This window comes from Nicotiana tomentosiformis, chromosome 2 (genome assembly GCF_000390325.3).
Source record: "Nicotiana tomentosiformis chromosome 2, ASM39032v3, whole genome shotgun sequence".
Classification (NCBI taxonomy): Eukaryota; Viridiplantae; Streptophyta; class Magnoliopsida; order Solanales; family Solanaceae; genus Nicotiana; species Nicotiana tomentosiformis.
In genome coordinates, this window is record NC_090813.1 from 161,066,959 (window position 1) to 161,139,047 (window position 72,089).

At 39.8% G+C, this 72,089-nt stretch overlaps 3 protein-coding genes and 1 long non-coding RNA gene across 4 annotated transcripts; 3 read left to right on the top strand and 1 right to left on the bottom strand.

The window, feature by feature from the left end:
• The first annotated feature begins 2,420 nt into the window (after positions 1–2,420).
• On the top strand, positions 2,421–3,016 carry LOC138905957 (uncharacterized). The gene is made up of 2 exons (XM_070194471.1): positions 2,421–2,465; positions 2,561–3,016. The coding sequence occupies exons 1-2, from the start codon at positions 2,421–2,423 to the stop codon at positions 3,014–3,016; spliced, it is 501 nt and encodes a 166-aa protein (XP_070050572.1).
• Positions 3,017–11,989: 8,973 nt separating this feature from the next.
• LOC104096763 (serine/threonine-protein phosphatase 7 long form homolog) lies at positions 11,990–12,478 on the top strand. Its single transcript, XM_009603176.1, has one exon. The coding sequence runs from the start codon at positions 11,990–11,992 to the stop codon at positions 12,476–12,478; it is 489 nt and encodes a 162-aa protein (XP_009601471.1).
• Positions 12,479–39,720: 27,242 nt separating this feature from the next.
• On the top strand, positions 39,721–40,446 carry LOC138905623 (uncharacterized). The gene is made up of 2 exons (XR_011413571.1): positions 39,721–39,973; positions 40,190–40,446. It is a non-coding gene; the product is annotated as an uncharacterized lncRNA (long non-coding RNA).
• A 4,441-nt stretch (positions 40,447–44,887) lies between these two features.
• LOC104096762 (ABC transporter B family member 26, chloroplastic) lies at positions 44,888–66,689 on the bottom strand. The gene is made up of 19 exons (XM_018771002.3): positions 66,453–66,689; positions 65,999–66,352; positions 65,776–65,903; positions 65,612–65,654; positions 65,326–65,370; positions 65,101–65,223; positions 64,923–65,026; positions 64,195–64,249; positions 64,036–64,106; positions 63,791–63,893; positions 62,415–62,625; positions 60,986–61,059; positions 60,593–60,649; positions 46,947–47,021; positions 46,676–46,750; positions 46,313–46,594; positions 46,172–46,236; positions 46,041–46,101; positions 44,888–45,635 (listed from the first exon to the last, which is right to left on the bottom strand). Exons 1-19 carry the CDS (start codon positions 66,549–66,551, stop codon positions 45,555–45,557), a joined length of 2,106 nt encoding a protein of 701 aa, XP_018626518.1. The 5' UTR covers positions 66,552–66,689; the 3' UTR covers positions 44,888–45,554.
• Positions 66,690–72,089: the final 5,400 nt, after the last annotated feature.

The window sequence follows — 72,089 nt, forward strand, 5'->3', positions numbered from 1 at the left end:
TGCTCTGGAAGTATTATGGTGATCCATCGCATGTGTTAGACTTCAGCACTGTACAACTATATGGAGACTTGACTTATGATGTGGAGCCGATGACCATTTTGGATTGGCATGTTCGAAAGTTGAGATCAAATGATATAGCTTCAGTGAAAGTTCAGTAGAGAGGCCAGCTAGTCGAGGAGGCTACTTGGGAGACCAAGCAGGAGATATGGAGAAGATATCCACATCTATTTTTGAGGCTCCAGGTATTATTCTAGACCCATTCTAGTATGAACGTTTGTTTAAAAGAGGGAGAATGTGACGACCTGGCTGGTCGTCTTGTGTATTGTAGCCTTGTTCCCTTATTTATTACTTATTCTATATTCACTTGTGGTTACGTGACTTGCCGGGGTGGTTGATTTAGTTCCGGGAATATTTCGGAGTGAATTGGGATACTTACGCCTCATTTTTTCTTGAGATTAAGACGTCTGAATCTAAATACATGTCTGAATATCAAGATGTTTATTAAGATTAAGACATCTGAATCTGAATGCACATCTGAATATTAATATGTATTTTTAGATTTGAATACTAAATGATTAAGGCTGTTTGTTTTTTAAACATCTAAATATATAGAATTTATCTTTATTTAAAAATTAATAGACATAAAATAAAATAAAATACTGATTAATCTAATATTTTGGGTAGCAGCTAGTGCTGATTGGTAGCAATAACAATTATGATTGAGGATAGTGGTGGTGGATAGTGATAGTTAATAATGGTGGGTGGTAGTAGTTTATAATGGTAGGCGGTGCCGGTTATGATTATGATGGTGATGGGGGTGGTTGGTGGTGGTAGTTGAGGTGGGTGAGTGTGTTATTATGGTTGAGGATGATGGTGGTGGGGGTGATGGGTGGTGGTAGTGGTAGCGGTTGTGGTTAAGGATGGTGGTGGTGGTGGTAGTTGATAATAGTAGGTAGTGACGGCAGTTAGTAATGAATGTGGATGATAGTATCTTAATGAAATTAAGTCTTTGTTATAGATCTTAATTATATGGTATTCAGACCTATTAAATGGTTGTGAAGTAAAAAAAACAATCACACTTAATGATTAAGATTCAAACTTTAAAAACAAACGCACTTAATGTCTGAGATCTGAATGATTAAGATTCAGACCTCCATTAAGTGAAAACAAATGAGGCCCTAGAAGGGTGCCCCATTCAGGTGGTATGAGGGAGTGTGAGGAGAGATTTCAGAAGCTCAAGACTACATTGACTACAACTTCAGTTCTGGTTTTACCTTCAGGATCGGGATCTTATACCGTTTATTATGATTACTTTAGGGATTGGAATTGGATGTGTGTTGATGCAGGAGGGTATATTTATTGCTTATGCTTCACTTCAGTTGAATCCCCATGAGAAGAACTACCATGTTCATGATTTGGAGCTGGCAGCCATTGTTCACGCGTTGAATATTTGGAGGTATTATCTTTACGGTGTGTCATGTGAGGTATTCACGGATCATAAGAGTCTCCAGCACTTATTCAAGCAAAAGGATCTAAACTTGAGGCAGCGGAGGTGGTTAGAGCTACTTAAGGACTATGATATCACCATTCTTTATCACCCGGGAAAGGCCAATGTGGTGGTCGATGCCTTGAGTAGGAAGGCCAAGAGTTTGGGGAGAGGACGTTAGCAATGGATGTTGAGGCTTTGGAAAATCAGTTCTGAGGTTGGATGTATCAGAGCCCAGCAGAGTTCTTGCTTGCGTGGTTTCACGGTCTTCTTTGTTTGAGCGCATCGGCGCGTCAGTATGACGATCCCTATTTGCTTGTCCTGAAAGACACGATGTAGCACGGTGATGCTAGGGATGTTACTATCAGAGATGATAGGGTATTGAGAATGCAGGGTCAGATCTGTGTTCCAAATATGGATAGGTTGCGTGAGTTGATTCTTTAGGAGGCTCATATTTCGCGGTATTCCATCCATCTGGGTGCCGCAAAGATGTATCAGAATTTGAGGCAGCACTATTGGTGGCGGAGATTGAAGAAAGATATTGTGGACTATGTGGCTCGGTATTTGAATTGTCAGCAAGTGAAGTACGAGCATCAAAGATCTGGTGGGTTGCTATAGAGGCTTGTCATTCCGGAGTGGAAGTGGGAGCATCACGATGGATTTTGTAGTTGGGTTTCCATGGACGTTGAAGAAATTTGATGCAGTATGGGTTATTATGGATAGATTGACCAAGTCTGCACATTTTATTTCAGTTGTGATTACCGACTCTTCAGAGCAGCTAGCTCGGATTTACATTCGTGAGATTGTTCGCCTTCATAGCGTGCCTATGTCTATTAACATAGATCGATGCACTCAGTTCACGTTGCATTTTTGGAGAGAGGTGCAATGAGATTTGGGCACACGGGTAGAGCTGAGTACAATATTTCATCCCTAGATGGACGGACAGTCCAAGCGCACTATTCAGATATTGGGGGACATGGTACGTGCTTGTGTCATTGATTTTGGGGGTCATGGGATCAGTTTCTTTCATTAGCATAGTTCCCCTACAATAACAACTTTCAGTCGAGTATCTAGATAGGTCCTTATGAGGCCTTCTATGAGAGGAGATGGTTCTCTCTGGTTGGTTGGTTTGAGCCTGGGGATGCTAGGTTGTTAGGCACTGATTTAGTCCGTGATGTCTTAGAGAAGGTAAAGTTGATTCAGGAGCGGCTTCGTACAACACAGTCCAGACATAAGAACTATGTTGATAGGAAGGTGTGTGATGTTGCATATATGGCAGATGAGAAGGTTTTTCTAAGAGTTTCACCCATGAAGGGTGTGATGGGGATTGAAAAGAAGGGCAAGTTTAACCCTCGGTATATTGGTCATTTTGAGGTGCTTGAGAGGGTTGGAGAGGTGGCCTACAAAGTTCTACTCCCACCTATTATATCAGGTGTTCACCCAGTGTTTCATGTTTCTATGCTCCAGAAGTATCAGGGTGATCCGTCACATGTTTTTGACTTTAGCATGGTGCAACTGGAAGGGATCTGACTTGTTATATGGAGTCGGTGGCCATTTTGGGTCGGCAGGTTCGGAAGTTGAGGTCGAAGAATATAGATTAGGTGAAGGTTCATTGGAGAGGTCAACCAGTAAATGAGGCTACTTGGGAGACCGAGCGCGAGATGCGGAGCAGATATCCAAACCTATTTGAGACTCCAAGTATGACTCTAGACCCGTTCGAGGACGACCGTTTATTTAAGAGTGAGAGAATGTAATGACCCGGTAGGTCATTTTGGGGTATTGTAGCCCTGTTTTCCTATTTATTGCGTCTTCTATTTTCATTTGTGATTATGTGACTTGCAGGGATTGTTGGATTGGTTTCGAGGAAGTTTCAGTGTGAATTGGAATACTTAGACTAAGGTTGGAAGCTTAGGTTGATAGAGTTGGCGAGAGTTTGACTTTTGTGTAAATGACTCCAGAATGGTGTTTTGATAATTTTAATAGTTTCGTATGGTGATTTTACACTTAGGAGTAGGTCCGTATGTTGATTTGGAGGTCCGTAGGTTAATTTGATGCTTTTTGGCGAAAGTTGGAAAATTGAAGGTTTGGAAGGTTGAGAGGTTTTACTGAGAGTTAATTTTATTGATATCGAGTTCGATTTTGGTTCTGGAAGTTAGAGTAGGTTCTTCGTGCCATTTGGGACTAATGTGTAAAGTTTGAGATCATTCGGAGTTGATTTGATATGGTTCGGCATGAGTTTTGATAGTTGAAAGTTCATTAGTCTCATTAGGCTTGAATTGGGTGCGATTCATGGTTTTGGAATTTTTTATGTGATTTGAGGCTTCGAGTAAGTTTGTATTGTGTTTTAGGACTTGTTGGTACGTTCGGATAGGGTCCGGGGGGCCTCGGGTGTGTTTCGGATGGTTGAAGGATCATGTTTGAACTTAGAGGGATTGCTGATGTTCTGGTTCCTAATGCATTTGCACCTGCGATGGTTTGGCCGCAGGTGCGAGGCTAGGCATGGTTGGATTCACAGATGCGGAGCCTCAAGTGCGGCCTTTGGCTCGCAGGAGCGAAGATGAGACTGGAAGAGGATGCCCGTAGATGGGGACAGATGTACGCAGAAGCGCTTGCGCATGTGCGGAGGCTTTCCATAGTAGCGGATGCATAGATGTGTAGGGTTATCCGCAAATATGGGAGGCTGGAGGCTGAAGGGAAATTGCAAATGAGATGTTTGGACCGCACCTGTGGAATTTCCACAGAAGCGAATGTGCAGATGCGTAGGGTTGTCTGCAAATGCGGAAAGCTAGAGGCTGAAGGGAAATCATAGATGTGATATTTGTACCGCAGATGCGGAATCACTGGCTTGTTCTTATATTCGAAGGGTTTGAGTGTTTTCTCATTTTGGGAGTTTTGGAACTCGGCTAAGGGTAATTGTTAGGAGACATTTACTACAATTGAAGAGGTAAGTGAAGTTTAATCACTTTTGATGATAAATATTAATTACCCATTGATTATTATACGTAGTTTGTGTGAATTTAAAGTGAATTTTGGGGATTTTAGGCTATGTTGTTGGAGAGTGAGATTTGGTGATTTTGGGGTCGATTTGTGGTTGGAATTGGATGAAATGGGTATGGTTGGAGTCGTATTTGAATAGGTGTTTGAAATTTGTGAATTTTGTCGGGTTCCGAGGTGCGGGCCTGGGGTTGACCTTTTGAGTCGTGACATCATGATCCTCCTGGCTACGAGAATACACCAATATGTCGTCAATAAACACGATGACGAAAGAATCAAGATAGGGCTGGAACACATTGTTCATCAAGTGCATAACGGTTACTGGGGCATTGGTCAGCCCAAAGGATGTCACCAAAAACTCATAGTGACCATAGCGAGTCCTAAAAGCAGTTTTCGAAATGACTGAATCCCATATCTTTAGCTGATGATACCCTGACCTCAAGTCAATCATCGAGAATACCCGAGCACCCTAAAGTTGGTCGAACAAATCATCAATACGCGATAGTGGGTACTTGTTCTTGATTGTAACTTTGTTCAACTGCCTTTAATCAATACACATCCTCACAGAGCTGTCTTTCTTCTTCAATAATAGAACTGGGGCACCCCAAGGCAAGACACTCGGTCGGATGAAACCCTTATCAAGAAACTCCTGAAGATGTTCCTGTAATTCCTTCAATTCCACTGGTTCTATACGATATGGTGGAATAGAAATGAGTTGTGTGCCCGACACTAAGTCAATACCAAAATTGATATCCCTATCGGGCGACATGCCTGGTGGGTCTACTGGAAACACATCTGGGAAATTTCTCACTACCGGAACTGACTCAACGGTAGGAGTATTAGCATTGATATCCCTCACAAAGGCTAGTTATGCTTAGCACTCCTTATCAATCATCTGTTTTGCCTTCCAAAAGGACACCACCCTGCTAGGAACATAATCCAATTTACCTCTCCACTCCAACCGTGGCAACCCTGCCATAGCCAATGTCTTGGTCTTAGCATGACAATCTAGAATAATGTGATTGGGCGACAACTAATTTATCCCCATTATCACGTCAAAGTCCACCATACTAAGTAGCAGAAGGTCAACTCTCATCTCATAACCCCTAATGGTGACCAAACACGACCGGTAAATACGATCTACCACAATAGAATCTCCTACAGGCGTAGACACATATACAGGGGCACTCAAAGAATCACGAGATATATCCAAATATGGAGCAAAGTAAGATGACACATACGAATAAGTGGAAAATATGACACATACGAATAAGTGGAAACCGGATCAAACAAATTGATTCATCCCTACGACACCCCAGAACAATACCTGAGATGACAGCATCTGATGCAACAGCCTCGGTCCTACCCGGAAAAGCATAGCAACGGGCATGGCCTCCCCCTCTAGGTGACCTCTAACCGCCTAACCTCCAGCCCTAGCTAGCGGTGCAGGTGGAGCGGCAATTGGAGCAGCAACTATAGCCTGTGAACCCTATGGACTCCGTAGAGCCTATTGAGGTGCACCCCTCCTAAGTCTGGGACAGTCTCTCACTATATGCCTAGTATCACCACACTCAAAACAACCTCTCTGCTGGAATGGCTACTGAAACTGAGTCTAACCCGATCAATTAGACTGACCACTGAAGACACTCCGCGTAGGAGGTGCAGTGGAAAGTGGTTGTTCCCAATAGGCAACATGAGACCTCAGAATAGCTGGAGCACCGCGAGTAGCTGGAAGTGCCTAATGAACTTGTCAACTCGCATAACCTAAACCATGACGAGCTGAAATTGCAGCGCGGGAACCACTAAATCCTTCAGAATCTCGAGGCCTCTTGGCCTTCCTATCCTCCCTCTCTTGGCCATGTATACGCTCCATCCAACGAGTGATCTCCACAACTTGCTAAAATGGAGTATCCGTCTCCAACTCCCGAGCCATACAGAATATAAGACCATAACTGAGCCCTTCGATAAATCTACGGACTCGCTCTCTAGCTATATAAACCAGAGTAGGTGCATGACGATATAATCAATGAACCTCAAGACATACTCTGACACGGTCAAAGCCCCCAACGCAGCTGCTCGAACTCTGTGCGCCATTCGCCTCGGAGGGTCTGGGGAACAAATTCCCTCAAAAATAGATTCAAACACTGAGCCCAAGTGAGTGGCGTTGCATCAACTGGCCTACCCTCATCGTAAGCCTGCTACCACCTATATGTCGCCCCTATCAGCTAAAATATAGTAAAAGCGACTCTGCTCACCTCCACAATTCCCATGATGCGAAGAATACAGTAGCATTGGTCTACAAAACCCTATGCATCCTCAATAACTGTGTCACTTAAAGTAGGAGGATCATACTTCTTGAACCTCTCAAGCCTCTTTAGCTCCTCCTCTGATGCCTCTGGCCTAACCGCGATAACGGGTTATGCTGGCATAACTCCCGGAACCTGATCAACATGAACCTGCTGCTCTGGGGTACGGGTCGCGGGAGTCTGAGCTCCTCCCCCAGCCTGAGATGTAGCTGGTGCAACTGGGATCAATCTCGCCTGAGCCAAAGTGCTGAACATACTTAGAAAATGTGCCAAGGTCTCTTGGAGTCTAAGGAAAGCAATAAGCGCCTCGGGTGCCTGCCACCTAACCGGAGCTACTGGTGGCTCCTCAATCGATGCTCTGGCAGGTGCTCTAGCTGCACCACATGCCCCTCCTCTACTTCTACTCGGCCCTGACCTCTCGTGGCTCTAGTAGGGGGCGCCGGTGTCTGCTCAGCTGATCCGGTAGTGCGTGTCCTCACCATCTATGAGAGAACAAAAAGACAAAGGCTCGGATTTTAAAATCAACAAACCTGCATGATAAGGAATGAAAGAAGTGGAATTTCCTAATAGTTCTGTAGTCTCTCGAAGATAAGTACAGACGTCTCCGTACTAATCTGCAAGAGTCTACTAAACTTACTTATAACTTGTAGCACCTATAAAACTAGAGCTCTGATACCAACAAAATCCCACCTTAGGAATCGTGATGGCACCTAGTCTCTAAGACTAGGTAAGCCTAACACATGTTGAGAAATTAGTAGAAATAACGACTAAGCTATTGATTTAAACGGATAAATAACATAATAAAAACTCAAAACCGAACAACAGTCATACAATCCCAAGACCGGTGGTAGAGATTCATAAGCGCTACAGAAATACACTAGGAATCTCTATTACAATATTGTTCGGAAACAAAAGAAACAGTAGCATATAATCACTAGAAGGTGACTCCGAGGCTTGCGAGCATCAAACAGGTATACCTTTAAGTCTCAGCGACGTGTGAATCAACTCACTAGCATCCAGCACGGGCAGAAATACATGGATCTGCACAAAACAATATGCAGAAGCGTAGTATGAGTACACCACAACGGTACCCAGTAAGTATCAAGACTAACCTCGATGGAGTAGTGACAAGGTCAGGTCAAGACACTTACTAGACATAGAAACCTATGCAGAATATTGATATAATCTAACAAGAAGTAATAGCAATAAATGACAACAAAGCAGAATGTTAATATAAGGCTAACAACGGAAGTAAAAGCAATAAATGACAATAAAGAGTGACCATATGATAGAAACAACAAATGATCAAATACAATCAAAACACAAGTGAAATGAATTAAGGAAAACAATAACCGTTCAAATCAACAAGTCGTTCCAACGTAGAATGAATAACAAGAATCACTCCGAGGTACCACACCTCATATTTACAAGTCACAATCTTATCTCCGCATGAACCTTGCATTTATTTTAAAAAATATTTTTTCTGAAATAACTTCACGCGCTTTATCCCCCTTATCTTGCCGCATGTGTTTCGAATGAAGTAATTCCCCTTACTAGTAACACGCGCATAAATCCTCCTTATTTCGCTACATGCGCATCAATATCGCCACCCTTATACTGCCGCATGTGCATCTCATCACAGCACAATAATCAACTTGCACCACATGTGCCCATATACCTCAATATTTCCAAAATAACAATACCAATATCATAACAATGCATATCCCATGGCTCGCAACAATGTATACAAGAGTCTCAACAACAACACAATGAAATGGGAGATTAAACTCAACAACTAAAGATATTTCCATGAAATGGCAACTTCAATACAAATGCATAACATAAACTCAACAATAAAAGAGATAGCATGTAATAACAACTACAGCTAAATGCATGAGAATAACTCAGCAATGGAAAAGATAGCATGTAATAACAATTATGACTAAATGCATGAGAATAACTCAACAACGGAAGAGATAGCATGTAATAAAAACTACGACTAAATGCATGTAAGTAACCTAAGATTCTAAACCGATCAATTTTCACATATAAGCCCATGTACACACTCATCACCTCATGTACACGTCTTCCACATAATTTAAATAGTCCAATTAAGCTCAACCCTATGGGGTAGTTTTTCCACACAAAGGTAGACAAGATACTTACCTCAACTAGGCCAAATCAACGCTAAAAATGGCTTTTCCCTTAAACTTCGCCTCCGCACGGCTCAAATCTAACGAAAAATGACTTAATATCATCAAAGAATGCAAGAGAAACTAATTTCCATTAATAAAGCTAAGATCTTTACATAATTTTCAAAAAGTCAAGAAAAGTCAACCCCGGGCTCGGCCGGTCAAAACCCGAGTCCAAGGGCAGATCTCGACTACCCATAACCCTACGAGATCATATATGTATGTTTTTTTCAAATCCGAGTCTAATTCGACTATCAAATCTCAAATGTTTATTTTTCAAACATAGCCAAAGTTTCCCAAAATATTTCTTCAAATTCCATGGATTATAAGTTAAATCTCACAAATAATCATGTAATATATTTGAAATTTTATCAAAATCACTTACCCAATAGTTGTATGTGAAAATCCCTCCTCGAATCGCCTCCTGCAGAGTCTAGGGTTCTAAAATGTGATAAATAAAGCTAAATCCTATTTTCTAGCCCGTTTGTTCAGGTGCAAAATTCGCAAATGCGACCTGGGTTTCGCAATTGCGAACACTCGATAGTGCGGACATTCCATCGCAAATGCAGCACATGACAAGCCCAAGGAAAGTCACAAATGCGACAAGGATTTCGCATTTGCAAAGTCAGTCCCTTTCGTAAATGCGAGCTACCCAGCCAAAGGTCACCCTTCGCAATTGCGATCAAGGTGTCACAATTGCGATACCTGAGATCCCCTACCAACTTCGCAATTGCGATGTTGGTGCTCGCCATTGCGATAACTGAAGCACCAGCACACCAACAACCTAGAATGAGTTCAAACCAATCCGAAACACGTCTGACACTCAACCGAGCCCTCGAGGCTCCACACCAACATCCACACAAGTCTAAAAATATCAAACGAAATCGCTCATGCGACCAAACACCAAAATAACATCCAGAACAATGAATCGGATATCAAAACACATGAAATTCAAAAGGAAACTCCAGAATCGCTTGAAACACAACCAAGCATCTAATTCCTATCAAACCAACTCGGAATTACACCAAATTTGCAAACAAGTTTCAAATAATAAAACAGACCTATTCCAAGTCCTGAAATCAAAATCTGAACCCGATATCCATAAAGTTAACCTACGGTCAAACCTAAGAAATTTCTAAACCTTCAAATTGTCAACTTTCGGCAAAACAAGTCAAATCAACCTAGGGACCTTCGAATTCAATTCCGGACATATGCCCAAGTCTAAAATCACAATACGAACCTATCGAAGCCATCAAAACAGCGTTCCGAGTTCATTTTCGCAAATAGGAAAATCTCGGTCAACATTTCCAACTTACGCTTCTAAACCAAGAACTAAAGGATCCAATTCATTCCAAAACCTCCCCGAAACAAAATCAATCATCCCCACAGGTCATAAAACCACAAATAAACATACGGAAAGCTTCAAAAGTGGAAACGGGACTCAAATATACAAAATGACCGGTCAGGTCATTACAAGAACCCGGAATCAAAAGGTTGCCAAATATGACTCGAGAGACGAAAATAGGTAAAAAAAAAAAAAAAAAGGTGTTGCGAACAATATTATGTATAACACATCTAAAAATGTGCTATACCTTAACGGCTAGTTACCCCGTTAAGGTATAGCGTATTTTGTAGATGTGTTATACTCATATTTTTTAAACTGTAGTATAGCGCATATATTACATGCTCTATACCTGAAACTCAAAAGTCGGTCAGGAATAGTGCATGTAATACATGCACTATACGTATATAAAATAACTAGCCTTCTTCTTCCCCGACAGAATCTCGCCCCCCCCCCCCCTCCCCTCCTCCCCCGATTTCTATTTTACAAACTTCCATTGGAGCCCACCTTTAAGTTCGGAAATCACGTATAGCTTAACATTACGGAAAAATGACAAGATTCAAGGTTAGCTCGGGGTGTAGACGCTATTTGTGCTCTGATTTGGTTGAAAAAACGACGTATATTCACCGGTCAAAAACTTCATTAAAAAAAAAAGGTATTTCGATAAACTCTTTTTGTAGTTGTTTATATATTTGTGTACTTTATTTTTAGTAATTTATGCCATGATTTGGTGCGTGTTTAGTTAATTTATGATTATATTTTTTTACTCGAATTTATGCCATCTTTATGCTATTGTATTAAATCTGAATTTATGCTATTCCGTGTAACTTGTGGTAATATGCGATGTTTTGTGATAATTCGTTGTATTTCTTCTTATTTTTTTCTAGTTATAAAATTGTGCTAAAATTTATTTTATTCATTTAATTTGTTGAATATTGCCGAATTGTTGAATATTGTCTAATTGTTAATATTTAATTTATTGAATATTGTATAATTGTAGAACAATAAATATGTACATTTAGTGTTCTTTAGTGTCCTTTAGCGTAGTCATTTAGTGTAGAACAATAGATATGTGCTTCCATTAACGTAATTCTTTAGTGTAATCAATTACGAATCATATACCGATCAATTAATAATCTTATAGTAAAAGTATTATCACATACTAATCAATTAGAACACGAAAAGTTAAATAAATGAAATATTTAGTGTTATTTGGTTGACGAATAAAAATATAATTAGTTGTCAGTATAAATGCGACCCTGTCGGTTTATTATTTCAAAATATAACAAATTAACATATAAACCGTTACGAAAGAAATAAAGTATTAATTATACTTTATATCAAAATAATTGATATAAATATTTAAAAATTTCTCGATAAATTAAGCAAACTAAATATTTAGTGTTCTTTTAATTACGAATAAAAATATAAAACGTTGTTAGTAAAAATGAGAATCTGCCAAATTTTGGTCGTAAAATCCTAAAAACTAACATATAAACCGTTATGAAATAAATAAAGGATAAATATATACTTTATATCAAAATAATTAATAATATAAAAATTTATGAAATAAATAATAATATAAAAAATATTTCAAGATGTCTCGACACGTTAAACGGGTAAAGAGAACGTAACTTTAATTAATATTAATCAATGTACATACATCATTATGGATCGCCCGGCTTTTCATCCTGGACCTGTTTCTCGTGAGCTACTTACGCTCCAGGCGGGCCATAGGCCTTCACATATCTGGGATGGAGAGTTGCTTAGCCAGAACTTCCACCCGAGACACATTGATGACTTCTGGGAGTTTATTAGGGATAACCCACTTCATCATCGCACAGTTGTTTGCCTCACTCAAGCTGGTTTTTACCAAGTTGTTGAGGTCGGTCGGTTGCAGTTCAATTGGCCTTTGATCATGGCTCTTATTGAGCGTTGGAGGCCTGAGACGCACACATTTTATTTGCCTACCGGGGACGCCACCATCACGCTACAGGACGTGGAGGTTTTATTTGGGTTGCCCGCGGACAGTCTTGTTGTCCACTACCCGCTCGCGGTTAGGGAGTATAGGAAGCATGACTATCTAGAGATGCTAGAGAGGCTCACTGGATTCTTGCCGGCTGAGGAGACTGCGATTAGTGGATTTAGTCAATTATAGCTATTGCATGTTAGGCAGCACCTGAAGGCGCTTCACCGGTAGATCACAGAGGAGACACTAGTGGAGGCTATTGATCGGCAGCCAAGGCTGTTGCTTTTGACGATATTTGGTGGAATTATTTTCCCTAACACCTCAGAGAACCTTGTGAGCCTACTACGTTTTTTGCCTCATCTGGATCACTTAGATGATTTACCCGTGTATAGTTGGGGTGGTGCTTATATGGGCAGCTGTGCAGGGCGTCGATGGGTAGCGCGAGGGACATCTCTAGATTTATTCCGCTACTACAGGTGATAACATTATTAATTCTTTTCATGATTATCATAGATATAGTAAAACAAATACTAAATTTTACATCCACAATCAATAATAGGTTTGGGCTTGGGAGATATTCTTGCAGATGCAGCCCCCTCCTCGACCACCAGCTCCAAATAGACCACCTCCACCGCTTCTACCATGAGCTAGGAGGTGGGTAGATAGGAGAGGCCGTGCCCGCGACGTCGAGGATCGACATCATCTCCCTCTTTACAGGGATATGTTGGATCTACTGGATGGTGGTCTGGAAAATATTCGACTTAGTACGTTTGTTAATACTTGATTTGTCTTGCGTTTACTTATTGTTCTTGCGCTTAATAAATAGTTCATATGGAGTCCATATAGTGACGAGCTCGTCGCTAGTTTGCCAGACTATTGCTCACGAGGTCGAGCGGTGTGGCTATCCGAGGTCACATTGATATGTGTAGATATAGTTGAGCATCATCCGACCGAGAGAGTCCTGCGACAGTTTGGCCGGCCACAGCATGTACCTGCTCATCCCAGTTGGCATGCCATGCATTACGAGCGGGATGATTGCAGTAGAGTAGACCATGCATACTTGGTCTGGCTAGAGGCCCAGATAGAAGACTAGGATCAGAGATATTTTAGGTTTCCTCCAGACCCTCCACATAACAGTGCTGACGGTGAGAGTGAGTACATGGCTTGGTATCGTCGTGTTACTCGCACTCTAATAGGTAATCCCGAACATCGAGAGGGTTTTACTTCCATTATAGGTAACGTATTTAGGTTCAAAGCCCTGCGCGCTCTATGTCTGGAAGATCTGCGAATCCCTCCTGCTTATGTTAAAACTTTCCAAGGTCCGCAGCTCAAATAAAAGCCATGAAATAAGTAGCTGGTAAAGTTTTCCCTCTTGGTACTGTCCCTGCTGAGAAAGATCTAGATTTCCCAGAGAGTGTTTTTTCGGTGCTGTGTAACCAACAACTCAAGGCTATTAAGGGAAGGAATTGTAGGACCGGAATTCTATCTCGGATCCACAGAATGACCAGTTTTTGTCTCAAAAATCGCTCTTAGGGTACATTCCATATACCGGGAGGCACGAGGCACTGGTATGTTATTTGATATACTTACGTAAAATGTTAGATTTACTTATCTTCTTTAATTAATATGTTACATTCTATGCAGGCTATTGTCTTACACCGTATTCACCAGATGGGTCGGGAGATGAAATAGCATTTAGACGACGGAACGCTACTATTGCACCATTGGAGCCCTCAGGTTTCTGCGCTTGCTACTGCCACATTGGTAACTGCACGAGTGGATATGCAATTAGGTTTTGATGTACCATTATGGGCTAGGAATTCACGTGGTAGATGTGCCAGGCGTGTCCAGAGAGGAAGGGGTAGCCCGCGTGGTCAGGGTGGTCTGCGCAGAGGGTGGCTAGCAAGGGGGCACTGAGGCACCCGTGGAGGATACTGGCGAAGGTTTGCCGGGTGACGTTGGTGAGGCACTCGATGCTGGTGATGATATGCCTACATTCAGACTGTTATCACCGAGGACTTCACAGTTTACTCCGCCGGCTCCATTATCAATCGCGGGCACCGCCATTATGTCATTTGATTTGGATGAGTACTATAATGATCATCCTGGCACATCGAGGGATGTAGAAGAACGTCCGGTGAGATATGTGCACAGTGGCAGAGTCCACTTCTCAATCTCATGATCCATCAACCAACGATAAGCTCCTTCGTCATCCTACCTAATATATTCCATTTGCATCAAGAATTTACTCTCTTGATGATCTGTTACAGGCATCAACATTAGATCATGTAACCTCTTGTTTGGATAAGCCCGCTTGAAGTTGGACTTCAAGTGCCTAACACAATAACGGTGGTAATCGTACGACTCCTTCCATGCATCCAAAGCACGCACAGAAATTAAAATCCCACCGTGTCGATCATATATTAGACAAAAACCTAAACGTTATCTCACAACGTGCTCCTTCAAGTGGTTTAAAAATCATGTCCAAGTCTCTTGACTTTCATTGGCATAAATAGCAAAGGAAAGGGGGAATATTTGGCCATTAGCATCAATTACAACGGCAATCAACATCTTTATATCATACTTTCCATACACATGTGTGCCGTCCATGGACATTAATGGCTGACAATGAACAAAACCATCAATAGATGGTTTAAATGCCCAGAACACATATCTAAATATGTTTTGTGGAAAGTCAGGACTCCGATCGTGCTTCCATTCAACAACAGCTCCGAAAACACCACCAGATGGTTGAGTGTTAGTTATATTTCGCTGAACATCAATATTGTTGACGTCTTCAGACTTGGCGTACATTTCCAGCATTGTTAACACGAGAATATCCTGGTGTTCATCCGGAGTCCTCAAAACATCTTGCATAGTTTCATCATCTTCAATGTTAAACTCGCCATAACAAGCAACCCCTTGCGGAGTAAGCGAATATGGATATATTCCGGTTACCTTAAGATTAACCGAATGTTTACTCACATTCATTCTATTATAAATCAGAGATGATAATTTGTCGTACTCCAATGTGAGTGGTACCTTAACAATACTCTGTGGAGAATAACTATAGTGTATCGAGTTATTCTCCACCACAACCTCACCACCCCAATATAATGCAACTCTAAGTTTTCGCTTATCGGACATTGTAGTAAGATTCAAAGAGAAAATGTATATATTGATGAAGATATAGTGATATGAAGGATGCTTCCGAATGATTTTTTGAAGAACGAATGTTCGGCCTTAATCAAGCAACTATCCAATGCGAAGGGATGGCAATTGCTAAGTATAACGCATGTAATATATGTGTTTTACACATAGCACATATAATACATGCACTATAGAAAAAATTATTATGGCTCTGCAAATACTGAGTATAGCGCATGTATTACATGCGCTATACCTTAACAGGATAACTGGCCTAGTGCATGTTTTAGATGCGTTATACATAATATGGTCCTCATTAGGTTTTTTCACCTATTTTCGTCTCTTGAGTCATATTTTGCAACTTTTTGGTTTCGGATTGGGTTGAAAATTTACCAAATGGGTAATGAAGGCCATGTCACATCCAATGACTTGTCACATCACAATATATTGTCATATCAAGAGGTCTTGTCACATCGGATGTTGACGGGACATTAGATTTGACTGGACTTGATCCGTATTTTGAGATAAATTTTACCAGCTTCCATGTAATTAACAGACTATGCTATAAATTAAAAGATAATTATATAATTAGGAAATATAGTTTTTAGTACTTATTTGAAAATGGTAATGACTACAATAATATTGTAGTAATTATTATATATATTTTAAAGGACAATAATTTAATAGAATATCCTGGTATTTAAAAAATAGGACAATTATCAATAAATTATTTTGAAATGTAGAAAAATACACAAAATAGTAGTATCTAACTAATTGCAATAAAATGATAAAAATTCTTATATTTTGTAAAAATAGGAATAATTATCAATAAATTGCATTAAAGCTAAATAATGTGCAGAAAACTACATTTCATCATTTTTTGACTAGGAAGCCTGCAAAAGTTAATTTTTAAATACGGAGGGTCAAATTTGAGTGTCAACATATGTCACCCCAACATATAGCAAGTTTCATAGCCAATGCGGAAAATACACTCTATCCAAGACTAGGTAAGATACTTACCTTATCCGAGCTAGTCTTCAATCTCAAATCGCTTCAAAACCTCACTCTAGCCCTCCAATCGCACAAATCCAAGCCAAACATCATCCAAAGAAGTCAACAATGCCATAGGAATCAATGTCAATTTATAAAGCTTCAATCTTTGAAGAAATTCTCAAAAATCAACAAAGGTCAACTCGGTCCCCTAGGCCCGATATTCAAAACTAATACCAAAATTCGATGAACTATAACCTGACGAGTCCAAATATATAATTAGTTTCCAAAACCAAGTCCAAATTGGTACTTAAATTCTCAAAATACACTCTCTTAAATTGTCGACAAAAAATTCAAATCTTCTTCCTTAGATTCATCAATCAAATGCCAAAATCGAAGATAGAACCATGAATAACAATCAAATACGAGTCAGAAATACTAATCCAATCCACGTGGGTGAAAATATTCTCAAATATCCCCTTAATCCAAGCTCCTAATCTCCAAATATGAAATAATGAACTAATCCTACTGAATCCGCATTTGTGGACAAAATAGTCGTATCTGTGACACTGCTTCTGTGGTAAAAGCCTCGCATCTACGAGCATCCCCAAACTGGCCACACATTGCATCTGCAACAACACAGTCGCATCTACAGCTTCACATGTTTGCTACTCCTCGCAGGTGCGCTCTCGCATCCGCGCAACAAGCTCTGCACATGCGGATTTCCACGTCCAGTCAGCTCCTCGCTTCTGCGTCCATACACTCCACAGGTGCAAACTCGCAGTTGCCCTCCCATTTATGCAGAAGTGACAATATCCAAAACACCCAACCATCGCAGAAGCAACGCCAACCTCTCATAAGCAGGTGCATGTGCGAAACACCAGAACCAGAACTACTCAAATACATCAAAATGCTTCGGAATACTTCCGAAACACACCCGAGACTCCCGCGACCTCGCCCAATCATACCATTAAGTACGAATACCTAATCCAAACTTATCCAGAGGTTCAAAACACCACAAATAATATCAAAACCAAGAAACGAAAATCAAAAATCAATCCCTTAACTTTCAAACCTTCAAACTTTGCAGAACGCGTCCGAATCACACTTAGACAATCCGGATTACAACCAAACTTTGCACTCAAATTCAACTCACCTAAATGAACCTAACCAAAGTCTCAAAACCACAATAGCAGTCTGATAACACCGAAGTCAACTTTCGGTCAAACCTATGAACTCTCCAATTCTTCAAATTGTTAACTTTCGACAAATAAGGCCAAAACCTTCTAGAATATCCAAATTCAAATCCAAACATACGCCCAATTCCAAAATCACTATACAAACCTTTTGAACCATCAAATTACGATTCTGAGGTCATTTACTCAAAAGTCGAATATTGGTCAACTCTTCCAACTTTAAGATTCCGAATTGAGAATTACTCTTCCAAATCAACTCCGAACCTCTCGAAAATTAAACCGATCATACACGCAACTCATAATGCATCTTATGAAGCTACTCAAATTCTCAAACCGCTGAACAAAATGTTAAAGCTCAAAATGACTAGTCAGGTCGTTATATTCTCTCCTACTTAAACATATGTTTGTCCTCCAACGTGCTAAGATTCATTCCAAAGTTTCCAAAATCAATGTGTAACTCATCATAGTCCCATTAACACAATCCTGGCCGAAAATTCTTCCTTCAACCTTAGCTTACAATCAGTAGAACCAAATTCCAACTTCTAGGGCTCCCTCAAAGTTCTGATACTTATAAATATACATTGTATCAGTCTCAACAAGCTGTATCAAACCATAAGTGTACTCCAAAGATGTAACCACACGATGTACCACATCGCTCATATACCTATAGCAATATCTTTCGACCATAATAGCTACTCATTACCAAACCCAGTACCGGTAATATATTTCATAACAAGTAAAACCTCGTTCCAAACCTTTGAAATGCCGCAATGAAGAAAGAAATGTATAGGAACTCATAATCACCCATCGAAATAACAAGTTATGGAGTTCTCTCGCTCGACAAGAACTATTGCCAAATTCTGAGCTGATTAGTGACATTCTTCTTCCAAACATATATTTACAGAACTGATTGTACTAATCCCAGGTCCAATAATCTCGTTTCACCCAGCTCAAGCTGCTCGACTAACATACCACATCAAATACCATCAAGAACCTTATATGACAGAATCTGCGCGCCAAATAAGAAACTGCTCAAATATGATCAATAATGGAAAGAGAACCAAAAGAAAACTATCTGAAAAGTTAAATAGAACAATAATAAGAGAATTATACTATGAATCTATCCCACAAGGGAGAAACAAGATACACAAAATGAGTACAAGGAATCGTATCCAACACAACCTTGTTGTAGCGTCTAACCCGATCCACACATAATACAGTTACAACATAGAACCCGATCCACATATATCAATCCACATGGAATACCCATCGATCCATAATGCTCATACTCACTAAACATATGTGTAACAACAGCAAGCACGTGAAGCGCATAAAAATAACCATGGGGAGACGAATAGCATAATATGCTATGGAAAAGGCCAAGCACGACTAAGATGCAATAAGTAAATCAACACTGAAGATCCATCTCGCTCAAATATCGCCACAAGGCCTAAACAGAACTGCAACATGCGTGTAAATAATCGAGTAGTCTCACAACCCATCATAGCATAAGAGAGTAGCACATGAAACATATCAAGGCATGAATAACATCCATTCTGCCTGTGACACACCCATAGAAAATGATGTGCTAAATAAGAGAATCCAATCCATTATAGAATACATATTCCTATTAGGCCTACCAATGGGCCTCAGAACTGATTCAAATCATTCCAAAATAGGTCAATGGCCTTCCAAAGTTCATAGTGACCCTATCCATGACACATACAATCAGCTGTCAAATCCTGAACATGACTCCACAGTCCGCAACCATAGGGATAGTTCGCCTCTCAAAAATATAATCTCCCAAACTGCGAGAGTACCAAAATCTCCATATCTGATCTCTAACTCTCCCATTTAAATGACTGACATATCACGCATACACAATTACCCCATGTGAGATGCTCCCATAACCTTATGCACCAAGTAGAAAAACCCGAACATCAATGGCTACCAACCATGTGATCTCTATATTACTAGTCAATCATCCACAATCAATACACAATGCATCTTCCACAAAGCACACCCTTCTCAGGAAATACAAAATAGTGACAATGCTGGAATACTCTTTAACACCTGAATTCTCTCACGCTGCCTAGAATTGATGTCATTCTTTTCAAAACTGAATCGAAACCTTGTCCATTCAATCTCAATTCCACGCAGCTCACCGCATCTATCATGATAATATGCGAAAATACAAGAATCCCTTTATCAACTCTAAATGATGAAAATGATACACACTTCACCGACCAGGAACCTTCCACTTAGCTCAATTCAAGAGAAAATTACAACATGCAACAAAACTTCTATGCTTGTAGAAGACACTAACCTGTGGTCATAATCATCGCAAATTCTTCGACACCCATATGCACATAACCTGGCATCAGAACTAAATCCCTCTAATCAACCATGGCACGTAGACTCCCAAACCCAAGCATGTTACCACAAAACACCTGTAAAGATTTAAATACCAAAGGAACTGATCGTCCCTATACCATGCTGACCCTCAATGCTGCTAAGCGAACCCAACTTTTTCAGGTAACTCATGTACCATTTTAATGGTAACACTACTCCTTCCCAGTACACTATTCTCACGACCCAAATCTCACATGTCGTGATGGCACCTATTACAATATAAGGCTAGACGACAATCACAATAAACCATCGCTTCTTTAAATTTGAAAACATACTAAAATAAGCTTAAGAGTAAAATCTCATAAATAACTGATAAGAAAAATACCGCGACTCATTACAAAATCTCCCAAAATCTGGGCGTCACTAAGTACATGAGCATCTAAATGACAACATAGTCTGACTGCTAAGAATACTGTCTAGAAAGATAGTCTCTAGAAGATAGTCTCCAACAGATAAAGCTCCAAAATCTAGCAGCTGTCGTACCCGGAAAAACATGGATCTGCACACGAATTGCAGAGTGTAGTATGAGTACAACCGATCCAATATACTCAATAAGTAACAAGTCTAACCTTGGGCTAAAAGTAGTGACGAGCTTAATAGGTACAGTCCAAATACAGAATTTAACAGTACAGAAATGTAGACATGCTTTCAAGTTCAACAGTTTAAGCTCAATACGGAAAACATATGCCAAGTGTGACTGAAACGAGGAATGATACATCACTATATCTACATGTCAATTATACATTCCAATTGTAATGCAATGCAGTGATAAAATCATATGCATACTCTCAGAGTATCAATTCACGCAGTCCTCCCAATCACTCAATCCTCACAGTCATTTAGTCCTCATAGTCATTTAGTCCTCCCAATCGTTCGACATTCGTACTCGGCACTCGCACTCAGTAGATAACTGCACGCACTGCTTGTAAGTTAGACTTCGGAGGGGAGAATCCTGCCCAAGCGCTAAAATAAGCCAATCATGGCATGGATCAATAAAGCCTGTTGCGGCGTGCAACCCGATCCCATAAACATCCTCACAATCAGGCCCTTGGCCTCACTCAGTCATCAATCTCTCCAGTCTCTCGGGCTCATGAATATCATGAAAATCAGCCCAAACAATGATGATATGATATATCAATATATGAAAACAGAGACTGAGATATGATATGCAAATGATAGATGTGACTGAGTACATAATTGTAAATTAAGCAAGTAATTCAACATCAACACGACCTCTATGGGTCCCAACAGTACCAGCATATGGTCTAAGCATGATTTCTAACATGAATCACAGCTCAATTTCTTTAACACATGGAGAATATATGGATAATAACAAGATTATTTCACTACACAGCTCCACGAAATTGACCGAGTCACAATTTCTGCGGTGCACACCCACACACCCGTCTCCTAGCATGTGCGTCACCTCAACACCAACCACATAACACGTAATTCAGGGATTCATACCTTCAGAACCAAGTTTAGAAGTGTTACTTACCTCAAAACCGTGCAAATCTCTACTCCAATAAGCCCTTACCTCGTGAATCGACCTCCGAACGCCTCGAATCTAGACACAAACAACTCCATACAATCAACACAAGCTATAGGAATCAATTCTATATGACAAAGCTAAGTTCTTTAACAAAAGTTAAAAAGTCAACTCAAAAGGTCAACCCCGGTCCTACGTCTCGAAATCCGACAAAATTAACAAAATCCGAACACCCATTCAACTACAAATACAACCATACCAAAATTACTCTATTCCAATCACAACTCGACCTTCAAATGCTCAAATTAAAGCATATGAAGTTTCTACAATTTTTCACAATTTTTCCAACCCAAAACACTAATTAAATGGTAAAAACAATGATAGGTTCATGTAATTTAACCAAATCCGAGTTAGAATTACTTACCTCAATCACTTCCTTGAAAATCCCTCCAAGAATCGCCTCAATCCGACCTCTCAAAATTAAATTATGAAATATAACTCTAACCCTCGTTTTTTAATCTTATATTTTACCCAGGTGCTCTTCTTCGCGATCGCGAAGCACAAATCCACAAGCTGCCAAAATTACTCTCCGCGAATGCAGAACTCCACGCGCGAACATGACTCACAGATTCATCAACCTACGCGATCGCGGCCCCCTTCACGCGATCGCGAAGAACAAATCGCGTGGACTCTCAGCCTCCTCCTTTCTTCTTCCCGGATGCGACCCAACATACGCGTTCGCGTAGCATTGCCTTCCCAAGCTACGCGATCGCAAACACCTTCGCGCGAACGCATAGCAAAATTTCCCAGCTGCCCACAATACTCTTCGCGATCACTATTGCGATCCTCCACTCGCGATTACGTATGATGAAACCAGCAACAGCAAAATCAGCAGTCCCTCCAATTTTAAAATGCGCCGAATATGATCCGATTCACAACCAAGGCCCCCGGGACCTCAAACAAATATACCAACAAGTCCTAAAACACGATACGAACTTAGTCGAGGCCTCAATTCATATCAAACAACATCAATAATACGAATCACACCCCAATTCAAGCCTAATGAAACTATTGAATTTCCAACTTCTACAATCGATGCCAAAACCTATCAAATCAACTCCGATTGACCTCAAATTTTGCACACAAGTCATAAATGACCTAATGGACCTATTCCAACTTTCGGAACCAAAATCCGAGCCCGGTAACCACAAATTTAACTCTCTGTCAAACTTCTCAACTCTCCAAATTTCTATTTTTCTAACTTTCGCCACTTCAAGCCAAAAATCATCTACAGACGTCCAAATCAATATCCGGACGCACTCCTAAGTCCAAAGTCACCCTACGGAGCTATCGGAATCATCAAAACTCCATTATGTCATTTACACATAAGTCAATATCCGGTCAACTCTTTAACTTAGGCTTCTAACCTTGGGACTAAGTGTCCAATTCATTTTGAAACATCCCCGAAACCAAACCAACTACCCCGAAAAGTAACATAACAACCAATGAGCATGGAATAATAAATAAATAAATAGGGGAACGGGGCTATAATACTCAAAATAACCGGCCGGGTCGTTACAACTATGGACCTCAACCAAAACTCATCCCAAAGTGATCCCAACATGAAATCTCGTCGTCCTAAGACTCGTAAGACATTTATTCCCTCTTATACATCCAATAATACCTCAAACCAAAATACCTATTCTGAAGAGGCCTTCAATGAATCTGAAGTTGTTCCTTCCATCTCTCAAATACTGCTTTGCAAAATTGATAAGGATACAGAAATGCTCCAAGTCTCTTCCACAATCCAACGCAAACCTCTAACCCATAGTAACACACAAATTCGAATATCCTTAGGTATGACACCTTGAATCTAGAACCCACCAGAACCATTTTCACCCACTCAGTCTCAGTCCTAAATACATAGCCAATCATGCCGAACGATTAGTGCTCTGTTAGCACATGAATATTCCAAAAAACAAAACTGAGCGAATCCCTTCTCTTGCACACTACCTCCATAGAAGAATATCAAACATGAGTCCTCCCACAACATCCATATATAACTAAGGTGAAATATAACACATACCCATCAATTTCTTGCTCGAGTTATCCTCGATGTCATCCTCCTCAAGTCATATCTAATCTACAAGTGTCCCTTAGTCCAGAATCTATAACACATGACTAAATGACCTAATCGCCAATGGTAGACTCTCCCACTTGGTTTTAAGCAACAATCGCATAACCCAATAACCCATAACGACTGTTCTTCCTTAACTTCCATGATCCTGCACCGTTTCGAAAGTTCATTTCTCATAAGCTCATTATGCACCAAACATAATGCATCCCAAATTATCAACCCCATGCACACTCAACCTTGTGATGGTCGTGTCATCTTCCTTGAGCAATCTGAACCTTTATCATAGCATATGCATCCCACCGGGTAGAAGGTAAAACTTTTCAAAGGAACCTCATAAGTAATCATACAACCTCCAACTTTCTCACAAGAGTTAGCCCACCTGTGCGACCTCATGTCAACATCTTTCTCTGACCTGCCATGGGTACAACTACTATGTAATCAATGACTCCTACTGAGTCTACCCTCGTCCAAAAGCTGCGAGGATCTATTTTATCGCACCAATGAACAACTAAAAGACCCATCAACACATCCCAACTCAAGACAACATTGTACACCAAGATGATAATCAAGAAATCACAATCCCTTAGTAGCTCAAGCAACCCTTCTCGTCAAATTCGAACTTTCAAAATGTAAGACGTCACCACCAATATGAAATGCCCCAAATAGCATCAAACTTCCTTGAAATTTGTAGAATCCCCACCACAAAACCCATGATGATATGCTCTCACTTGCACATCGGTATAGCCATCTTCTGAAGTAAACCACTCAGTCTCTGATGTTGACTCTCGACCTGCCGACAATCAAACACTGTGAGACATACCCAATAATGTCCTTTCTCATCCTCCGCCCTAATTATGCTACTTTGAATCACTATACATCTTTGTATCACCTGGACAAATAGAATACCAAAACTATAAGCCTCCTCCGGGATTACCTCCCTTGAACCATCAACACAAGAAACGCAAATTTGGTCCTGAAGTCAAAACACACCATCCACTCTAAAGACCACCTCCTTAGAATTACTTAGTAGTCTCCCTAAGGACAAGCAAATGAAAATCATCATACTGACGATAATGCGCTCAAACAAGAATGACTACATAATAACACAAGCAAGAACTCTACCAAGCTCAGAAATTCCCAATCTCGCAAAATCTATCAACCAAAGCTTGAACACAAAAAGCCCAATGCCTCTCATCCACTTGAACAAATGCCAAACTCCAAATCGTGAACCGGATAATCCTTCTCATGAGCCTGCTACTGCTGCAAGCTTATGCAATTACCCTACCATTCTACACCAGCGCCGCGTCAAGACCAATGTGTGAATCATCACAATACACTATATAAGGCCCTGAACCCGTGCAATAGATGACAACCATCTACAAAGAGACAATAGTAGTCTACCCTCATAACACGGGAAAAACTATCCCGCAACATATTTGTATCATCATCATAACTCGTTGATACCCATCTGATATAGATTACTCTACATCGCATACGAATGAATAGGAAACAACTGAAGATACAGGCTTCAAGGCGAGACAAAATCGCATGGTAAGGAATCAAGAAAGAGAAGTTCCTAAAGCTTTATAGCCTCTCAAAGATAAGTACTATGTACCGATTCACAAGACTCTACTAGGCCTGCTCATGACATGTGAGACCTATGTAAACCTAATGCTCTGATACCAATATGCCACGATCTAAAATCCCACTAGAGGTGTGATGGCACCTAATATCGATTGCTGGCAAGCCAACAAAAAATATGCGGAAATAAACTTCAACAATGATAAGAAATAGTCTCAAATAGCGGAATAACATAAATACTGAGGTCATAATAAATACAACTGAAAATCACCCCAAAACCTGGTATCACCAATTGCATGAGCTCAATGAAGTACTAAATACAAAGTCTGAACAAAATATAGTACTACTTGAATGACTAACCTGTAATAACAATAGACATAGGAGGGGACTTCAAGGCCTGCAAACGAAGATGTTGTGCTATCTCGAAATCACCAAGAAATTTTGAATAAATAGCTCACTAGCAACTAGCGCTATCAGCAAAACCTGGATCTGCACACGAAGTGCAGAGTGTATTACGAGTACAAATGACCTCATGTACTCAATAAGTATCACGCCTAACCTCGGAGAAGGCAGTGGCAAGGTTGGCAAAGTCCGATGCTCCCTTTTAACAGCCAATAACAATAATAATAGCAAAATGATGGCATATAGGGAAAGACAACTTAATAATAGCATGCTCAACTCTAACACGATAAGAATAAGTATGCTTTTCAGGAATATCAGTCAAGGCATCAACGTTTCTACAAAAATCACTTAGGCAGAGATTTATCAAAGTAATTGTGATTTTCAAGCCCTAAACATCAAGTAGAGACATCAAAAATCAATTAGCATGAGGAAAATACAACTCTATGTATGTATGTCAAATCTATGTGCCAAATCACAATTTCACAATTAAATTCTCAAGTATATACAATCTCAGCACATCCATAGTGTCTGGCGCAAGTACCCCTCAATCATACTCTTAGAACTCTCACGGTTCCTGGAAAAATGCCCATGAATCATACTCTCACACTCTCACAGTGCCTAGCACGATGCCCTTGAATCATCACCCACACCCACACACATACTCAGTACTGTACGGGTGCCTAACATAAGTCCCTCACCAAGCACATCTCGTGTGCCTGCACTCACAAGTTATTACTTGACTCTGAAGGGGGGGGATCCTAGCTCAAGCACTCAACCTAATACGGGTCCTGATGCAGGCCTCACCTCACAATTAATATCAACACCCAACAATCAATGTCACTCAACCTAATATGGGGCCTTGAAGCAAATATCGCCTTACAATCTTATGGCCCAAAATCAATCATCAATCTCCTCAACTTTCAATATGCCAATATCTAAAGGTATCATAATCAATATACGACATGGAATATGCCAAGGTGCCACAACTCATCTTAAGCACGATATCACACACACAAGGAAACTGACAACATGAGAGATAACATATAAAAAGACAGAGATATAATACGCGAATATAATATCATGACTGAAAAATATGACTACGACTAAGAAAAATAGTTTAATATAGCAAAAATATCCCTATCATGTCTCAACATATAAGCAAATAGCGTAGACATGATTTCTAGTATGAATAATAGCTCATGTAGTCATACAAGTGAAGAAAATACCATATCAAAGAGGCATAATAGCAAAACAAGGCATATAATAACCTAAGGTATACCCAGGACATGAATAATCACAGTGTACGCATATACGCTCGTCACCTCGCATATACATTACCCCAACATATAACAGGTATCATAGCCAACGGGAAAAATATCCTCAATCCAAGCGTATGCAATATACTTACTATATTCGGGCTAGTCTTCAACCTCAAATTACGTCAAAACCACGCTCTAACCCTCCAATCACGCAAATCCAAGCCAAACATCATCTAAAGAAGTCACCAATTCCACAAGAAGCAATCACAATCCATAAAGCTTCAATCTTTGAATTTGTTTCCAAAAGTCGACAAAGTTCAACCCGGGCTCAGGTATCCGAAACCAATACCGCCGAGTTCAAATATATAATTAGTTTTCAAAAATGAGTCCAAACCAGTACTCAAATACCCAAAATATGCTCTCTTAAAGTGTAGATAAAAATCCTAAATTTTCTTCCTTAGATTCATCAATCAAATACAAAAATCAAAGATAAAATCATGGTTAATAATCAAATCTGAGTCAGGAACACTTACCCAATTCACATGGGTAAAAATCGACTCAATCCAAACTCCCAATCTCCAAATATGAAATAACAAAATAGCCCTTCAAAAATATAACATCTGCTAGTGAATCCGCATTTGTGGACAAAATAGTTGCATCTACAATACCGCTGATGTGGTAAAAGCCTCGCATATGCAAGCATCCCCCAATTGGACACACATCGAATCTGTGACAACACAGCTGCATCTGCGACTTCGTAGGTGTGCTACTCCTCGCATTTGCGCAACAAGCTCCGCACATGCGGACTTCCAACTCCAGCCGGCTCCTCGCATCTGCGTCTATAAACTCCGCAAGTGCGAACTCACATTTGCAGTCCCACTTACGCAGAAGAGACAATCCCCAGAACACCCAAAAATCGCAAAAGCAACACCAACCTCTCATAAGTGGATGCGCACCTGTGATGATCAAACCTTGCGCAAGTGTGAAACGTCAAAACCAGAACTGCTCAAATACATCAAAATGCTCTGGAATCCTTCTGAAACACACCCGAGCCTCCAGAGACCTCGTCCAATCATACTATCAAGTCCGAATACCTAATCCAAACTTATAAAAAGGTTCAAACACCACAAATAACATCAAAATCTTGAATTGAAGATTAAAAAAATAATTCCCTTAACTTTCAAATCTTCAAACTTCGTCGAACGCATCCAAATCATACTTAGACATTCCGGATCGCAACCAAACTTTTCACACATGTTTCAATAAATTAAAGAAACCTAACCAAGGGCTCAAACCACAATAGGAGCCCGATAACATCGATGTCAACTTCCGGTCAAACTTATTAACTTTTCAATTCTTCAAATTGCCAACTTTCGACAAATAGGGCCAAAACCTTCTAGGAATATCAAAATTCAAATCCGAACATACGCCCAAGTATAAAATCACTATACTAACCTATTAAAACCATAAAATCTTGATTCCGAGTTCATTTACTCAAAAGTTAGATCGTGGTCAACTCTTCCAACTTTAAGCTTTCAAATTGAGAATTACTCTTCCAAATCAACTCTGAACCTCTCGAAAATCAAACCAACCATACACGCAAGTCATAATGCATCTTATGAAGCTACTCAAAGTCTCAAACTAGCAAACAAAATGCTAAATCTCAAAATGACCGATTGGGTCGTTGCAAAAGTTCCTAATTTGGTAGAGAAATCAACAAGAAAAGAAAATCTGGAAGTTCATGATTTGGCAGAGAAATCAACAAAGAAATCGACTTTATACATAGATTGTTCGAGAAAAAAATACAAAAATTTCAATTTCAATTTTTAACTGCACATGTAAAGTACATGTATAATGATGAATAGCTTTATATAACTTGTAAATGAAATGTATAACAAAGTATATCGGTATATTTCACTAGCACAGAAAAGTGAAATCAGTGTTAATAAAATACATAGAGCATACAAAGTAAAAGCAAAAAAGAAGATCCAAATAAAATATATGCAATACAAAAGCAAAAGGGAAACACAACAAAACAAAATCATGCAACAAACTAAAATGACTACAATAATAAGAACTAACTTCAAAAGAAAAACCACTACACTAAGTGGAATTAAAATTGGAAACAAAAAGATTATTGTTGCATAATAGTATTTTCACACCAAATATACAACATTGATATACTTATTATAATTTTGTATAATATTGTATAATGATGTATAATATTGTATACGAAAATTGAGTTTCATCTTCAACTTCTTTTTTAACTGATATAATTCTCAAAACCAATGTTAATCAAATCAAATCAACCCAACACTTTAGATTCAAGTTACTATAAGCTTTTACGATAAATTTTAACTTAACTCTATCGCTTTAGAATAAGATTTTCCAGATTCGAGTTGAACTTAGAGCTTCAAAGCTCCTTCAATGGAGTTTCAAGACTGACTGCATCAAAATTTCAACTTCAAATTTGGACACCCATCAATCGAGATTAAAATATTTAAGATCTATAAATATTTGGGAAGATTAAGCAACTTAGTAAAGAAAATTCTATAAATCAACTTTGAGATCTATAAATATTCAGATGTATGTGAGTTAGAGAGAAAGAAGAGATAGGAGGCTGGAGAGAAAATTGAGTGTCCTGGGAATGAATAAAGAAGAGAAAAAATTATGTCTTTAATAGTTGGATAAAGGATGATACAACCTGGGGCAAACCGGGTTAGAAGCAAAAATATGGGACAAAATTAATTGGATTGTTAGCCCAACGAACAAAAAGTGTAATTTTTTTCTTATTTTATGTGTAGAAATTTGTAAAACATTATCGAGATCTTTCAGAGATTCAGAATATTTGAATTAAATATTTTTCTTCATATTGGTATTAGAGCTTCTACGATCTTGATAGAGAATTAAGTAGCTAGCTAGCTAATGTGTGTCGCCCATATGGCCAATGTATGTTGGAAATTGCCGGCCCAATAATATATGCATGTAAAAAAGTTCATGATAAGAAGGATGAAAACATATTACAAGTTAAAAGAGGTGCAAGAAAATATGCAATTAAAGGACTCTGAAAGTTAAAGAAAAATTAAAAAAGAACCAAAAAAGAAACCAAAAACATGGAAGATTGAAGAGAAGTGCTTCAATATCTGAAGGTTGAAAAAAAGTGCTTCAACAATTGAATATTGGTAGAATGCACCAACAATTGAAATTTGGAGAGAAATGCTCCAATAATTGAAGGTTGAAGAGAAGTGCTTCATCAAATGAATATTGATGAGAAGTGCATCGACAATTGGGAGTTGGAGAGAAATACTTCAACAATTGAAAGTTGAAAAGAAGTGCTTCAATAATTGAATGTTGATGAGAAGTGCATCAATAATTGGAGTTGGAGAGAAGTACTCCAGCAATTGAAGGTTAAACACAAGTGTTTCAACAAAAATAATTGAAGGTTGATGAACAAGTGGAAGTTGAAGAGAAGTGCTCCAACACAACAGTTGAAGAGAAGTGATCCAACACAACAACAAAAAAGTCAAACGTATACAACTTTGAATTACGGGAGAATATTAAAAAACTAATTTAAAGTTGTAGTAGAAAACTTAAATTATTTAAGATTTGACATTTTCTAGTTTATCTAATTTATGTCTAAATAGAATTTGTGGTCAGAATTATTTAGTAATAGATTTTTTTGTTCTAGTTAAAATAGGTTTCGTATTGTTATAAATAGGGATGTTGCTAGCTTATATGTGTGGAGATTTTTGGAGAATTATATAGATCTTTCATAGATCCAAAATATTTGAATAAAATATTTTCCTTCAATAAATAACCAATATGTAAATTATTACCAGATAATTTCAACAATTCTGATTTTTATTAGTTTCAGAAACTTTTTTCCAAAATCTAAAGCAATATTAGGTTTGTCACGACCCCAAATCCCCTCCGTAGGATGTCGTGACGGCACCTAGTCTCTAAGATTAGGTAAGCCTATCAATATGCGGAAACAACAAATAAAAACTTAAACTTTCAAAACTTTAACAATTACATCAATAGACTATAAGCTCAATATGTACAATTTCACAAAATCCGGTGAGATATAAGTCACAAGCTCTAAATATAATGCCGAACAATCATATACATCACTGTCTATGAAAAACATACAGAATTAAGGAAAACAGGGTAGAAGGGGACTCCGAGTCCTGCGAGCGTGGGCAGGCGTACCTTGAAGTCTCCAAAGCAGCAACACAACACATTAATATCGAGGTTGATGGATGTACCTAGATCTGCATAAAAACATGTGCAGAAGCGTAGTATGAGTACACCACAACGGTACCCAGTAAGTGTCAAGCCTAACCTCGGTAGAGTAGTGACGAGGTCGGGCCAAGGCCCTATTGGAGATAATAAGAGACAAGACAGAATATAATGATATAATGAAAATGACAGGAAAATGAACAATAAAGAATTTTACGGGAAATAACAACACGAAATCAAGGAAAAGATAATACAACACGAAAGGAAAACAAGAATTTTGCATGTTAAGGAAAACAAGAACCAGACAATACAGCAAATAAAGAATATCAACAGGGCACTCCCAAGGTACCGCCTCGTAGTCCCAAATCATAAAAACAAATTACAGTCCTTCCATATATCACCGTGAGAGCTTTTATATTTGGTTTTTGAAAATCATTTTTTCGAAATAGCATCCAGCATTTTAGCCCACCAGATCTCACCGCATGGCTTCTAGTAGTTCCCCTACTAGCCACGCGTATCAAGCCTACCTTATCTCACGCAGGTGTTTTAACACCCAGATCTTCTACCAACGCATGCGTATCAATAATAACAACGGCACGGCAGAAATCTCGTGCAACAATAAAAACCGCACGGAATAAATACGGAAATCAAGAAAAGCAAGTAATTGACTAAACGTCTGATACAAGTTGCAAATAGGAGATAAGACAAATAGACATGTGAGATTAGGCTAAACATAATGACTATTACGTGCTAAAGTGACTCAATTAGGCATGAAAAGGAAATTACGTAACAAAAACCGAAATTTCAACATTTAGCCCGTGTACGCACTCGTCACCTTGCGTGCACAACCTTCACATATCACAAATTATCACCAAAATACCAAATCCTAAGGGGAATGTTCCTCACATAAGGTTAGACAAGTCACTTACCTCAAACCTCGCTCAATCAATCAATTAGAAGCCTTTCCCTCGATTTTCCAACTCAAAACGGCTCGAATCTAACCAAAATAATTTCATACTATAAATATAACTATAGAAAACTAATTTAAATAATGAAATAATGATCTTAGTTAAGAATTGAAAAATCACCCCAAAAAGTCGATTCGGACCCACGTCTCGGAACTCGACCAAAGTTATAAAATCCAAACACCCATTCGATATCGAGTCCAACCATACAAGAATTACACAAATCCGATATCAAAATCTCGATCAAATCCCAAAATTTGACATAAGAACTTTCCTCCAATTTCCCCCAAATATTCAACCCAATTCACTAATTAAATGATGAAATCAAAGATATAAACATGGAATTTAACCAAATCTAAGTAAGAATCACTTACCCCAATCACTCCCTTGAAAATCTCTCCATGAATCGCCTCCCACCGAGCTCCCAAAATCAAATTGTGAAAACGAACTCAAACCCTAGTTTTGAAATATTTAAGTTTCTTCCCAGACGTTATGCATCGCGATCGCAGAACCTACGTCGCGATCGCGAAGAACAAATAATCACAGCCTCCAAAATAGCCTATGCAAACGCGAAGACACTACTGCGAACATGATGCCTACCCAACCTGACTCTTCGCGAACGCGTGCACAACTACGCGATGGCGTAGGCTTAAAGCCTGATGCCCCACCTGACATCTCCTCTACGTGAACGTGTGAACTTTCTCGCGTCCGCGATGACCTGAGACTCTCAAAGCTACGCGAACGCGAGCCTAATATCGCGAACGCGAATAATAAATCACCACCTTCCAGCAACAACTCTTCGCGGTCCCGTCCCTTTCTTTGCGATCACGAAAGAGGAAACCAGATACACAGACACCAGAAAACTTCAGCCAACCTCTAAGTCCAAAATTGATCTGTTAACCATCCGAAACTCACCCGAGGCCTCCGGGACCTCAACCAAACATACCAACAAGTCCCAAATTATCATACGAACTTAGTCGAGCCTTCAAATCACATCAAACAACGCTAAATCCACGAATCACGCATCGATTCAAGCCTAATGTACTTTTGAACTTCTAACTTTTACATTCGATGCCGAGACCTATCAAATCACGTACGATTGACCTCAAATTGTGTACACAAATCACAAATGACATCATGAACCTACTCCAACTCCCGGAACCCCAATTCAAGCCCGGTAATCACAAAGTCCACTCTCGATCAACTTCTAAATTTCCAACTTTCGCCATTTCAAGCCTAATTCAACTATAGACCTCCAAATCACTATTCGGACATGCTCTTAAGTCCAAAATTACCCAACGGAGCTAACGGAACCATCAGAACTCCGTTCCGGAGCTATTTACACACAAGTCAACATCCGGTCAACCCTTTTCAACTTAAGCTTACAATCTTGAGACTAAGTGTCTCAACGCATTCCGAAACCTTTTCGGACACCAACCAACTACCTCGGCAAGTCACATAGCAGTTATAAAGCATAAAATTAGCAGTAAATGGGGGAACAGTGCTACAACTCTCAAAATGACCGACCGGGTCGTTACATCCTCCCCCTCTTAAACAAACGTTCACCCTCGAACGAGTATAGAGACATACCTGAAGTGGTGAAAAGATGAGGATAATGGCTACACATATCATGCTCGGTCTCCCAAGTCGCCTCATCGACTGGCTGACCCCTCCAGTGGACCTTAACTGAAGCAATATTCTTCGACCTCAAATTTCGGACCTGCCTGTCCAAAATGGCCACCGGCTCCTCAACATAAGATAGATCCTTGTCCAAATGGACTGAGATGAATTCTAATACATAAAACGGATTGTCGTGATACTTCCGGAGCATGAAAACATGGAACACTGGATGAGCTGCAGCTAGACTAGGTGGTAGTGCAATCCCGTATGCCACCTCTCCAACCCTCTCAAGAATCTCAAAAGGCCTGATATACCTAGGGCTCAGCTTACCCTTCTTCCCGAACCTCATAACACCCTTCATGGGTAAACCCCAGAGCAAGACCCATTCCTCAAACGTGAACACAATGTCGCGAACCTTCCGATCCGCATAACTCTTCTGTCTGGATTAGGCTGTACGAAGTCAATCCTGAATCAATTTAACCTTTTCCAAAGCATCCTGAACCAAGTCTGCACCCAATAGCCTAGCCTCACCCAGCTCAAACCAACCCACCAGAGACCGACACCGTCTACCATACAAAGACTCATACAGGGCCATCTGAATATTCAATTGGTAGCTGTTGTTGTAGGCAAACTCCACAAGCGGCAAGAACTGATCCCAAGAACCCCCCAAACTCCATCACACATGCACAAAGCATATCCTCCAATATCTGAATAGTGCGCTCGGACTGTCCGTCCGTCTGAGGGTGAAATGATGTACTCAACTCCACCCGAGTACCTAACTCATATTGTACAGCTCTCCGGAACTGTGATGTAAAGTGCGTACCCCTGTCATAGATGATAGATACCGGCACGCTATGAAGCCTAACAATCTTGCGAATGTACATCTGAGCCAGCTGCTCCCAAGAGTAAGTAGTCACCACTGGGATGAAATGAGTTGACTTGGTCAATCTTTCCACAATCACCCAAACTGCATCAAACTTTCTTTAAGTCCGTGGGAGCCCAATAACAAAATCCATAGTAATTCGCTCCCATTTGCACTCCGAAATCTCTAGCTTCTGAATCAATCCACCTGGTCATTGATGCTCATACTTCACATACTGGCAATTTAGGCACCGAGATACATACTCCACTGTGTACTTCTTCATTATCCTCCACCAATAATGCTGCCTCGGGTCCTGATACATCTTCGCGGCACCTAGATGAATGGAGTATCGTGAACTGTGAGCCTCCTAGAGAATCAACTCACCCAAACCATCTACATTGGGCACACATAGCCTACCCTGCATCTGTAATACACCGTCATCTCCAATAGAGACCTCCTTGGCATCGCCGTGCTGAACCGAGTCCTTGAGGACAAGCAGATGGGGGTCGTCATACTGACGCTCTATGATATGATCATAAAGAGAAGACCAAAAAAACCACACAAGACAATACTCGGCTCGGCTCAGAAACATCCAATCTAACAAATTGGTTGGCCAAGGCCTGAACATCCAAGACTAATGGCCTCTCTGCTACCGGTAGATATGCTAAGCTGCCTAAACTCTCTGCCTTGCGACCCAAGGCATCGGCCACCACATTGGCCTTCTCGGGATGATGTAGAATGGTGATATCATAGTCCTTAAGCAACTCTAACCACCTCCGCTGCCGCAAGTTAAGATTCTTCTGTTTGAACAGATGTTGTAGACTCCGGTGATCGATGTAGACCTCACAAGGGACACCGTACAAATAGTGCCGCCAGATCTTCAAGGCATGAACAATAGTTGCTAGCTCGAGGTCATGGATAGGATAGTTCTTCTCATGCACCTTCAACTGTCTAGACGCGTAGGCAATTACCCTATCGTCCTGCATCAACACCAGCCGAGACCAGTGCGCGACATATCACAATACACAGTATAAGACCCCGAACCTATAGGCAATACCAACACTGGGCTATAGTCAAAGCAGTCTTGAGCTTTGGAAAGCTCTCCTCACACTCCTCGGTCCACCTGAACGGAGCACCCTTCTGGGTCAATTTGGTCATAGGTATTGTAATAGATGAGAAACCCTCTACGAACCGATGGTAATACCCCGCCAAACAAAGAAAACTTCGGATCTCCGTAGCTGAGGACAGTCTAGGACAACTCTACACTGCTTCAATCTTCTTCGGATCTACCTTGATCCCCTCACTCGACACTACATGACCCAAAATGCCACCGAATCTAGCCAAAATTCACACTTCAAAAATTTTGCATATAACTTCTTTTCTCTTAAGGTGTGAAGCACAGTCCTCAGGTGCTACTCATGATCCTCCCGACTCCGGGAGTACACCAGAATGTCGTCAATAAATACAATGAAGAACGAGTCAAGATAGGGCTAAAATACAATGTTCATCAAGTGCATGAATGTTGCTGGGGCATTGGTTAGCCCAAAAGACATCACAAGGAACTCGTAATGTCCATACTGAGTCCTGAAGGCAGTCTTCGGGATATCTAGCTCCCAAATCTTTAACTGATGATAGCATGAATGCAAGTCGATCTTAGAGAACACTCTGGCACCATGAAGCTGATTAAATAGGTCATCAATATGTGGCAATAGATACTTATTTTTCACTGTAACCTTGTTCAACTGCCAATAATCAATACGCATTCACATAGAACCATCCTTCTTCTTTACAAATAAGACGGGGGCACCCCAAGGCAACACACTGGGCCGAATGAAGCCCTTATCAAGCAACTCCTACAATTGTTCCTTTAACTCTTTCAACTCTGTTGGGGCCATATGATAGGGTGGAATAGAAATGGGCTAAATGCCCGGTAACAAATCAATATCAAAGTCGATATCTCTGTCGGGTGGCATGCCCGAAAGATCCGTCGGGAATATATCCGGATAATCCCTCACTACCGAAACTGACTCGACGATAGGAGTATCAACACTGACATCTCTCACATTTGCTAGATACCCATCACACCCCTTCTCAACCATCCATTGAGCCTTTAGAAATGAAATAACCCAGCTAGGAACATAATCTAAAGTACCTCTCCACTCTAACCGCAGTATACCTGGCATAGCCAATGTCACCGTCTTGGTGTGACAATCAAGAATAGCATGATAGGGTGACAACCAGTCCATGCCCAATATAACATCAAATCTACCATACTGAGTAACAATAAATCAGCTCTGGTCTCAAAATCACTAAGAACAACCAAACACGACCGATACAGACGGTCAACAATAATAAAATCTCCCACAAGTGTAGACACATAGACATGAGAACTCAAAGAATCACGGGATACACCTAAATACGGAGCAAAATAAGATGACACATATGAATAAGGGGAGCCTGGATCAAATAAGACTGATGCATCTCTATGACAGACTTGAACAATACCTTTGAAGACAGAATCGGATGGAACTACCTCCGTCCTAGTAGGAAGAGCATAATATTTGGCCTGGCCTCCCCCTCTAAGGCGACCTCTACCTGCCCGACCTCCACATCTAGCTGGTTGTGCAGGTGGGGTGGCAGCTGGTGCGACAACCACAGATTGAGAAGCTTTAAGGCCCGATGGAATACGCAGAACCTAAGTAGTCTGTGGAGGTGCACCATTCCTGAGTCTGGGAAATCCCTCACCATATGACAAGTGTCACCACACTCAAAACAAGCTCTCGGAGGACGTAGCTGCTGAGGCTGGCTCGAGCCTGATCGGCTATACTGACCGCTAAAAGCACCACGTGCAGGAGGTGCACTAGATAATGGCGGTGCATAATAGGGAGCTTGAAGCCTAGGAGTGGCTGGAATATCGCTGGAAGCTGGAAGTGCGGAATGAACAGGGCGACCCACATAGCCCTTACCATGACGAGCTGCAGCTGGAGAACGGGTACCACTGTATGTGCTTGAATCTTGAGACCTCTTGGCCTCCCTCTCCTCTCTCTCCCGAGGCAACATACCCTCCAATATCCTAGCAATCCCCACTACCTGCTGGTATGCGATGTCCATCTCCAACTCTCGAGCCATACTAAATCTGATACTGGGGTTGAGCCCCTCGATAAATCAACGGACTCGCTCTCTAATGCTAGCAATCAAGGTTGGTGCATGCCTAGACAAATCACTGAATCGGACCGCATACTCCCACACGGTCATAGAACCCTGGCGCAATAGCTCAAACTCTACGTGCCATGAATCTCTGAGACTCTGGGGAACATACTCCCTCAAGAATATATCCAAGAACTGAGTCTAAGTGAGTGAAGCTGCCTCAGCCAGACTACCCAAATCATATGCTCGCCACCACTAATAAGTCGTTCCCCTAAGTTGGAACTGTTACACCCCGTACTTCATGCGTCACTGCCATTATAAGATTATCTAATGTAAGCTCAAAAAAGATAAAATTCTTCTACAAGGATAAGGAAGGATTATCGAAGTCTTAAGTAAGTTAAGATGAATGAGACTTGAAAAAAAATAAATAAGATAATTATTGCATTATGTGCATCTCAATGAAACGTATAACGAATATGAGACTTTTTAATCATGATTTAAATGAGTGTAAAGTCATATTATGACTATATATGATGTTTGGATATAAAATATAAAATTTGGGAGAAATCAGATTTAACATACAGAAAACTCGAGTTAAGATTTGCCTTATAACGAGTTGTTTTGAGAAATTAAATTCGTAAGCTTTATGATGTCATTTTGGGACATATCTCATACCAAAATGAAGGTCTTGGAACTTAGTTTCCAACGGTCCAAACCATTTATTCATACGACATCAGGGGTAAAGAAATATGAATTTGTAAAGTAGGGTCGCCAAGCCACATTGCCGCTCTTCGGAGAAACTGGCAGGTTTATAGGCCAAGTTGTGAGGCCATTTTCTCCAAATATATTAAGATCTACAGGGAGATATTTATATGAGATTAAAGCCACATGTGTCTAGTTTCCAACGCTGCAGACCGTTTGTCAATACGATTTCGGAGTAAAGAGATACAAGCGTCCGAAGTTGCACCGCTCAAGCTGCCAAGCAGGCAGCTTACCCACCTGCTTGGAGAATTGAGGCGGTGGGCTTATAAGTGATCGTTTCCCGTATATATCTCGTCAATATTCAGAGAACACTAACCCCAAAAAACTCTCAAGCTCTCCAAGTCTGTTCTAAGAAATTCCAAGCAAGATTAACATCCCGGGTATAAAATCAAGAAGCGATAACATTAGAACGATCCCTACGACGTAACTATCATTAACTGCCTGTCTTTTTCTTTGTAGTTTGAGTTTTGGAAGGTACTTCATAGTTAAAAAAATGCCTACTTTTTTTGTTTAAGATTTTAAATATCAAGGAAGGTTGATAAATTCGTTTCCTAATAATTAGAACTTACGGGACGGTGATCGGAAGCTGTGAGTTCGATTTATTCCACTTTCAGTGAACTGTTTTGTAGTCCACTCGTGTTGGCCTCTTGTGATGTTGATTTATGGAGTTTGGAAGGATAAAGGGCGTGGAGAAATGCCACATGTGGTAGGGTAGTGGTCTGGTCGCTCGTCGTTGAAATTTCAGGCTAATTGATAACTTGTTGATTGGGTGTGTTATGGTATATTTGGGGGTTTTGTTGTATTGAAGGTCCCGAATTATAATTGGGTTATTTCTGAGTTGTTGATTGTTTGGTGTTTGTATCTCAGCTATAGTAGGCTTGAGGGAGCAGTAAAATCAGGGGAAATGCTGCCCGTTTTATTTAGAATCGAGTTATCGTTTGAGATACGTGATATGCTAACGCCATCTAAGTTGTACATGTATTTCTTTGTTATAGGGATGGCGCGCTAGTTGTCATAAGCTTGTTGTTGAGTTGCATTGACGACTTGAGGTATGTTAAAGGTATCTCTTCTTCCCTTTTGGCATGATCCATATGATACAAACGAGACGAGTAAACGCACAACTTTCATAAATGGCTCTATTCATCGAAGTACTAGGAGTGCCTATATTCTTGATTCCCCATGTGTTCTATTTTTATATTAATTGTTCATGGGTCTTAAAAAAATATGTAAGTTGATAAAGTTTATCCGAGAGATCTTATTGACTTACTTCATTATGCATTACATTCATTTATACATGTACATTGACCCATGACCAGATGGCGTTATATACGCGTATATTATATGTACATGGGATATAGGAAAAGGTTATGGCGTTATATACGCATCACCACCTGATCAGCTGGTATACGTTGATGATTTCTCCCACAGAGGCTGAGATGATATGATGGGATGCCCTCAAAGGCTTGATGATGTTAGGTACGCATATACCTATGCATGATGTGACATTTATACGCATATGCATGCCATTATAAATGTTTCATGATTCATAGAGCTATTCAGACTTACAGGTTGAGTTCTTTACTCAATGTTTCTTTCATGTCTTTTATATACTGTTTTCATGCCTTTCATACTCGGTACTTTATTTATACTGACGTCCCTTTTGCCTGGGGATGCTGCGTTTCATGCCCGCAGGTCCCAATAGACAGGTTGAGAGTCCTCCTAGTAAGCTATTAGCTCAGCGGAAGGTGTTGGTGCACTCCACTTACTCCGGAGTTGCCTATTTGGTCAATATGATTTGGACATGTATTGATTGGTATGGCGGGGCCCTGTCCCGACCTTTATGACGTTTATGTACTATTAGAGGCTTGTAGACAGATGTCATGTATATGGATACTTGTATGGCCTTGTCGGCCTATGTTTTGAGTGTACAAATGATCATGTCGGTCTTATAGGCCCGTATGTCACATGTATAAGTTTGTATTCCATGTTGGGTCATCCTATGTCGAGTATCCCCTTATGTTTTATTCTGGTTATATCATGACGGCCCTTCTGGCCCATTTACTCATGATGGTATGATAAGAAAGATACGTTACGTTGGTGCTCGGTTGGGTAAGGCACCGGGTGCCCGTCGCGGCCCATCGGTTCGGGTCGTGATAGGAACGTAGTGAAAGCAACCCCACTAGACTCCGGAATACCCATAGTACAAAGAATACGGTGGCACTCCTCAAGAAAATCCTGGGCATCCTCTGACGCCAAGCCACTAAAAGTAAGAGGGTGGTACTTCTTGTACCTCTCGAGCCTGAGTTGCTCCTCCTCAGAAGCTGATGCCCTAAAATCGGGCTGAACTGGGACTACCGGCTGTACTGGTATGACCTTTGAGACCTGGTCAACCTAGACCCGCTGCTCTGGGGTACGGGCGGCGGGAGTTTGTGCTCCTCCCCTGGCCTGAGATGTAGTAGGAGAAAGTGGGATCAACTCTGCCTGAGCTAAAGTGCCGAACATGCTCAGAAACTGGGCGAAAGTCTCCTAGAGAGCTGGTACAGTAACAGGCATCTCGGGTGCCTGCCCTCCAACTAGAGCTACTGGTAGCTCCTCTGTAGCAGCTCGTGCGGGTGCTCTTGCTGCACCACATGGACGTCCTCGGCCTCTACCCCGTCTCTGGCCTCTCGCGGCTCTAGCAGGGAGCGCGGGTGTCTGGTCATCTGATCCAGCTATACATGTCCTCACCATGTGTGAGAGAATAGAAAGACAAAAATTTAGAATCTGAAGTTAAGGATTTCGCACGATAAGAAATCAAAGAAGTGAAGCTTTTCCTAACAGTTCCTAAGAGCCTTTATATTTGGTTTTTGAAAATCATTTTCCCGAAATAGCATTCTACGTTTTAGCTCACCTTATCACACCGCATGGCTTCTAGTAGTTCCCCTACTAGCCACGCGTATCAAGCCCACCTTATCTCACCGCATGCATTTCAACACCCAGACCTTATACCACCGCAGCGTATCAATAATCACAATGGCACAGCAGAAACCTCGTGCAACAGTAACAACCGCACGGCAAAAACCTCGTTCAACAATAATAATAGCACTTCAACAATAATACGAAAGCCAAAAACACAATAACTAAATAAATGATATTTCAAGGATAGCAATTCTAAGTAAAGAATTTCCACAGTTACGTAATGAATACGGAAATCAAGAAAAGCGAGTAATTCACTAAACATGTTATACAAGTTGCAAATGGGAGATAAGACAAGTAGACATGTGAGATTAGGCTAAACATGATGACTAGAACGTGCTAAAGTGACTCAATTAGGCATGAAAAGGAAACTATGTAGCAAAAATCGGAATTTCAACATTTAGCCCGTGTACGCACCGTCACCTTGCGTACACGGCCTTCACATATCACAAATTATCACCAAAATACCTAATCCTAAGGGGAATTTTTCCTACACAAGGTTAGACAAGTCTTACCTCAAACCCTGCTCAATCAATAATTAGAAGGCCTTTCTCTCGATTTTCCAACTCCAAACGGCTCGAATCTAGCCAAAACAATTTCATACTATAAATATAACTATAGGAAACTAATTTAAATTATGAAATAATGATCTTAGCTAAGAATTGAAAAATCGCTCCAAAAAGTCGACCCGGTCCACGTCTCAGAACCCGACCAAATTTATAAAATTCCAACACCCATTTGATATCAATTCCAACCATACAAGAATTACACAAATCCGATATCAAAATCTTGATCAAATCCCCAAAATTCGGCCTAAGGACTTTCCTCCATTTCCCCCTAAATTTTCAACCCAATTCACTAATTAAATGATGAAATCAAAGATATAAACATGAAATTTAACCAAAAACTAAGTAAGAATCACTTAGCCAATCACTTCCTTGAAAATCTCTCCAAGAATCGCCTCCCACCGAGCTCCCAAAATCAAATTGTGAAAATGAACCCAAACCCTCGTTTTGAAAAATTTATGTTTCTGTCCAAGCATTATGCATCGCGATCGCGGAACCTACGTCGCGATCGCGAAGAACAAATAATCACAACCTCCAAAATAGTCTACGCGAATACGAAGATACTACTGCGAACGCGATGCTTACCCGACCTGACCACTCCTCTACACGAACGCGTGAACCTTTTCGCGTCCGCGATGACTTGAGACTCTCAAAGCTACGCGAACGCGGGCCTAATATCGCGAACGCGGAGAATAAATCACCACCAGCCAGCAACAGCTCTTAGCGATCGCGTCCCTTTCTTTGCGATCGCGAAAGAGGAAACCAGATACATAGACACCAGAAAACTTCAGCCAACCTCTAAGTCCAAAATTGATTTGTTAACCATCCGAAACTCACCCGAGGCCTCCGGGACCTCAACCAAACATACCAACAAGTCCCAAAACATCATACGAACTTAGTCGAGCCTTCAAATCCCATCAAACAACGCTAAAACCACGAATCGCGCATCGATTCAAGCCTAATGAACTTTTGAACTTCTAACTTCTACATTCGATGCCGAACCCTATCAAATCACATCCGATTGACCTCAAATTTTGCACACATGTCATAAATGACACCACGAATCTACTCCAACTCCCGGAACCCCAATCTGAGCCCGGTAACCACAAAGTTCACTCTCGGTCAACTTCTAAATTTTTAACTTTCGCCATTTCAAGCCTCATTCAACTATGGGCCTCCAAATCACTATCTGGACACGCTCCTAAGTCCAAAATTACCCAACGGAGCTAACAGAACCATCAGAACTCCGTTCCGGAGCCATTTACACACAAGTCAACACTCGGTCAACCTTTTTAACTTAAGCTTTCAACCTTGAGACTAAGTGTCTCAACTCATTCTGAAACCTTTCCGGACCCGAACCAACTACCCCAACAAGTCAAATAGCAACTATAAAACATAAAATGAGTAGTAAATGGGGGAGCGGGGCTACAACTCTCAAAATGACCGTCCGGGTTGTACAAGGTTTTTTTTTAATTCGATCGTAATTGTTCGGAATAAATTATGGAAGTAAGAAAATAACCAATAGAATGTTTTTGGTTTTCATTGTTGATTTCTTAAAAATGAAAAATAACCAATAGAATGTTTTTGGTTTTCATTGTTGATTTCTTAAAAATGAAATTAGCTCATCTTTTCCCTCGTTTGGGCATTAAGCGTCCAACATTTAATTCCACTTTTGAAATCAGCACCCTCCCCCGCTCTTCTAAAACAGTGCTAGAAAGATCTGCACTAATCCTATTCACTTTCGTAATTGAAATAGTTTATTTATTCTATATATTAATATTATTAATAACAAGTGCAATACAGTTTGAACAGAACTACTTGCACTTCGAACGACACTGGTATAAAATATTTGCTCTAAAACACTAACCCCCACCCCCACCCCCCGCCAAAAAAAAAAAAAGTTAACGAATTTTCTATTCAAACTATTTGGGACTATAGAGTCAAATAGTAAATTAAAACACTAAATTTAAGACAAATAACATCTATTGTGAAATTATATAACTCGACTCTATTGTAAATGTTTCACGATAATCTTCATCATTTATTTAAGAATCGGAAAACGCTGGTTGGGATTTTCTTCACTTATAGTGTTGCATTATTTTGAAAAATAATGTAATAAGATGCAAAGTGTTTTGATTAGGAAGGAGGAAATTCGGTGTCAACATAAATAAGAAACACAACCGTGTTTTTAATCCAAGAAAAATTAGAGAAGAAAATGTTTTAACAGATCTGGTGAAATTATTATGTAAGAGAGAAAGAGAGCTTTTAAGCTATTTTTAGTTTATTTGGGTGTTTGACAGAGGAAAAAAGAAAGTGCTTAATTTAAGTCAAAAGGTTCAAAATGGCTTTTTAGCTTAAAAGTCATTTTGCGTAGACCTTTGATTTTACCATTTTATCCCATAAATTTCCTAATCCTACAATACCCCTTACTAACAAAATCCCTAGACCCAGTCCCTTTTCTTGTTTTCCTCCTCCATCTCTGCTATATTTCTTCTACTCTCTTCCTTTCCTCCATCTCTACATCCCTTCTCTGTCTTTCTACTTGCGATTTCAACACGGTGAAGTCCTCAGAGTTGCTGAATAATACAAAAAATCGAAATGGGTATTTCAGGAAGAAGCTTTTATGCATAATTAAGCTCCACAGGTGAATAGATAACCCACCTTTAATAAAAATGCTCTCTTGTAATGAACGTAGATTTTCTCATATGTTTTTCATCTATAGAAGGTTTCCATAATGTTGGCATGGTGGGGGAAGTGAAACTTTTGTCACGCCACCAATTAGTGCAATGTTATGATGAAATCCTACTTCCTGGAAAAGTTATTAACACCCGACAGAATTGAAGAACCACTGGAGGATTACACCATAGACTCACAGAAAGATCTTCAACCAAGTGAAGAACAATATGTCATAATACTATCCGGAGGAAAAACCCTGAATCTATCAATCATGGAAATTATCAGTAATCATTAAATTATTTGGAAAGAGAATAGCACATCAATATTTCAAACAAAAGATTCTTCAGTTATGGAAGCCAACCGAGGATTTTCCGTTGATTGATCTTGGTGAGGATTTCTACATAGTCGAATTCCTAAAAGAAGAAAATATGAGCCGAGCCTCACACAATGGGCCTTGGTTTATTGATGGGTTTTTTCTGTAACTTTGTAGCAACAGTACCTGCTCTTTGTCGATAAACATATCTGCTATCTATACCCTTTGAACAGGTTATATATTACTCGCACCCCTTGAACAAGTTATGCATCAATCGCTGTCAAAACTCAATGGTTACAGCTTTGGCCGGTGATGCAGCAGAATCTTTGAAGCCAACCTTCTCACGAGAAAACCTGAGATGGTCGAACTGCAATGTCTGCAACTAATCTTGTATTGCCTTTTTCATTCTGAAGCCTATACCTAATCTGGTGCATATACATTGCTAAACTTGCTCGAAAAGAAAAAACACCAACCTATCTGCAGCGTCCAATCAGGAACGTACTTGGTCAAAGAATCCGCCAGAACATTTATGTCAGTTAACAAGAGTTCATGCCACAGCATCAGCCTGTCTTCTTGTTAATCGAGCATACAAGCCATCCTTTAGGAGAAGCTCTTTGTGGCCACCCATCTGAATGTAGCAAAAGTAAGATCAGAGGTTGATCATCCAAATCAGAGTTACTAGAGTTGATTAGAGCCAGGAGACATGTGATATGACCAAAACTTAATTGAGAGAGGCGGGCAGCTCTTAGCTATGAACAGAATGAGAACCTCCAGATTGCAACTTGTTAGATGCTAAATGGACAACTATAGACTAATAGCTCTTTATTTACATGTACACAAACTTTGGCGTCGCAAAACCAGCCCAGAGTGGACCACTGTCATGATGGTAAATGCACTAGTCTTAATGCAGCTATGCTAGAGCTGCCTGACAGACTGAATCACACAACATAGAAGCGAAGATCGCAACAAGAAAGGAGACTGAATAATACGTTAGCTACTCTCACTCTGATAAGTTAAAAGCCATAATTTGTACCTCAACAACTTTTCCACTTTCCATCACAACTATTCTGTCAGCAGCTTGGATTGTCGAAAGCCTGTGAGTAGCAGTTTGTCAATATTACATGCTAGTACATGGTTCTGTTGAAAGAACAAAGGCAATTTTACCTGTGTGCAATTACTATGACAGTTCTCTTTGAGTTCAGTTCTCTTCTGACAGAACGAAGCACACCCTATGGGAATTGGAAATGCATATTTAGCGGGCAATTCAACAATCTCTATCAGTTAAACAACTTTTATAAAACATACCTTAACGTTGTGTTCACTCTCTGCATCTAGAGCACTAGTGGCTTCATCAAGTAATAAGATATCTGGATCCCTAAGAATGGCTCTAGCAATTGCGATTCGCTGCTTCTGGCCTCCACTGAGCAAATCATCATCAACAACTGTGTGGTAGCCATTGGGTAGAGATGAAATGAAGTCATGGGCAGCAGCCTCCTTAGCAGCCCATTCTACGTCTTGTTGATTGACATCTCTACTACAGCCATATCTTATGTTTGAGCTGATATCCATGCGGAAAAGTCTAGGCTCCTGTTCAAGATATCTTAGTAATATGATATTATAAAACCATACTAAACTCAAATTGGGAAAATAATAATTAATAAGGCTAACCTGTCCCACATATCCAATTCTTTCCCTCAACCACTTGATGTCCAAATCTCTAAGTGGGTAGCCATCAATAGATATCTTCAGATGCAAAACAAGCAAATTGGAAGAAAAAGATGTTCTTTTTTGTGAGAAAGAAAGGTGGAAAAGGTAACTGTTTTTCTCAAGGCCTCTTAAAGTGAGATTTAAGCTTGTACAATTTCCTCAAGAAGCGCATGTTCTATATTTTCATAATTCAACAGTATATTATTTTAACATTGAACAAGACAAGAATTACCTGCCCACTCATTGGCTCATAAAGCCGAAGAAGCAGGTTCACCAGAGTGCTTTTCCCACTACCGCTTAGACCAACCTATACAGCAGATGACATTCATTTCAGAGTCATTGTTACAAATTGATGAATAGAGAAATAAAAATATACACAAATATATATCCAAAAAAAAGATGGATAATATACCATACAATTATTTTTCATGCAAGTCACATAGTCACAGATCAGCAAGCCATAAGCATACCTATGTATTATATCAATGCACAAATATGTAGCATATATACAGATATGTTTACACGCACTTATATGTACACACTCACTTGACAAAGAGAGGGGGGGGGGGGGGGGGGGTCTACACTTATGCCACACGTCTACGTACTTTTTATCTGTACACTATCTTACACATTATATGCATAAATTGACTCATGAAGCCATGTGTAAAGCCCTATAGATTTTGAACAGTAATTGCGACAGTTGAGTCTAATGATGTGATTAAAGTATCGCAAATGTGTTAGTGATGCCTCACGATGTAGGTAATACGCTTGGAACATTATACTGGATGATTGGTATGATTTGGAAAGGTATAAGGTTAATAAATAGCAAGAAAGTGTCAAATGAAATTTGGAAACCTAGAATAGGCTACAGTGGTGTCTCGCGGTAAGCTCGAGGCGCGAGTCAATCACGTGGAACCATCACAAGCTTAAAAATGCCAACAATACAGTTAGCCTTACCGCAAGCCAATCGGAAGAATCAGACCTCAACCATCCAAAGGATCACGCCGCGAGAAAAAACAATTGGCAGGGCAAAGGAGCTTGTGGCTGGGAGAAGCTCCTTTCTATAAATACTCCGTGAATCGGGGAAAGAGAAAAAAAAGGGAGAAAGGGGTTAGGGTTGTGAGCTCCAAAAGTCGTACCCAGCCAAGGGGTACCATCTAAGGTAGTGATTTCGAGTATTTTGAGTCAATTATGCTCACCAAATGCTAGTCCCAACATCCATTAATCTTTCATTTCACTAGATTTCAATATCTTCAAGAATCTCCCAAGTATGGAACTTAAGGAATTTGACTACAAGAGGTAACCCCATTACCCAAACTCCATATACGATGTATAGATGAGTATGTAGACGGTGATTATGAGAAGAAATCATGGTTTGATTGAAGTATTAGTTGAACCCCAGAAGTGGATTTCGATGGATGCGGTTGGGATAATTGGGGAAGATGATGAGAGTAATTGGGAATGTTAATTGAGTGTAATGACCTAAATGGCTTTGAAAATAAATATATGTGATTAGATTGATGAAGTTAAATTGTTGCCATTAAGGAAGAATTAAGGTTTTGGCTGTCTTGAATCCGATACCCAAGACCCAAATTGGTCACGTTAGTTTATAATGGATATGAATTGATGAAAATGAGTTGTAATATTATATGTCTCACTTCACTTAACGTGTCGGAGCGTTGTTTGAATTGTTGAGGCAAGAGATTGAGGTAAATGGAAACCTAACCTTCCTTGAAGCGTTCACCTCAAAAAGTGAACGGTTCAGTGATTAGAAATGCGATTTAGAATGTGCATACATGTTCGTAGGGGAAAACGAGCCCGCATACTCCAAGTTTTCATGCAAATTATGCAAATGCATTGAAATGCTATATTTTAATATGAAACGGTATAAAATCTATCATTCTATGTTTTATGACTTATGTTTTGAAGGTATGAAAGAACTGAAGTTTATCTCATGATTTAGACTTTAACGAGCGAATGTATTCACATGATAATTCTCTTTATGCACATTATAATTTTCTTATGCATCACATGATTTGTCTGAAAGACTAGACTATGATTCAAATGTGAAGCTTATGATATGTTCAGAAGTTTATGATATGTTTTCATGTTTTAAATGATACAAAGGGACAATGAGTGCCAAAATTAAGATATACAAAGAGATAAAAGGGGCCATAGTTTGAAAATGAAAATATTTGAAGTAACCTTAGATAGCTGAGAATTGAGAGTATATTCGCTTTCTGTGACCAGCTTAATTATAGGAGAAGAATCAAAGAATCAAATCTTTAATTAATAGCTTGATTGTAGGATAGCTTGATTATAGGAAGATTGTATCGTAACTGAATATTCTCTCATTACTTTCGTTTATTTTCTTAGGACTTTTGTATAAAGGCATATATCAGTAGGATGTAAAGCATACATTGAAATACAAAGAAGCCTTCTCTTCTTCTCAATTTCATCAGGGTGTCAGAAGCCATTGCTGCCCTTTTGAGGTGCATTTTCTCCCTCTGCAGCACTAGGGTTCCATAGGTTGAGTTTTCTCCCTCTTTCTTATAGTTTTCTTGCTAAAGTTTCTATCTAAAGCTTTTCATCTCGCCCTCCGTCAGTTCTATACAAAAACTGGTACCACTAGAAGGATTATGTCTACTATACGACCTACCCAAAAAGGTTTCAGATTTTTTCGAATAACAGAAGACAAGTCCGCGTAACCAGTTAGCTCCGGTAGCCTTTTTTCAGATTTTGAAGGTTGTTTTGGGTCACCAGGTTCTTCTGTTTAGCATTTATATTCTAGATTTTTTTTTTTTTTTGTGCGCTTCGGATTGTTCAAAAATATGGGGGACTCAAAAACAATAGATAACATAATTCTGTTTCATATGGTATTAGTATGGTAAAATTAGATGGTGTTGGTTCGTATCTTGCATGGTGTAACGACCCGACCGGTCGTTTTGTGTACTGTAGCTTCGTTACCCTATTTATTGCTTCTACTGTGTTCACTTGCGGGTTAAATTACTTGCCGGGATGGTTGGATTGGTTGAGGGGAAGTTTCGAATTGAATTGGGAGACTTAGTCCCAAGGTTGAAATCTTAAGTTGAAAGAGTTGACCGGAGTTTGACTTTTGTGTAGACGACACCGGAATGGAATTTTGGTGATTCCAATAACTTCATTTGGTGATTTTGGACTTATGCGTATGTCCGGATATTGATTTGGAGGTCCGTAGGATGGTTCGAGGCTTTTTGGCGATAATTGAAAAGTTGTAGGTTTAGAAGGTTGAGAGGTTTAACCGAGAGTTGACTTTGTTGATATCGGGTTCGGATTTTGGTTCCAGGAGTTGGAATAGGTCCATTGTGTCATTTGGGACTAGTGTGCAAAATTTGAAATCATTCGGAGTTGATTTGATACGGTTCAACATTAGTTTTAGAAGTTGGAAGTTCATTAGTTTCATTAGGCTTGAATTGAGTGTGATTCGTGATTTTGATGTGTTGTACGGTCTCGAGTTATGTTCGTGTTGAGGGATCTTTCATGTTGTCCAGTTATGGAATGAAGTGGATTCTTATGTCTTGTTGACGAGTTTAGACTCGGGAAGATTAAGTGATTGTATGATGGTCGTGGCCATGGTAGGGCGTAGTGAAATGCCAATTTGAGGCTAAGCAGATAGGTTATCTCCTGCGGGGTGGTCTAGGGATATGTGATTCTTATGATATTGTGTGAGCGTTTCTTTCTACCAATGAGTTATATGTGTTGCGATTGAGTTGGATCGGTTGAGAAAGTTGACTTCACTACCACGAGGGAGAATGCGAGCTTAGCAGATGATTTAAGGTATTTTATGGGTTGTGTTGCATGAGCTTATGAATGATTTAGTTGAGTTTCAGTGCGGGATTATAGCAGTAATAGAGTATGGGTATTGTGAGTTATCGGGTCTTTTGTTCTATGGTCTTGAGCCAAGTGAGGGAGACTGCTATCGCGATTTGATTGCATGGTTAGGCATTGTATTGGTTTCAGTCTGAGGCATACTTAGGGATCGGTTATGACTTGCAGAGGTTGGTTTTGAGGATGACTTAAGCAAGGAGATTTCTGTATGCATGACGTATTACACCTTATGGATATATGGAAGTTTTGGAATGGTTTAGGTTTGTTGTTCGTAGTGGATGTAATGTATTAAGAAAAGGGGTTCACTCGGTTGCTTAGAGGTGTGGATTACTCTTTTGGGTGTTGGTGCGCTAATGGGACACAGGTCGTTCGGCTCGTTTTGGGCGGTGCATTTGAGATTTGAACGGGGTGGATAACTACCGAGAAGGTTCTAAAGAGTTCAATATTCATGTGGCATTTGAGAATTTTTCGGATTTGTATATGGCTAAGATTTGGGATTTGCATTGGATGGTGTCGGTACTCGCGGTATTTCTGTATCATTATGGATTCTATATTTCAACATTTAAGAGGTTAAAGAAACAGCTTCATATTCACATAAGATCTCTTCAGAGTGGGTAACTCGGATGAGGTATTTTGGGTGCTCAAGAGGAAATACAGTGGCTTATGGGCTTTAAGACGACGTGAATTCATGCTAGGATCTCTTGTGGTGAGCTTTGGGTAAGGATCGTGGTGTTCTGGCAAGGAAAAACGTTAACTTGAAGGAAATTCGGAAGGAACTCGGAGAAATATGACAACTTAGTGGTAGATCGGATCAGCATGGTAATGGAAATGATCGATTATTTAGGTTCTTATGATATGGTGAGGCTTTACTGGTTTTTTGTGGCAATATTCTTGGGCTTAGCGACCTGCATGATTTGGTTGAGTTAGAGGGATTCAGTTCTGATGGATTGGTTATGTGCAAATGGGTTTCGAAGTGTTCTCGATGATTTCTGTCAGGCTTGAGATGGATATTATCTACAGGTATGAGGGGTATGTTGCGTGCTGTAATTTTCTTGGTTTCTGACTGATTGAGTATGTACTCCTGCTTGTGGCTCAGAGTTGATAACTGGATTCTCGTATTTTATTTGATTGTATATTAGACGCGGTGCGTCGTGTGGGATTGAGGTTTGCATGTACTAGTTTGTGGCTAAGTTTCGAAAGGGGAGGTCATGAATTTTAGACAGCATGGACGGTCTCAGATGTTTAGATGAATGTTATTACTACTTGGTATTACCTGAGAAGGGTGCGTATTTTAGAAGGCGCACTGTGCTCTGACTTCGGATGCTTCATTGGTATTGCGGTATTCGCCTGGTTGAACGACTGCTAATGTTCCGATTTTTGTTATGTGGCACGGAAGAATTTTGGAAGTATTTCTCGTGGGATGATTGTGTACGAATGATGTGTTAGCCATTCGAGTGGTGGAGTTGGGATCGGCTATGGTGATTAATGTGTTCTATGGATTTGGAGACTGGGAGTTCTCAGAAGTAGATTGTTTCGTGGTTGCGGACTGTGAAGGTATGGCCAAAGTAAGACAGCTAATAGTATGTGTTATAGTTGGGTCATTGTGGACTTTTGGAGGGTTATTTATCTATATGTGGATGATCGGAGTTGATTTGGGGCCCTATTGGTAGGCCCAATGAGGATGTGTATCCTACACCGAGTCAGATTTGTTGACTCACCACTGTTATTGTTGAGGGGTGTGTCATTCAGTTAGAGTTGAGCTTGTTCGTGTTCCAATATGTTCTATGTGTTACTCTTCTATGCTACAATGGGCTGTGAGTTGTTGGTTATTTGCACATTTGATGCGTTTCTGTTTGGGCCTTGCGGCGAAATTGGAGCGAGATGGTTATTGGGGTGTCGAATGGTTGATTGCGCCTCGATTATGGTCTTTCCTGTTGGTAGTATGTTGTGTTATACGTTTTGCCATGGTTATGGTCATGCACTTCGCGTGGTTGTTTTTGACTTGCATATGGTTGTTGATTTTTTAGCATTTTGGCCCGAGGTATTTCATATGGACCGGTGTTGGATGGGGTCACGCATTGCAGCGGAGTTACGTTGAGATATGATCATTTGTGTTAGATTCGCGGGTCTTGGTTATACTATGTGTGATGGGATCATAGCATTGCGTTTGTGGTGGTACTTGTTGAGCTTGCGGGACGGCTCTCTCATTTGAATCATTTTCCATGTTTGAACACATTTGAATTGTTGCTTATTGGTGCACGGATTGCACGGTTTGTGGCTTTAGGTTGTATTGGTGTGGCATGTCAATAGAATAACTTTGTTTGATGAAATGAGGTCATTGAACCTAGAATGGGTGCTATTGGATTTGATTACGGTATGTTTGAAAGAATAATATCAGAAGTCAGCTTAGAATTTGGCTTTAGTTCTTGTTAGACGAGAGAGCTCCATAACTTGTTGATCTGATGAGTGGTTATGAGTTTCTATGTGTTTCTTTCATCATCGGCAGTGTACGAAGGTTTTGAACGAGGTTTTATTTGATATGAGGTTTATTGCCGGTACCGGGTTTGTTTTTTAGCAGCTACCAGTGTTTAAAAAAGCGCTCGCTTCATCGCTTTAAGCGAGAAGCGAGGCGAAGCGTGAAAGGCAGCGCTTCAGCTTGCTGAAGCGACTCAGGTCAGTAAAAGCGACCGCTTCTCTGTAAAAAGCGAGAAGCGGGGAAAGCGAAGCGAAGAGAAGAAGCGTCCGCTTCTCTGTATTAAAATACCCAACCCTATTTTATTAAAAACAAGTTTTTTGGATTAAACACTGATCTTCAACAACAGCGACTAGTATTCTTCAACTTCCAACAGCAGCGACTTCTTTTTCATCACTTCTGATTTCTGAAAGAATCTCAAATCATCAACTAGGGTTGTTCTTCTTCTTCTTCAACTTCAAGTTCAAGACTTCAAGACTTCAACAGGTATGTTCTGAACTTCTGATTTCCATTCTTCTTCTTCTTCTTCTTCTTTTTCTTTCTAAACGTCCAAAAAGCAGCGAAATGCTGGCGAATTTTTTCCAGAATTTTACTGCCCAATTTTTCCAATTATTAACAGAGAATTCCTATGATTTTTTATATCCTTTATAGTTTATTCTTAGTTCTTATTGCCTTTCTTATGTATTATGTAGTTGTTCTTTTAATGGCGCCAAAAGAAGATAGGAAAGATCCGGCTTGGGCTTACTCTGAAAGAGTTTGCGAGACCAACAAGATGGCAATTAGATGTCTTTTTTGTGACAAGATTTCAAATGGAGGAATCTATCGTCAAAAAGCGCATCTAATCGGCGGTGATCCAAATGTCGCATCTTGTCCTAAAGTTCCGTCGCATGTGAAGGAAGATTTGAAAGCATTCCTTCATAAAAAGAGAGAGTTAAAGACTCAACTGATTCATGAACAAGAACTGTATAATCTTGATGACGATGATGAAACAGAAGAAGGTGACGATTCTTCGTCGCTTCCACCAAAATCACAAAAGCGGGGAAGGATGCAACCAATGTCTTCTAGTTGTGGATCTACTGGCAAGACCAAAGGTCCTATGGATTGTTACTTCTCGCAAAAATCTGGAGATAAGGAAGGAAAAGTGGTAATCCTCAAATTGATGCCAAAACGATTTTGAGGGATCGTGCAATTACAATGTTTGCGCGGTGGATGTATGATGCAGGTCTTCCTTTTAATTGTGTTAATTATACTGACACTTTTTCTGCTTTTATTGAGGCCGTAGGCCAATATGGTCCAGGAATGAAGCCTCCAACATATCATGAAGTTAGAGGGCCATATCTAAAAAAAGAGGTGGCAGAGGTGAAAAAAATCGTGGAGGAGCACAAAGTAGAATGGAACAAGTTTGGTTGTTCCATTATGATGGATAAGTGGACGGCGAGAAATGAAAAAATGATCATCAATATCTTGGTGAATTCTCCTAAGGGAAGCCTGTTTCTTGAGTCCGTTGATGCAAGCGACTCTTCGACTGATTCAACCAAAATGTACTCCTTGTTCAAGAGTACAATAGACTCTATTGGAGCAGAAAATGTTGTTCAAGTTGTCACGGACAACGCCAGCGAAAATGTTAAAGCTGGCGATTTGATGTCTGTTGGGTACCCGCATATTTATTGGACTCCGTGTGCAGCACATTCCATTAATTTGATCTTCGGTGACATTTTCAAGGAAAGACCCTTTAGTTCAATCTTTAATCAGGCAATTAGAGTGCATTCCTATATTGTTCAAAGGTCTTTGTTATTGAATATGATTAAGAGATTCACTAAACAAAGAAGCTTGGTGAAACCCGCAAAGACAAGATTTGCTACTGCTTTCTTGACTTTGCATAGGATGTATGAGCAAAAAAGCAATTTGAAGAAGTTGTTTGTTTCAGATGAGTACACTAACAGTGCCTATGGAAGGGAAGCTCGAGGAGAGAATCTGCAGATATTATACTTTCTCCTTCATTCTGGAACAATGTGGTTCATGCATTGAAGATTGGCGGTCCTTTAGTTAAAGTGCTTCGTTTGGTGGATGGGGAGCAAATGGGCTACCTGTACGAAGCAATGGATAGGGCAAAGGAGGCTATTCAAGTCTCGTTTAGTGATCAAAGAAAATACAAAAGAGTCTTTGAGATCATAGATAAAAGGTGGGATAGTAAGCTTCATAGCCCTTTGCATGCAGCTGGACTTGTTTTGAACCCGGAACTGTTTTATGACAATGAAGAAAGGATTCTAGGAAATGAACCTTTGTGGAATGGATACTATGAATGTATTGAGAAGTTGATACCTGAAGAATCCGTGCAAGATAAAATAACAGAGCAGTTTAGTATTTATAGGAATGCTGAGCAACTTTTTGGAAAAAACATGGCAATTAGACAAAGAAAAACGAAGTCACCAGGTGAGCGAGTGCTTATATGTTATTTTATAGTTAATAAGTTATTTCTTTATCAATATTATGTTTTGAAAATTTGTTCTACTTCTACAGTTGAATGGTGGAAGCAATATGGTCATTCCACTCCGGATTTACAAAAGTTTTCCATCAAGGTTCTAAGTCTAACATGTAGCTCATCCGGGTGTGAAAGGAATTGGAGCGTGTTTGAACATGTAAGAACTAAGAAGAAAGATTTAGTATATTGAGATAATTAAATTATATCTCAATTGTCCTAAACTTACTAATTACTTATTATTTGCAGATTCATACCAAAAAAAGAAACAAACTAACCTTGAAGCGTCTCAATGATCTAGTATTCATTAAGTACAATAGAACATTGAGGCGTCGTTACAACGCTCGCAATATAATTGATCCAATTAGTTTGGACAACATCGATGATGCTAATTAATGGCTAACTGGAGTCCCGGAAGATCATGCAGATGAAGAAGTATTTGAGGAAACTTCCGATTTCACTTGGGGTGATGTTGCGAAAGCGCGTGGAATTAGGGAGAGGATTTATGGTTTGAGGGGAAGTACCTCAACTTCAAGTTCACAGAGGAAGGGAAAAGAGGCAGCTACTTTGTCCCTAGTTGATGAAGAAGAAGAAGTTGAAGAAGATGACGAGCAATATAATAATGATAGTGGAATACAAGAATTTGACAATCTTGTAGAAGAATAGGATGCTCATTTTGTGCTTTGATTGATGCTACTATTTAGTTTTTACATTGAAGTATTGAACATTTGCTTACAATTACATGTGTTGTCTATGCAATATATATATATATATATATATATATTGAACATTTGCTTACAATTACATGTGTTGTCTATGCAATTTTTTTTTTTTTTTTTAAATTTCGCTTCACTTCAAAAAAGCGAGCGCTTCGCTTCTCGCTTCTCGCTTTAAGCGAAATGGGGTTTGTCGCTTTTTCTCGCTTCACGCTCTTCACAACACTGGCAGCTACTGTGATCGAAAATTATTGCTACGAGAATGCGAGTTATGTGGTATATCATGTGATTACATATTGGGTTATGGTTATGACTTGACACAGCTTGTTCGGACTTATACAGTGTGTAGATGCAAGATTCGAGTCTTGTAATAAATTCCAGATGTTGGAAATTTGGTTCTAAGGCTTATAGGTTAAGGTTAAAAGAAGAATCTCAATCCAGATTGTGTCCATGGGCTTTTATGGATTGAGGTGACGTGAGATCACCCATGACCATGAGTATGTGTATGACGGGTTTATACAGTGATTCGATGGCTTTGAAACGACTTTTGGCATGTTCGAGTACGAACGTAAATTTAAGTGGGGGAGAATGTAACGACCCAATCAGTCGTTTTGAGCTTTAGCATTCTGTTTGGTGGTTTGAAACTTTGAATAGCGTCATATGATGTATTATGACTTGCGTGTACAGTCGGTTTTTGTTTTCGAGTGGTTTGGGATTGATTTGGAAGAATGACTCTCGATTTGGAAGCTTTAAGTTGGAAGAGTTGAGCAAGGTTTGACTTTTGAGTAAACGGACTCGGAATTGAGTTTTTATGGTTCTGATAGGTTCGTATGATGATATTGGACTTGTACGTATGTTCGGATTCGATTTTGGAGGTTCCTATAAGAATTCAACTCTATTTCTCGAAAGTTGGCAACTTGAAGAACTTAAGAGTTCATAAGTTTTGATCTAGAGTTGACTTTGATGTTATTGGACTCCAATTGGTGTTTCGAGACTTTGGATAGGTCTATATAGTTGAATTGAACTTGTGTGCAAAGTTTGGAAGTAATCCGAAGTGTTTAAGTGTGATTCAGACACTCTTTTGAAAAGAATGAAAAGTTAACAACTTAAGAGATTCTATTCGGTTTGAGTCTCGATTCTTTGTTGTGATGTTCCCGTGGGTGTTTTGAGGCATTGGATAAGTTTGGATAATGTATTTGTACTTGTTGGTATGATTGGATAGGGTCCCGAGGGGCTCGGGTGTATTTTGGATCATTGGTTGAGAAACTAGTTAAGGATTTGGAGTTTGACCATGGTCAATATCGGGTCACGATGACCTTTTGACCGCGCGCGCACGTTCGTAGCGTGTTTTATAATTGAAATGCATATATGGTTTGTGTCCGAGAGGTTCCAAATGAGTTTTGGGTGCTAAAACGAAAATTCTTTTGTTGCTGATTTTCTGGTGTCAAATAATTACGAAAATGTCATTTTTTGTCCCTTAAATTTTCAGACTTTCGGTAAAACTTCAAAACATCATATTGGGTGATTCAAAAGGCTATCTTGGGTGTAATCTCGCAAGGATTATGTTAGGCTTATCAAATGTGAGTTTAGGGGTCATCTAGGATCTGATTCGAGATAGAACAGCTGCTGCATTTTTTTGTACTTGTTTCGGAATTTAGTCACTTTTTCTCACAAGGTTTTGAAGCTTCGATTTGGACGATTTTGGAGGGGATTTTCACAATTTGGACTGGGGTAAGCATTTTTTACTCGAATTTGTTTATATTTCATGATTCCAACCTTGAATTTAGCGATTGTTTGATGAATCAAATTGAAGAAATTCAGATTTTAGTAAAACTTTTCTAACACATAAATTGATGATTCGAAGGCCGATTTGAGGTCGGAATTGGATGAAATTGGTATGGTTGAACTCGTATCGGAATTTGTGAATTTTGTCGGGTTCTGGGGTGTGGGCCAGGGGTTGACTTTTTGATTTTAGCTAAAGATCGAAGCTTTATTATTCGAAATCGTTTTCTATGGCTTTTATTTATGATATTAAATTGATTTTGGCTAGTTTCGAGCCGTTTGGAGGTTGATACGCGCGGGATGGCGTTCTAGAGTATTGTTTGGCTTGCTCGTTATTGGATTTGGCTTGTTCGAAGTAAGTAACATATTTAAATTTGGATTTGAGGGTATTTAACCTTGGGAACTATGTTATTAGAGATGTATTGGGATGACACACATGCTAGATGACGAGCGTGCGGGCGTGCTCCGGGGTAATCATGATTCAAGTTGACTATTAGACTATGACCGGACTTGCTTTGCTGTTATATCTTGTTCTATCCGTGTAGTTGCTACTTGTTAAAGTAATTGAGCTATGATTCATATTAGAAATCATGTTTAGGCTATGTGCTTATTTAGTTGAGACCTAATGAGGCTATTTCTGTTGTTTTGAATTATCTACTCTAACTGTAATTATATACTCAGTCATGATTCTTCATTGCATATCATATCTCAGTATTTGTTCATCATTCACTGTTACATCACATGTTATCATTGTTTGGGTTGAGTGGTACGAGATTGTGGGCCCTTGAGAGTTGAGAGATTGATGACTGAGGTGGGCCAGAGAGCCGTGTTGTGAGTGTTATTGTGGATCGGGTTGCACGCCGCAGCAGGCCTTATTGGCTTATTTATCATTGTGGATCGGGCTGCACGCCGCAGCAAGCCTTACAGGCTTTTGATTAGCGCTTGGGCAGGATCCGTCCCTCCGGAGTCTGACATACCAGCACTGAGTGGAGGCATAGTGATATATATACACGTGCTTTGGTGAGGGGATTATGAGCCAGGCACCCGTACAGAGTTGAGTGATTGTGTGTGTATGTGTGATGAAGTGGGCAATTGAGACAGACAGCTTGAGTATGTTGAGGGTGAGAGTACCTGAGAATATCACCATTAAATCATTCATTTGACATGCATACTTGGCATGTAGGCATAGAAATGCATTTTCCTCATGCTAGGCGGTATTGTGGCATTCATGATTTGACATGTAGGCATTGAGATATATATTCCTCATGCTAGGCGGTATTGTGGCATTCATGATTTGACATGTACATATTGACATGTAGGCAATGAGATGTATATTCCTCATGCTAGACGGTGTATGATAAATTGATAACTTGACGTGCATATTGACATGTAGGCATATAGATGTACTTTCCTCATGCTATCTGATAATGAAATGTCTTATATGTTGTTGAAAGTTTGGGAAAAATCATAGTTTTTTTTCCTGATATACTCATATTTTGGTGACTCCAATGAAAGATTTGGGCTTTACGGTTATACCTGAAAAGCATGTCTCCGTAACTGTGATTGAGCTGAGCATAATATCTTTTGAGTTATTGCTTGTACTGCCTTCATTATATTATTACGAGTTGTTATTTGGCTATCGGTGTTGGACTTTGACCGTTTTCCAAGCTCGTCACTGCTTTCAACCTAAGGTTAGGTTTGTTACTTATTGAGTACATGGGGTCGGTTGTACTCATACTACACTTCTGCACCTTGCGTGCAGATTTTGGAGCTGGCGGGAGTTGGCATTGAAGATGTATCTGCGTTCCGGTTATTGCTTCCTTGTTCATGGTAGCTTTAGGTTTGTAAATCTGTTTATGTATATTTCGAACAGAGCATGTATTTATTTCATACCAGCTTTGTAAATTCTAAGTTTTAGAAACTCATGACTTGTACTACCAATCTTTTGGATTTTGTATAAAAAGTTCAGTTATTTTATTTATTGATTCCTGTTTTCCTATTTGAGTGATGTTGTCTATCATTTGGCTTACCTAGCAGGTTGGGTTAGGTGCCATCACGACTAGCTAGATTTTGGGTCGTGACAATACTCTATACGTGCAGCCATTTTGTGCCACACCCTTGGCCATAATAGAAAAACTACCTGCTTCCTCTGAGAAACTAAAGGAGCAATTCAATCATGACGATTATAGAGGGAAGTAGTTCCATAACTCCAACGCAATGGAGAAAATTGATACTCCATTCATCCCATTTTATGTGAAAGTGTTTGATTCGACACGGCGTATAAGAAAGAAAGAAAGACTTTTGAAACTTGTGGCTTTAAATATGCCATAAGATATTTGTGACTACAAAAATATGTTATTAAGCATAACAGGGATGTTTAAAGCTAAATTTTTCTAAAATATAGAAATATTTCCTTTTTTTGGACAGAGTGAAAAGGAAAGTGTGTCACATAAATGGGACAGATGAAGTATGACATTTGATATTAAAAGATGCACGCATAAATATGGAATACAGTAGCCAAAATAAATTTTAGATAGACAGTCAGAAATTAAAGGACTCACAAGTGCTACTACTTCACCCGGATGCACCACGAAGTTAATATGTTGAAGTACTGGCATCTGTACAGTAGGCAAAGTGTCAGTTTTTCTAATTTCAGCCACAGAATTCTGTTTTCTAGAATAAGTAAAAAGTTCATACATAAAATCAGCAAGAAAATGAAATTATCAAGAAGATTGTTTCACAATCAGAACATCAAGAATTGAAATCAACTGCTTTATACTCCAAAACACGAATCATATAATCTTTTACCACATAAAAAGTTCTACTAACACACAGATGCAAATAGCTAAGAAAAGGATAAAGTGACCGACATTGTATTTGAGTCTCGTTGCGAAAAGGAATATTTGTTCTCAGATAATGAACCACATGCTGTGAGATCGAATAGACACGTATACCTTCACTCTTGAAGCATAGTAGAAGCTAACATTCTCAAATTCAATGCGTCCTGCTAATCCTTTTAACTTGGCTCCTACAACAATCCACAAAGCAGGATGAGAATATGCAGCCTCAGCAAAACATCTTTTTTCAGAGTACTTATTGCACCAATGGAGCTATTTCAGCTTACATGAGTTTATTCCATGCTGCATTTGGAAGGCATTAAACACCTCCCATCAGAAATTCTTTAATTAGATACTTAAAACTGTCAGCAATTTTGATTGGATGGAACTTTGCATCAAACTATTTCAGCTTACATGAGTTTATTCCATGCTGCATTTGGAAGGCATTAAACACCTCCCATCAGAAATTCTTTAATTAGGTACTTAAAACTGTCAGCAATTTTGATTGGATGGAACTTTGCATCAAAGAGCGACTAATGTTGTTTAAGGACAGAGGTAAAGTGATTCTACACCCTCTCCATCGGTAGTTGAGAACACTTGCTTTTATGAACACCTAAATAATTTGTACCTCTAAGTACAAACCACTGCCTCCCCCTTCACCCCCAATGATATACACGCCATCTTCTACCATTTGTCAAGAAAACACAGCAAACAGTTGAGCCACCCTTCGCAAAACATCTTCCATAAAAGCCAGTCTTGAAGAAGATCTACAACTTCATAAAGCTTCTCTCTCAGAAATTTAAGCGTACACAGGGAACTTCAGGTATTTATCAGGCCTTCTACCTCAAGAAATTTCTCTTTGAAGCATAGGAGAGAAATTTCCTTTAACCGAATCATGAAATCATTCTTTGAACATGAATGGGCCTTTGCAGAAAGCCAAAGTATGAATACACACTGACTCTGGTGAGTCTATTTTGTGCCTAGTTTCAGTTTAACTTATACTTCGGCCATTAGAAGATTCAGTTAGCCAGAGGGATCTGCAGTGCATTAGAAAGTATTGATAATACCATTTATTAGCTAAATTTTATAACTGAGACAATATATCCAACAGATTACAAGCAACCAAATGACTGGAAAGAGCAAGCATAACAAATGAAGAAGAGGCATTGGAAATCCAATCCAAGAATGTAAAAGTGACTTGCTTTCCAATAATCTATACTAAAAGTTCTTTTTTCATTTCAAATTGTACATCATAGTTCGTCTTTCAAACCATCACAAGATAATGTCCCTTTGACTGAATTGAATCAATAATTACTTTCTTTTAATGTTATATTAACTCAAAAGTTAAATTTTCACCACTTCTTACATGTTTAAACATACAGGACTTCCCAAAATCTAAACTGAATATTTAAAAGGTTTGTACATTTCTTTCTTGCAAACACTAAAAACCCTCGTTGGGCGAACATGCCATGTCCTACCAAGATACTCAATATAAATACAGGGAGTAGATAAGTGAAACAAGAAGCTAGTTGGAAAATGATTTCACCTTTGTCAACGAATTGACCACTAGGTCTAAGATCCATTAATTGAAAAACTTTCTCACTTGCCCCAATAGACTGCATCAATGATGATAAATTGTCCCCCACCCACCATGTAGAATAAATCAACCATTCACTGTACAATATGAATTTTGTAAGTTGTTCTGCTGTAATATGACCAGCCAGAATTGACATTCCTCCTACCAGCACAGCAATAACCTAAAAGTCAAAGCACAAAATTGGACTTCACTTTAAATGATTAACTGAAAAACTTTCTTTCAAACAATTAGCAAAGAAAACTATTATTATTTGACCTGATCTAAAGACAAACAGTAGAATCTGCAGATGATTATGAAAAATTATCTGATTGTAAATGAGAAGCATCTATCTCTTTCTATCCAAAACCATTGAAAGGAAATGGTTGTGTATGCTTCATTAGATGAAACTGTGAATTCCAGAAGTTTCTCAAGTAAAAATATGCAAGTCGTGGAAGTGCTAAATGATGTAGGGATGCATTTTCAGAGAATACTTGAGATGCTGGGAGCATTAGCCAAAAATATTGTTTACGAGGTTGCACTGACAGGGATATGAGTGTCATACACAAGGACAGGGTTGTATTTGACACATATACCTTTAATTTCAACTTTTAGCACAATTTTCCAGCTGCATTTGAAGGAGCTAGACGATTTACTTGTCTGATGGAACATGAAGGGTGACATAGGTCTACAAAGAGGAATTGATGCAAAAATATAAAGGGCAAGGTAAGAGAAATCAAGGTAAGACTTACAATTTGCAAGTATAGGGTTTAAGTTCTGCACGGAGAATGTATCAACTAAGAGAAAAAGCAGTTGATAGCAAGAAGACTGGTCAAACAATCAACACCTCTCTAGAAAAGGAACCAAGCAATAGCGCAAACGTGTCACTCAAGAGACACAGTAGCATGCAGTTTAGCAAGGTGTCACCCACTGATATTTAAATAGTTTTTAACATTCGGGATTCAGATGCTGCATATATATATATATATATATTGATAAATGATGCTGCATAAATACTTTTAAGTAATGCAAATGGCTGAGTAATGAAATGTAACAATGTCTAAATGCTGGAAAGCAAGGGCTAAAGAAGAGTGTGTTTTCCATGTGAAAGATCTTTCTGAAAATCCATCGATCATTTTCCTTCATAGTAAATTTAAATTGATCTTGGAGAAAGCATTCCCTGTTATGTTTAGCTTCTGTATTACATTTGTTTTCAGAACATAGAGCTCCCGATTTTTTAAATGTCTTTCTTTCAAAGAGAATTCCTCATTTATCAACCAAGGAAAAAAGATGGAAGGTACAAAGGAGAAGAAAGATACTCTCGTGTTCAACTGTGGAAAGAGTTTGACCTGTGTTGAGTGATAGAGTGTGTTGAAGCTAAAGTTCCAATATCCATAAGCAGCACTTTGACGCAAGCTTATATCAGCTAACTTCCCTAGCCACCGTGCATACCTGTTCTAGAAGATGGTCATTTTCGAACTCTTGTTAATACTGAGCAGCTTGATATAATTATATTTTGCGTATGTTCTATGCTTACTCCTGGCAGTGCTAAACAAAACACAAAGGGAATAAAATCCCTTCTGTTAAGTAATACCTTCCCAGTTCTTGTTCCTCAGTTCCATACACTCGTACAGTCCTCATGAGGGAGAATGTCTCTTGGGCAACCTACATCACATCAAAGGATATGAAATCATTAAAAATTTAACTTATAACATCTTGGGAAAAAATGGACCAATTAACTTCTTAAGATTACTTCATTTGCAGAAGCAGTGTACTCCTGAATTAATTTAGCTGCTTTCTTCTGGTATCTATGAAAAGAAGCAGGCACAGAGAGAGAGAGACAGAGAGTTAGAAGAAGTTCAGGAAATCATAAATTGCAATAATTCTCAAGTATAAGTTTTTTTCACCTACTTGAACAAGGTATTATGGTACTCATTTGCTACTAAGAGAATGTAGCATAATATAGCAACTAATGAAAATGCGATTTAAAAGAAGAGACCAATTCTATAACTAGAGTTCACATGACTGTGGATGGGAAATTGGTTCAAAGACCAACTTGGCCCCTTTTTTCAAGATAACCAAGAGTGGCCTTATTCCGGCTTCAAAGCCTGATGAATAATGCCCCTCCCCAATCCCCAACCCCAACCCTTCTCTACTTAAATACCAGACTTGGTTCACCATTTTGCTATTGGACCAAAACCCTGGGGCAACAAAGGCTAGCTTGGCCCTTGTCACTATTTGTTTAATTTCCTAAAGTAAGAGTTAAGTTCATCTCTTACTATAAAAAAGTCAGTCCTTACATTATCAACTCAAAAAAGTAGTGACCAAAAGTTTTAGTAAAACGGTTATCCTTGGAACTTCTCATTTTTAATAGATGTAAAACCATGCACGGTATACTGTCACCTACATCTATCTGGTAAATAAGATTCTAAGTTAATATACATCTGATTCATACCAGTAAAACAATGAGCGAAAACTTACTGGCCATACAACAGCATTATCGTAAGAAGTGCACAGCAGATAACCAATGTGCACAATCCCAGTGGTGGGGACAAAATCAACAAATAAGCTAAAGCACCTGTTCCCTGGAAAGGACAAAAGTAAATTACCAACTCAAAAATGAATATCGGAACACATTAGACATCTTAGGAAATCTTACCTGGAGAACATTACGTAAAATCAGATTTAGGTCATTTCCAATTACGCGAGAGACTTGTTGACAATCTGCCCCTAGCCTACTTGTCAAATCACCAACTGTTTCAGAATCAAAAAAGGATATATCCTACAAAGAGGGTAAGCAGAAATATATAAGGATCTGCGCTTCATATAGAAGCAATTTTGATGATGCTTTAGTTGTGTTTAAGCAAATAGGAATTCCTGAAACCTGAAGAAGAAGAGTGGAATACAATTTTTCCCTCATTCGCTGGACCTGCAAACGAAGATGAAGTGCAAGGCGATTAAACCATCTTTGTTTCTTGACGACTTTAACCTTTAAAAGACTATTTAAATGGTCCTGATTTTATAGTGTCTGATAGAAGTAAAGATACAATACTAGATGTTTAGGCCAGTTCATGACAGACACCAGTATAACCCCAACAAAAAGACAATACGATTATATGTATATGATCACTGCATTGTTCTATTCTTCTAAAATGTGATGTAAGACTCACCAGGATCATATTTGCGAGCCCAAAAAAGCAACCTCGCACACCACTATTGGAGAAGCAGATGAACAAGTATGTATGTTAGGATACTCGCAAAAATGCAGGTAAGTAGGGTGACAATGCAAAATAATACTAATGTGCATTATGTCCGTTTGAAATGATACAAAAACCTGCATATTCCGGAAATGATGCAGAGCACTACCAAGATGCGCACATTCCGGTGGAACACTGTGATACTGCTACTTTGCGCCGAAAAGATGGATGCTGTCAGAAAATGCGGGATACTAATTTCTGATAACTGATGCGAAGTAACTTCCAGTTAGTAATTATTTATTCCTACTATTTTCTTTTGTCCAATTTAGAAAGAAAGAAAAAAACTGTTCGTTCACGTACAGCAGTAATAATGAGTGCAGTAAAAGCAGCAAGAATAAGCAAACCATCTTGAGCTATCAATTCCCACATTCTATGAAGAGCACGCACAACAGTCACAGGCTTTGCCGTTACTCCAACATCATCCACATCAAGCCTCCACCAATTTCCGCCCGGAAATACATTCCGAACAAATTCCATCCATTTCACCCCCAGCTTCTCACTAGAATCAGCTTCTTGTACGGAGTATCCATTAATTGAAGCCGAATTTAGGGGAGATATGTACCGATATCGCTGATTTATCGAATTGCTAGAGAAAGAGATTCGGGTTTTGGATTGAGACCTTTTGTGAAGAATGTTCTTTGGATTTTGCCTTTTCTGTACAGAATATACAATTCTTACTCCAGGTTGAAATTGCACACTTGACAGAAACAACGCCATATAGCAATAATGAATTAACAGAGCAGAGGAATTGAACCTTTAGTTTCAAGACTCGAATTTTGTGGGAAATTGGTGTCTTCTCAAATAAAACGAGATTGTACTTGTGAGGCTCTGGGCTTCCCAAAATTACTTCCATGTGTTTCCCTTTGAAAAGAAGGGACCCACAATATAATATGATGACGTGCTTCTTTGAAGAACTAGTGTACTAAAAAAGAATCAAATCAAAACATAGTTATAGTTAAAAGAAAATGAGAGAATGAAACAAAACCAAATTACAGTATATTTGGAGAAGAGAAGCAGAAAAAGAAACACAAAGATGTTAACTTTCTCATACCTATATAAGGTAAAGAAATGGCAGGTTAAAAAGGGAAAAAAAATAAAAAGATGCGCATAGCCTTAAAATGAATTCTATGAATCTGGTCGGAAAAGAATTTCTATGAGTCTGGTTTACATTTAAAGATTATATGAAAGCAAATTTGCAAACAAAGAGCTCTAATTTTCTTGATAATTTTCTTCATTGGGTCAGAAAATGAATCTAGTAGTGTTTATCCGAAAAAACGGATAGAGTTGAATTTATACATAGTTCTAAGGATACGTGGTATAATTTGGTACAAATTGAAAAACTAAGTAGAAATATATCGAATATTGACTGTAAAAAGGAATGAATACAAACCCAAATTGAGTAGAGAATGATTGATAAATAAACAAGATGAATCAATATCAAAAGCCCAAAAAAGGATAATATTTGCTATATGTTATGTAAATCTCAATAATCTCTTAATGTGAGAATGTATGAATGTATCTCAATATGCCTTTTACAAATGATAGCCACTCTTAATATAGTGGAGGAATCCTACTTTGGATATAATTAAAAATACATAGTGAGATCCTATGATAGATTAATTAATTAGTGTTTTCTTGATTTCCGCCGAGATTCGATTTTGGTCGGTCTCGGTATTGGTCGGTTTCTGGGTCTCGAGCTCGATATTGACTCGAGCTTGATTGGTCTCTGGGACTCGAGCTCAATATTGACTCGAGCTCGATATTGATCGGTCCCTGGATCTTGAGCTCGATAACCCAACTTCACATCATAGCTCGATATTATAATGACGACCATCGGTCCATCATGCTTCAATCTTGACTAATCATACGAAGGGCAAACTCGGTTTTGACCGTATACAGATAGTCTCATCGTTTCTCGGAAAGGAAGTGGCGAGAAATGATATGATTTTTCAACCTCCGACTAGATGAATACTGACGTTTGCGACGAGCCCGATTGTGACGTATGTGACAAACGTCCCGTCGGTCCAGTTACCAAGGCATTAAATGCGCGTCAGTCGATAGTTGGCCACTGCCAATTTTGGACCGTCGCTGTGAAATCTATAAATAGCCCATTCCTTCATTATTTCAAACTTTTACCTTTAAACCTTTTTCATTCCAATCTTCGCCTTCTCCAAAGCTTCCTATTTCCAGGTTTTGGAATTTCTTTTCTTGTTCTTCTCAAAACACCAAACACTTCAATCTCCCTTCTTCTTTGTTCACAGAAATTTAGATGGCCAAAACGTCTAAAACCGTTCCGCAAAAAGAGGTCGTTGCTTCATCACGACCCGCCGGCGGTGAGGATGCGGCGGAGCCTCGCCTTGATGAATTCTTTCCGGTAGGGTGTTCAACTGTCAGTGATTTTAAGGTTGAAAAACCTTCTTCGGTACCGGGCCGATGTGAGCCGATGTCGAGGTACCAGTGTACAATCACCGAGAAAATTCTCGAGAAAGTCAAACAAGAATGCAAGTGGGATGATAAGCATGTGGTAGTCCCATCGCCTGATGAATCAATTACTACCCATGTGGAAGGTTTCCTAAGTGGCTATACGTATCCTTTCATGTTGGGTCCTTTAGACCCTGTCATCGTCGCCTTTTGCAAGAGATATGACGTGACCCTTGGCCAGGTCCATCCTTCTTTTTGGAGAATAGTGATTCTTCTCCGATTTTTCTCGAGCAAAATCGAGGGGTATCTTTTCACCCTCGATCACCTTATGCGCCTTTATAGTCCCAGACTTTACCGAGGAGGGTTAATCAAGCTTCCTCGCCGAGCCACCAAAGTGCCGTTCTCGAGTATAGACGAGACTCGTGATCGAGGTTGGATGGATCGCTTTGTTCGAGTCAAAACCTTGGACCTGATCCCTGCCGATGACATGCCGGTTCCTGAGAAATGGAATATGAACCGTGAGCACTTATTTCCCTTTGTTCGTTTTAATTTTGTGACTGCCTTTCATTTTCTTGATCCATTTTTGCTTTCTTGTCACAGTCGTGGCTCGGATGTCGGAACCGATTCCGGATCTTAAACAATGGGTTGAAGGTCTGGTGTTGCAGAGACCGTACTCCAAGCGTGCTTGGGTGGAATTATCAAAGGGTCGATGGGAGGTCCGTAGTCATGGTAAGTCTCTTTCTTAATTTGTTTGTCATTTGTTCTTCTTTACTTGTTTATCCCCCTTTTTCCCTTTGTAGGACTCGGGAAGGATGTTTCCATGAGGCCCCCATCTGGTGATGAAGAGGTTCCTGCCCCGAAGCAGGTTAAAGAAAAGAAGAGAAAAGACGTACCGAGTTCCCCGGTCTCGGAAAAGAAAAACCGGCTAAGAAATCTCGCAAGCCAGAGGGGGGCTCCGGTGTCATGCCTTCGGAATCGATTCGCCGATTAAGCTCGTCTCACACTCGTCTGACCATCTGAACGGGGCACCCTTCTGGGTCAACCTGGTCAATGGTGCTGCTATAGATAAGAACCCTTCCACAAACCGACGGTAATAGCCCGCCAAACTTAAGAAACTCCGGATCTCTGTGGCTGAAGTGGGTCTGGGCCAGTTCTGAACTGCCTCAATCTTCTTAGGGTCCACCTGAATGCCCTCTATTGATACAACGTGCCCCAAGAAAGAGACCGAATCCAACCCAAACTCGCACTTTGAAAACTTAGCATATAACTGGCTGTCTCTTAGAGTCTAAAGTACAATCTGAAGATGCTGCTCGTGCTCCCCTCAACTGCGGGAGTAGATCAAGATATCATCAATAAACACAGTAACAAAGGAGTCCAAGAAGGGCTTGAACACTCAGTTCATCAAATCCATAAATGTTGTTGGGGCATTTGTCAACCTAAAAGACATCACTAGAAACTGATAATGCCCGTACCGAGTCCGAAAAGCTATCATAGGGACATCGGATGCCCTAATCCTTAACTGATGGTAGCCAGACCACAAATCAATCTTCGAAAATACTTTGGCACCGTGAAGCTGATCAAATAAGTCATCAATCCTCGGCAAGGGATACTTGTTCTTGATGGTGACTTTGCTCAACTGCCGATAATCTATGCACATCCTCATCGATCCATCCTTCTTCTTCACGAACAACACAGGCGCACCCCAGGGCAAGACACTAGGTCTAATGAAGCCCTTATCAAGCAAATCCTGCAACTGCTCTTTCAATTCTTTCAACTCTGGCGGGGCCATGCGGTATGGAGGAATAGAAATAGACTGAGTGCCCGGAACCAAGACAGAAGTCGATATCCCTGTCGGGTGGTATCCCTGGCAGGTCTGCAGGAAACACGAGTAGTCTGAAGTACAGATTGGACGGGCCGACTACCTGAGCCTCCGCCATGATTGGTCATAGTTGAAGAGTAGAATCCATTAAATCCTTTAGAAACTCGAGACCTCTTGGACTCTTTATCCTTCCTCTCTTCACCCTGAATTCGCTCTAACCTCCTGGAAATATCCAGAACCTGTTAAAATGAAGTATCAGTCTCCAACTCCCGAGCCATGTTAAATTTATGATCATAACTGAGCCCTCGATAAATCTGCGGACTCGCTCTCTGACTGTAGGAACCAAAGTAGGTGCATGACGGGATAACTCACTGAACCTGATGGCATACTCCAACACCGTCATAGTGCCCTAACGTAGTTGCTCGAACTCTATGCACAACACATCCCTGAGGGTCTAGGGAACAAACTCATTCAAAAACATCTCTGAAAACTAAGTCCAAGTGAGTGGTGCTGCATTATCTCTGCCACCACTGATACACTGCTCCTGACAGCTGAAATATAATAAAAGCAAGTCCGCTCACCTCCACAATACCCAAGGTGTGGAGAATATGGTGACACTTCTTTAGAAAATCCTACACATCCTTAGTCACTGCACCACTATAAGTAAGGGGGTGATACTTCTTGATCCTCTCAAGTCTCAGCTGCTCCTCTTGTAATGCCCCTGGCCTGACCTTAGGCTGAATGGAAATAATAGGCTGTAATGGCATAACACCTGAAACCTGGCCAATGTGAGCCCGCTGCTCTGGAGTACGGGCGGTGGGAGTCTGAGCTCCTCACCCAATCTGCGAAATAGCTGGTGCAACTTGGATCAATCCCGCCTGAGCAAATGTACCAAACATGCTCAGGAACTGCGCTAAGTCTCCTAAAGTTCGGGCAGCAACAAGCGCCTCCAGTGCCTGCACCCCAACCAGAGCTACTGGTGGCTCCTCAGCTACTACTCTGGTAGGTGCTCTAGCTGCGACACGTGCCCCTCCTCGGCCTCTACCTCTGCCTCGACCTCTCGCGGCTCTAGCTGGGGGTGTGGTTGTCTGCTCAGCTGATCTGATAGTGTGTGCCCTCACCATCTGTGAGAAAATAGAGATATAAAGGCTCAAATATTAAAATCAATAAATCCGCATGACAGGAATGAAAGAAGTGGAATTTTCCTAATAGTTTCGTAGCCTCTCGATGATAAGTAAAGATGTCTCCATACCGATTCGCAAGACTCTACTAAACTTGCTCGTGACTCATAGAACCTATGAACCTAGACCTCTGATACCAACTTGTCACGACCCAAAATCCAGCCTTTGGTGTCGTGATGGCACTAGTCTCTAAGACTAGGTAAGCCGATTACATACAATAGTTAAGACAGTTTAATAATGATATTTTAAAAGTAGAGTTTAATATAAATACCGAAATAAAGGTGAAACAAGCCTACCCCACAATAATCACAACAACCTGCCAAAACTAGGTAATACAGAGTCACGAACTCTAGAGGAATACATAGAAATATCTCAAAATTTTAAAATACAATACTGTTCGAATAACGAATTGAAACTACAATAAAAAGGAAAAAGACTCAAAGGGACTACGACGACCAAGAAGCTCTACCTTGAATCCTCGCGATCTAGAAGCTAATCCTGCCTGAGTCCATTATTTCCAATACCTGGATCTGCACAAAAATGTGCAGAAGTGTAGTATGAGTACACCATACTAGTCGGTGGAGTAGTGACGAGGTACAAGTCAAGACACCTACTAGTCATACTAACTCGTGCAGTATATAAGTATAAAGCTAATAATGAAAGCAAAAATCACTAAATGGCAACAAAGAATAAACATGTCATATAAACTATAAAGTAATCAAGACACCGTTAAATCACTAGTGAAACCAAATAAGGGAAAACAAATGACAACCAACTAATCAAGTCGTTCTAACACAAGCCTCACAACAGCATTACTCCGAGATACCTTATCTCATAATCACAAGTTATGAGTCCTAAACCGCAAATCATATGCTCACGGCACCGTGTGCCCACATTATTTATCACAACCGAACGGACAACTCACGTGCCAATATCTCAATCCGCCCAGCATAGTCATACGCTCACTATC

Excerpts from the sequence above, each read along its gene's own strand:
- LOC104096763 (XM_009603176.1), top strand. The coding sequence starts at position 11,990 with ATGGATCGCCCGGCTTTTCATCCTGGACCTGTTTCTCGTGAGCTACTT.
- LOC138905957 (XM_070194471.1), top strand. The coding sequence starts at position 2,421 with ATGGACGGACAGTCCAAGCGCACTATTCAGATATTGGGGGACATG. Across the intron at positions 2,466-2,560 it reads TTCAGATATTGGGGGACATG|ATAGGTCCTTATGAGGCCTT; the intron begins GTACGTGCTTGT and ends TCGAGTATCTAG.
- LOC104096762 (XM_018771002.3), bottom strand. The coding sequence starts at position 66,551 with ATGGAAGTAATTTTGGGAAGCCCAGAGCCTCACAAGTACAATCTCGTT. Across the intron at positions 46,595-46,675 it reads GAATTGGATATGTGGGACAG|GAGCCTAGACTTTTCCGCAT; the intron begins GTTAGCCTTATT and ends TATCTTGAACAG. Across the intron at positions 46,237-46,312 it reads AGAGTGAACACAACGTTAAG|GGTGTGCTTCGTTCTGTCAG; the intron begins GTATGTTTTATA and ends CAATTCCCATAG.